Genomic DNA, 72,089 nt, shown 5'->3' with positions numbered 1-72,089 from the left:
CTTGGGTGCTTATGTTTGGGTGCTTGTGCTTGTATTTGGAACCCAGTTTCTCCCTAGTCTCAGAAACACTGTCTCTGACAACCATTCCCCAGCCCAAGGACACTGTGCCTAGCAGTTATTCATGCATGGGCCACAGCATGACCCTTATCTCTCTTCCTAGTCGAGCTACACAGAGCTGGATGAGAGAGTGCTAGGCTGGTCAGGCCACAGCCCTCAGATCATGTTTCTGGAAGCCTCCCAATTCCTTATTAAGTTCCTGTCTTATGAGAAAGCTTTCCCTTGTTGCAGAGCATTCACTCATCAAGACAGAGGGAGAGTGGTACCTTGCCCAGTCCAAGGAGTTTTATCCTTGGCCAGCCCAAGGACTCTTCCTCCTGCCAGACTCCAAAGATCCATACCTCTGTCATCTCCCTCCCTGTCCAGTATGCTCCCTGTATTTTCTCATCCATAGCTCCCAAAGACACCTGGACCTTTAGATTACCTCAGCAATGTCCCTGGCATTCCTTTCCCATGCCCTTTGCCACATAAGCCCTAGCTCTATCCTCAGTCTCTTGCAGGTTCCTTAAGAATCCTTGCCCACTGAAAAGTGTAACAGTAAATCTTTGCCACCTTGACTTAAAGAATGCTTGAGTCAGTGAATTCATTACAGACTATCCGGCCTGTACTCTGGTCTTTGAGGAGTCTCAATCTCTCAGGCCACAACAGTAGTACCAATTCACACTTCCACCAACAATGCATTAAGTGTGCCTATCTTTCCACAACTCTTCTAACATTGACTATTCCCATCTTTTGCCATCTTTGTTAATTTGCTGGTTATTAGTGAAACCTCAGAGTTGTTTTGTTTTGCGTTCTTCTCGTTATTAAAGATTTGGAGCATTCTTTCAAGTGGTTGTTAACAGTTTGCAACTAACTCTTCTTTTGAAAATTATTCTTATCCTTTGGCCACTTATCTGTTAGTCAGGAAACACCTTTGAGAATACCAAGGTTCTGGAATTCAATAAGGTAAATGCACACTAGCAAAGTTTCACTTACTAACTGTAACTTAGACAAATCACTTATATCTCTCTGAGCTGTTTCTTCAGCTCCAAAATAGGTATCACAATATCTGCCCAGCTTATTTCTCAGGGGATATCATGAGAACTCATAGAATCTTAGAGAAGGCAATGACCTCTGAAACAATCTAATGCTGAAAATGGCACCTGGACACCTGCACTGAATCCCAGCTCTGATACTTAATAGCTGTATGACTTGGAGAAAATCATTTAATCCTGTTAAACTTGAGTTTCTTCATTTATAAAATGAGGATAAGACCAGTTGAACTACCTATTTCACAAAGTTGCAGTCAACAAACTGCTTTGTAAACCTTAAAGCTCTATGTGAATTGTTATTGCCAGAGAGGATAAAATTAAGACAAAGCGATTAAGCTTAGCAGGGGTATGAAGCTAAATAGCAATGCAGCCAGGATGGAATATTGCACTATTTACCTTTCAGGTTGTATGTGTGTACGTATTGTGTATGTGTGTTTGTTTTGGTGAGGAAAACACAACTATAAATTGTAAAGGATAATATAAATATGAAGTGTTAGAATCAGGGTATCTTGACTTTTAGTTCGGTGATTTTTTTTTAAACGAGGCAATTGGGGTTAAGTGACTTGCCCAGGGTCACACAGCTAGTGAGTATCATGTGTCTAAGGCCACATTTGAATTCAGGTCCTTCTGACTCTAGGGCCAGTGCTGTATCCACTGCACCACCTACCTGCCCTAGTCCAGTTATTTTTCTACCATAGTCTATTGCAATGCATGTAAACAATAAAGCTATAACAATGCAGGTATTATTAAAAATTGCTCAGTAAATACCCATTAGATGAAATGACACAGTTGTGCAGCACTGTTCAACAGTGACATACCGAAGTTTGATGCTGAGCTTAATAGCTCTTTGGGGGGAACTGAAGCCCACAGATGAAATGACTCATTGTCAGTGTTATTATTAGATGCTAATTATTATTATTATTATTATTATTATTATTAGACACTATTAGAGATGTACTGATGGGGTACTTGGGTGCCTGTGCTCGGACTCTAATTCCAAGACCATATTTCTCCCTAGCCCAAAAACACTATCTCTGACAGTTTCTCCCCAGCCCAAGGACACATGCCAATCAATTACTTATGAGTGGGCCCCAGCAAAATACTTATCTCTCTCCCTGCTATAGTAACAAACTGCATCTGTAGGAATTATCAGTTTGAACAGGCTTTGTACTGCCTCATAAAGATATTGGGTACCCACCAGACTATCTATACCAACTCCCTACCTCATTACAAGCATCCTGGACTCCACATTGTGTGTATCTTAGACTTAAGACATATTTACACTCCCTACATCTATTTTGTCAAACAAGACATTGATTAGTGGCAGACTGGACAATCCTCAGTTGGCCCTGACTAGTTAACTTAGTGATATAGCAGACCTAAAAACCACACCTCTCTGCCCTGCCCCCCCCCCAGCTTTTTCCTGGTGAACTCTGGGTAAAATGCCCGCACAGTAGATACAAAAATATTCCTTTAAGAACTGACCACTGTAGGGGGCAGCTGGGTGGCACAGTGGATACAGCACCAGCCCTGAAGTCAGGAAGACCTGAGTTCAAATCCGGCTTCAGACCAAACACTTCACATTTACTAGCTGTGTGACCCTGGGCAAGTCACTTAACCCCAATTGCCTAAGGAAAAAAAAAAAGGAACTGACCACTCCTTAACCACTCCCTAATACCTCCTGAATCACCTAATTAGCATATTTGGCACATGTTTTATTATAATTTTTCCTATATAAACTTTAACTGTACCCCTCTAAGGTCACAGGTTCCTTAAGAAATTTTGCCTGCTGGATAGTGTAACAATAAATCTTTGCCAACTTGACTTAAAGATTGCCTGAGTCTGTGAATTCTTTCCAGATGACCCTATTCTGTACTTCGGTCCTTGAGGGGTCCCTGAACCCCTCAAACCGAGTCAGTACAAAGGAAACCTGAGGCAGGTAAAATATAGTGGGCCTGGTCCTTAGAGCATGGACCAGAGTAATCCATGTTACATGCAAAATGACCATAACACTGTAAATAAAAAGATTACTAAAAGGAAGCCCAACTTTTAGTAGCAGATAATTTAGAAGAATAAAATAATCATAAGATTATAAAGTTTGGGGTTTTTTTTTTAAAAAGGTCTAGGATTTACTTTTCCCCCAGAAAGGGGGGTTGTCCCCTTTCTGGCAGCTGGAGAAAGGTTAGCAGAGGTTAAGTTCCTTTTTTCTTAATGGATAAGCTCCTTTTTTACTTGAACTAGAGTCTAAGTTGAGTAACAGAATCTTCTATGGGGGTGACTGCTAATCACTGACCACAAATTCCTCTTTCCCAGTACACTTTCTGATTACAAAAGGAAAGGATTTATGGATGGGATTAAGAAAGCCTGGGAGAAGCTAATTAGTCATGTGAGCTGCTTTGTCTGATTGAATTATGTTTCTGTCATTTTTTAAAATTACTCTTTTCTCACATAAAAATCAGCTCTACAAATCACTCCTCTCTGACATCTACTCAGATGTCAAGTCACCTGATTTAATATGCAAATGCTAGCTTTGCAAATTAAATCATAGATGGCTCAGTAACTTTGTCCTCAATTTCTTTTTATTTCAGATAATTAATTTTAACAGTTATCACATCAGTTCTGCTGCTTGAATGTCGCAGCAATGGTTACATTAAGGCAGAATATAAAACAAAACAAACACAAAGGGGTCTTTGAGTAGACAGAAAAATAACAGCTGCAGCCTGGTACTCTCAAAACAGCAGTAGACTTCAAATTAGGAGACCTGGGTTCCAATAGTCTGGCATTTGTGATATGAGCAATCTCTTCTCTGAGCCTGTTTTCTCACACAGTAGTAAGGAAAGAGCTTTTTAAAACTTACAGCTCTGTAGAAGAAATATGACCTATCATTAATCAAGAGAAAAGACAGAGACACATTGGTCTATGTTGCTGTTCAGTTGTTTTAGACTCTTGGTGACCCCATTTGGGATTTTCTTGGCAGAGATATTGGAGTAGCATGGCATTTCCTTCTCCAGCTCATTTTACAGATGAGGAAACTGAGGCAAACAGCGTTAAGGGACTTGCCCATGGTCACACAGCTAGTTAAGTGTCTGAGGTCAGGTTTGAACATAGAAAGATTAGTCTTCCTGCCTCTAGGCCTCTATCCGCTGAGCCACCTAGCTGTCCCAATTAGTCTCTACTACAAGTCATTTTGGGCCTTTGGGACCTGGAAATATGATTTCCTTGGCTGAGTTTCTTGATAAAGCTCTAAATGGAGAGGATGAAGTAAGGCTAATATCAGACAGTGGCACTCCAGCCAGCCTCAGTGACTCAGTGTGGCTTACCTGTGACCAATGCTGTCATCACCTAAAATTTTTAGGCTTCTACTTTGACAATGTGCCTATGGGGAAAAGAGATTAAATTGAAGAAAAAAGGGAATCTTTGGTAAAACCTGGCTCCCAATCAATCGCAGGCCTGTGGGATTCAGGGAAGGACTTTTTGAGATCTGCTACAATAGGAGAAACCTCTGCTATGAGTTTTTCTGATACATGTCTCATTTCTGAGTTATATTAGGAAAGATTCAAATTCACAAAAATAAGAACCATTCCCCTAATTGATAAACAGTTGAAGGATATGACAAGGCAGTTTTCAAAGGAAGAAATCCAAGCTATCAATAGCCATATGAAAAATGCTGTAAATCGCTAATAATTAGAGAAATGCAAATTTAAAGAACTCTGAGGTTCCATTTCATACCCACCAGACTGGCAAAGTTAACAGAAAGGAACTGCGAACTGGGTCATTCTGGAAAAAAATTTGGAATTATGCTCTAAAAGTTATTAAACTTCAACCCATTGATACCAATATTAGGTCTATGTACAAAAGATATAAAAGAAAGAGGAAAAGGACTATATGTGCAAAAATATCTACAGTAGCTCTTTTTGGGGTGGCAAAGAATTATAAATGAAGGGAGTACCCCTTAACTGGTGGATGGCTGAACAAGTTATATGCAGTGATGGAATACTAGTGTGCTATAAGAAATGATGAAAGAGAAAGTTTCAGAAAAACTTGTTAAGACTTGTACCAACTGATGCAAAATGAAGTTAGCAGAACCAGGAAAAATATATATAAAACATTATTGTAAAGACAAACGACTTTGAGACATAGAGATAGGTGGGAGTACGCTATGTTGCTTTGCCTGCCTAGGTTACGTGTATGTGAGTCTGCCTAGGATGAGTGAGATAACTCAGCTCAACCGAGTGAGAGGGTCTCAAATTTCACCCAAAGAGAGATTCCCAAGCCTCTAGTATAGCAAGCTGGGGACGAGGACATGATAGAGGTTGCTGGGTCCTCTGTCTGTCAGCTTTTTCCCAGAGTCTTTATCTCCCTTCGGAGATCCCAAGGGAGTCTGAAACCACATCTCCTCTCTCAAAGCTTGAAACCAGAAGACCAGGACCTGGTGATCTGGAGTTGGACTGGAGGAAGGGGGGCTTTCCAGATTCCACCTCTGGAATAGAATGAGGAGGAGGGAGGAAAAGCTTTACCTCCCTCCAGAATAAGGTATAAACTTAATGGGACCATTACAGAACTTCTCTCCTATCCCTCCTGGGATTTTCGGCCCCAGCCTCAGAAGCACCGACTGGCCATTCTGCAGCAAGGGCCGGGGCCCTTTAGACGTGCTTGATCCGGGACTACAACTCCCATCATGCCCCGGCATTCCAGTCCCAGGTCCTTAGACTACACTTCCCGGCATGCAGTTAGGCTCTGGGGCGGTGCGCGGCGGGGGCGGAGCTCGCTCTTCGCCTTCACGCGTCTGGGCTGTCATGGCGGCGGTCGTTGGACTCCACTCCTCTTGCAGACGACTCGCAAGGACAGTCCTGAGGACCCCACGCCGGGCCCTGTGGGGCCAGAACAGGTAGAAGCCACAGCTGGGCGGTCTCGACCTCCTACTGGAGGGAACTGGAAGCTCGGGCCTGGCCGAGAGGGGCGTGGAGGGGGGGGGGGAGGTTCGGAATCCGTGCTGTGTGACCCTCTCTCTGGGCCTCGGTTTCCCCATCCGTAAAACGAGGGGCTTACAGGGTCATGTCTAGCTTCACAGCCTTAGATTCTGTAATGAATTGTCCTGCCACCGACATAGCGACATGCCCCCCTTCCTCCACCCCTTCACCTCTCCGTCCACCTCTCCCCAACCTCAGGTTGTCCAGCTGTGAAGTGGGTCCAACCTACATCACAGGCCTCGTGGATTGACCTGATCAGAAGGGTCTTTGGACGTCATCTAGCCCAACTTTATTTTTACAGATGGGGAAGTTGAGGCTCAGAAGAGAACTCACTAATCCTGGCTTACCCAGGGAGTTGTTGACAAAGTCAGTACTAGAACCCAGGTCTCTTGACCTTGCCTCCCCCCCCCACCCTCCCAAGGTTCTTTCCACTGTCTCATGCTTTCTCTATAGTGGTGACCTTAGGTGTTTCCCCTTAACTGATCTGGGGTCATCAGACAGCTCTTGCATTGTACAAAGTGTCATTTAGGGGTTCCCCCCTCCCCCCCAGTAAGAACTGCCCTCAGTTTAAGAAGAGTCGTCTCCCGCTTTGTTCACCTCTCATACCAGCTTCCTCTCTTGGTTGTCTGGCTCCTCAGGGGTACTCAGCCCCGCTACAACTCAAAGCCCTTCTATTCTTTCCTTTTCACTGCCAACTTTCTCAAGAACCCACTCACTCTAGCTTCTTTCACGCAGGCTTCTACCAGCGTTCCTCAACTGAAAATTATTTTCTAAAGGGTCACCAATGGCTTCAATCCATTGCCACTTCCAGTGGCCATTTCTCAGGTCTTATCTGTGTCAAGTCAGAAAGTAAAAGGATGGATTTTGCAAAAGGTAGAAGATACAGGGGAGTTGGCTCACAATAGAGTAAGTCCAGCAGTTGAAGGGACATCTGGTAATGGTGCAGTGGGGAAGAGTTAGGCTGCTTGGTTATGAAAAAGAGTTACAGGGACAAAGAAAGAATAGTTTATACCTAAAGTATGGATAATAGGGATGAAGGATGCAGGGAGTTGGGAGGTACAACTGGAGTTATATGTTTTGATGGGCAGGGTAAGTGCTGCTGAGTAGGCAGATTTGTCTTTGGAGGAGTTTGAAATTCCAATTAGATTGGTTATATGATACGTACCTCTCTATAAACTTGCCTTACCTCTCTTTGCAGACTCCACTATGCTGCTTTTGGGACTGAGTGTCCAAAGGACTCAGTATCACTTGTTACTGTGTACCATCTTTTCCATAATGTTTTGAACCACTAATTAACTTGTGTCTATCTTCCTAACTATATTTGTGGAGGACTTGGGACTGTTCCTCATACATCTTTGCATCCCTTACTGTCCCTAGTACGGTGCCTTGCCGCCTAATAATTGCCTGTGGTGTAGTTGAAATAGATAGGTGTCTTGGCTCTGCCACTCATTAACTCTGTTATCCTAGGTAAGTCACTTTGTAATACTTGTGTTACCTTCCTTACTTAACCTCTCTGGGCCTCATTTCCTTATCTGTAAAATGAGGGGCTTGTATAGATTTGTAGGGATTGCTGAAGTCCCTTTTAGCTCTACATCTATAATCGGCGATCTCCTGGAGTTGTGAGGAAGCTATAAAATGCCAGATATATTTTTAAAGCATTTATATATGATGCATTATGTTCAGCCCTAGGGATATAATGTTTAAAAAATGCATAGTCTTTATCCACAAGAAGTTTGATGGTCTATAGAGGGTCTAAGACATCCCCACACATACAAGAATAAGTATGATAGGAAGAGGAGAAGACCAGACAGAAACTTTAAGGAAAATTTGAGGGAGAGAGGATGCTTTCAGCTGAGAGCAACAGGAAGCTTAATGGAAGGGATGGGACATCAGATGGGCTTGAAGGAAGAAAAGAATTTTAACAGGTAAAGATGAGGAGAAAACATATTTCAGGCAAGGAGGACAGCCTGTGTAAATGTGGAGACACAGGAAAGAGCAGGACTAAGTTCTGGGAACAGCCGGTAGTTCAGTTTCTCTGGGAAATAGAATGTGAAGAGGTGGGAGCAATGGAATGAGGCAGGAAAGGTAGGTTGGAGCAACAGTGCGGAGGCTTTTAAATGCCAGGCGTTTTATTGACGTTTTATCTTTTAGGCATTTGGGAGCTACTGAGGATGTCGACAGAGAAAGGATGTAATTAGTTCTAGATGAGTGATTATCCTCTTGAGCATTGTTTTTTTCCATTCCGGCCACTGCCACCCTAGTTCGGGACCTCCTTACTTATACTAAGACTTAATAGTAGTAGTCTTCTACCTGGTCTTCCTGCCTCCATACCATCCTTCTGATTGCTATCAATGTAATCTTCTTAATGCACAATTCTAACTTTCCTTCCCCTGGTTAGCTTTTGGTGACTCCCCACTCCTTATCAAATAAAATAGATGTTTCTTTGTTACAAGCTTAGGGCCCCCCACTATCTGGCTCTCACCTCCTTTTCATGCTCTATTTCATTCTCTTTCCCTTTGCACACTCTAACCCTCAGCCAGACTGGACAGTTCTTTGTTCCCTTCTCTCCTCTAGCTCTTCCTTCTGCAGTGCATCTTCACACACTCATCTCAGCCTGGGAAGGACCTCTCCGCATCTCTACCTTTCAAAGCTTCCTTTTCTTCAAAGCTCAGCTCAGGTGCCCTCTCTTCCATAATGCCTTCCCTTATCATTGCCACTTATTGTCACCACTTCCTTCTTGTACCTCTCTTGCTACTCTGATTTTATACACTTAATCATATGCAAACTCATAGCTGTGTGCATGTGTCTCCTTCTCCTACTAGACTCCAAACTTCTTGAGAGTGATACCTGTTACCTTTTTTTCCAGTGCCTGTCACAATGAATTTATACAATGAGCTGCTAGACAAATTTTTTATTTGTTGTTGAATTGAGTTTCTGTATTTCTGAATATCAGTTTTCCCCTTATGAAGTCAAAAGAATACCATACCCTACTTAGAGAGCTGTTGGGAGGACCAAATATCACAGTGACTATGAAACATTTTGAAAATTTCAAATCACTGTGAGAATCTAAGGATTTGGTTTTAGGCACTCAGCTGTATGTTAAATGAATGACTGCATGAATCTTTGGTGTTCTGGCCCTTCAGGTGACTTCTCCCTATTTTGTACTCTCAGGATCATATGTTATCAGATCTGACCCTCAGCTTCCTCCTCAGTAGGTGGAGTTAGGGTTGTTTTTTTTTTTAATCATTGATGTGTTAATAATTTCAGTAATGCCGTGGTCTAGGCATTAAAAATGCTTTTTAATCTTAAAGCTGTGATTAGTAGGAATGATAATAATTAACATCATTGCTTCTTATTTCTTATTTTAGAAAGAAGCTTGAAGAAGTAAAGGTTCCTGAGAAGGCAGTAGAAATTAAAGAAGAGCCTGCTCTGGAATGTCCACCACCACGAAGTCGAAAGTACATTCCTCCTGAGGATCTCCAGAGTCGTGTAGAATCTCATGTCAGGGGAGTTTTTGGTACTTGCCTTAATAGTGATTGGCAAGAAACCAGCCTGGAAAAGAGTCAGCTGAAGTTTTCTCTCTTGGCACAGCTGGCTGAAGAATTTGGCCATGTGGTACCCAACTCGAGGCTTCATGAGATGCGCAGTGTCAAGGATGTTGTTAGTTTCTATAGCATACCTGTGCAGGATGGAACTAAATTTGATGAGATTAACTCCAGGCAGCTGCCTTCCAACTTGAAAATCACCTGGGATTACTGAAGCAAATTGAACTTGAATTTTATTTTTCCCTTAAAGGAGAGAGATTTCTCATCAGCCTTTTTAAAACTTACTATCATGTAAAATTGTTCTGAAGGAGCTCTTATTCCGAGGAAAAATGTATTTTTGATTCACTAGTGACCTCATGTGTTAAGAAAAGGGAAAGGATGGGATTTATGTTTTCTTTTCCTGCTGGAGAGCAGCTTTCTCTCTGGTTCTTTATGCAATCAGATGATTTATGCTCTACACAGAGTATGTGTTTGTTTAATAAATATTTGTGAATTGAATTGATTTGAATTGGTTGGTGTATTTGTATTCTCAGAGAGGAATAGTAATTACTAGAAATTTGCCTGACTTTGAGACAGTAATAATTTCAGTTACAGTTTTTCTCTCTGGATTCTCTTATATATTGTGTTCTACTTATCTCTGTGAGCACAAGAAAATATTAATTGGGCAATCCAAATTAGTGTGCAATTTAGAACAAAACCGAATACTCAACTCTAAAACATAGTGCTGGGTTGTTTTAAGGGTCAAATTAGACAATAATTATAAAGCATTTAACACAGAGCCTGGCACGTAGTAAGTGCTATATAAGTATCGAAAAAACTTTTTAAAAAATCTGGCCTCAGACACTTAACTAGCTGTTTTGACCCTGGACAAATCACCCAATCTCTGTCTGCCTCAGTTTTTTCATCTGCAAAATGGGGATAAGTTAGGTAGCAAAATGGATAGAGTGCTGGGCCTGGGATCAGGAAAACCTGAGTTCAGATCCAGCCTTAGATACTAGTTGTATATTCATGGGCAAGACACTTAACCTCTGTTTGCTTCAGTTTCCTCAACTAAAATAGGGATAATAATAGCACATATGTTACAGGGTTGCTGTGAGAATCAAATGAGATAATACATGTAATTTTTTTTTTTTGGCAAGGCAATTAGGGTTAAGTGACTTGCCCATGGTCACACAACTAGTAAGTGTCAAGTATCTGAGCCTTTTTGAATTCAAGTTGTCTGGACTCTAGGGCTGGTGCTGTATCCACTGTGCCTTCTGGCTGCATTTTTTTTTTTGTTCTGGGGCACATAGTAGGCACTTTATAAATGCTTATTCTCTTCTCTTCCCCCTTTTTCCATACCAAGTTAAATGCTTTTTTTGCAACCAAAGTAAACAGTAAATCAACTTTCAGATAATTGTAATGTGGTGTGCTTTGTTACAAATAAAATGTAAGATCCTATCCATTCCATTTTTATATGTATCTGTCTGATGTGGCCTTCAAGGTGCTATAACTGTCAGTTATACTGGTCCAATGGAACTTTTATTCAGTTTGGGGTTACTGTTTTTTTTTAATCTTATTTTTATTTTCAGTTTCAAAATCTCTCATTTCTCTCCCAGCCATTGAGAATGCAAGAAATATAATATCCATTATACATATGAATTATGTAAAACATTTCCATGTTCCTTCCCCTACTCTGCCCCCAAATAAGCAAGAAAAATAAAGGGGGAAAATATGCTTCAATTCTCACTCTAGAGTCTATCATTTTCTGAAGGCAGATAGCATTTTATAAAATGAGTCCTTTGGAGTTGTGGGGATCATTGTATTGATCAGAGTTATAGTCTTTCACAGTTGATTATCATTATAATACTGCTGTTACTGTGTTCAGTGTTATGGTTCTGCTTCTTTCACTTTGCATCACTTCATGGAAGTCCAGGTTTTTCAGAAACCATTATGCTCATCATTTCTTATATCGCAATAGTATTCCATTACAATCATATGCCACAATTTGTTTACCCATTTTCCCAATTGATGGGCATTACCTCAGTTTCCAATTCTTTGCTCCATAAAAAGAGCTGTTATAAATATTTTTCTACATATAGGTACTCCGCCCCCACCACTGTCCCCCTCCTCCCTTTTTTTGTCTCCTTGGTGTATAAACCTAGTAGTAGTCGCATTGCTGGGTCAAAAGGCATTTGCTATTTTATAGCCTTTGAGTTTGAATTGTTTTCTAGAATGGTTGGACTAGTTCATAGCTCTACCAACAGTACACTAGTGTACCCATTTTCTTATATCCATTCCAGCATTTGTCATTTTCTGTCGTCTTAGCCAGTCTGATTGATGGGTGCAAGATGGTACCTCAGAGTTGTTTTAATTTGCATTCTGTAATTATTAGCGATTTCGAACATTTTTTTCATATGACTAGATAGTTTTTATTTCTTCTTCTGAAAACTCATATCCTTTGACCATTTATCAATTGGGGAATTGTTTTTATTTCTATAAATTTGGCTCAGTTCTTTATATATTTGAGAAATGAGATCTCTATCAGAGAAATTATAAAAATTCAATTCTCCCGTTTTCTGCTTTTTTTTCCATTGGTTTCATTTGTGCAAAAACTTCTTAATTTTATGTAATCAAAATCCATTTTTCGCTCCCGTGAACATCTGTCTCTTTGGTCATGAACTCTTACCCTAACCAAAGATCTGACTGGTAATTTCTTCCATACTCCCTTAATTTACTTATGATGTCACTCTTTGTGTCTAAGTCATATACCCATTTTGAGCTTATCTGGGCATACAGTCTGAAATGCTGGTCTATTCCTAGTTTCTGCCAGACTGCTTTAGTTTTCTGAGAAGTTTTTGTCAAATAGTGAGTTCTAGCCCCAGTAGCTGGGATCTTTGGGTTTATGCACACTAGGCTACTGTGCTCATTTGCTTTTGGGTTTTTTTTGTTTGTTTTTTTAGTGAGGCAATTGGGGTTAAGTAACTTGCCCAGGGTCACAGGGCTAGTGTCAAGTGTTTGGTCTGAGGCCAGATTTGAACTCAGGTCCTCCTGACTTCAGGGCCAGTGCTCTATCTATTGCACCACCTAGCTGCCTGCCCATTTGCTTTTGTATGTTGTGTACTCAGTCTATTCCACTGGTCAACCACTCATATTTCTTATTCACTTGCTTTGTAATATAGTTTGAGATCTGGTACTGCTAGGCCCCCTCCCTTCACATTTTTTTAATTAATGATTCCCTTGAGAGTCTTGACTTTTTGTTTCTCCAGATGAATTTTGTTATTTTTTTTCTAGTTCTATGAAGTAAGTTTTTGGTAGTTTGGTAAGGCACTGAATAAGTAAATTAATTTAGACAATATTGTAATTTTTATTATTTTGGCTCAGCCTACCCATGAGCAATTAACATTTCTCCATTTGTTTAGATCTGTTTTTATTTGTATGAAGAGTGTTTTGTAATTGTGTTTATGTGGTTCCTGTGTGTCTTGGCAAATAGGCTCTTAAGCATTTTATACTATCTGCAGGATTTTATATGGAATTTCCCTTTCACTTTTTGCTGGGTTTTATTGGTAATATATAGAAATGCTGATGGTTTGTGTGGGTTTGTTTTATATCTTGCATCTTTACTAAAGTTTTCATTGTTTGAACTAGTTTTTTTAGTTGACTCTCTAGGATTCTCAAAGTATTCTGTCATTGTCATCTGCAAAATAATGATAGTTTTGTTTCCTCATTGCCTATTCTAACTAATCTTTTTACTTTCTTTTTCTTCTGTTATTGCTATAGCATTTCTAGTACAATATTGAATACTAATGGTGTTAATAGAAATCCTTGCTTCACTTTTAATCTTACTGGAAAGCCTTCTAGTTTATTCTCATTACAGATACTGTATTATCATTTTAAAGAAAAACTTCATTTATTCCTATGCTTTCTAGTGTTTTTAATAGAAATAGGTATTGTATCTTGTCAAAAGTTTTTTCTGCATATATTGACACAGTCACATAATTTTTGTTTTTCTTATTGATATAGTCAATTATGCTTATAGCTTTCCTAATATTGAAGCAGCCCTGCACTCCTGGCATAGATTCAGTGTGGGCATGGTATATGATCTTTGTTATGTATTGCTGTGATCTCCTTACTGGTATTTTGTTGAAAATTTTCGCATCAATATTTATTAGGATTGCTCTATAGTTCTCTTTTTCTTTTTCTCTCTCTCCCTGATTTAGGCATTAAAACCATATTTGTGTCATAAAAGGGATTTGGTATGATTCCTTTTTTTAATTTTCAAAGTTTACATAATATTGGAGTTATTTTTTCTTTAAATGTTTAGTAGAATTTGATCATAAATCCATCCAGTCCTGGGAATTTTTTCTTAGGGGGCTCATTTATGACTTGTTCAAATTCTTCTTCTAACATATGCTTATTTAAATATTCAATTTCCTTTTTTGTTAATCTGGGCAATTTATGTTTTTGCAAATATTCATTTCATTTAGATTATTCATTTTATTTGCATGTAGTTGGGCAAAATAACTTCTAATAATTGCTTTAATTTCATCTTCATAGGTGTCAATTCACTTTTCATTTTTTATACTGATAATTTAGCTTTCTTTTTTTAAATCAAATTAACCAATGATTTGTCTATTTTATTGTTTTTTTCATAAACATAAAAGTTTTACTTATTGGTTCATTTTTTTTTTTACTTTGAATTTTGTTAAGCTTTCTTTTGATTTTAAGGATTTCCATTTTGGTGCTTAACTAGGGGTTTTTAGTTTGTTCTTTTTCTGGTTTTTGTGGTTGCTTGCCTAATTAACTGATCTTTTCTTTTTCTCTTTTATTGATGTCAGTGTTGAGGGATATAAATTTCCCCCTGAGTACACACAAATTTTATTATGTTGTCTCATTGTTGTCATTATCTTTAATGAAATTATTAGATGTATCTATGATTTGTTCTTTGACCCATTCATTCTTTAGGATTAAATGATTTAGTTTTCAATTAATTTTTAATCTGTGCTTCAAAGGCCTTTGTTGAATATGGTATTTATTGCATCACAGTCCAAAAAGGTTACATTTAATATTTCTGCTTTTCTTTTTTATTTTTTTAAGGCAATTGGGGTTAAGTGACTTGCCCAGGGTCACACAGCTAGTGTCAAGTGTTTGGTCTGAGGCCGGATTTGAACTCAGGTCTTCTCTTCAGAGTCAGTGCTCTATCCACTGCGCCACCTAGCTGCCCCAACATTTCTGCTTTTCTACATTTTTGTTTGTGAGATTTTTATACTTTAATACATGGTCAGTTTTTGAAGGTGCCATGCAGAGTTGAGAAGTAGGTATATTCCTTTCTGTTCCCATTCAGTATTCTCCAGAGGTCTGTCATATCTAACTTTTCTAAAATTCTATTTCATCTCCTTAATTTCTTTCATATTTATTTTATTGTTAGATTTATCTAGGTCTGAGATGGATAAATTGAAGTCAGCACTAGTATGATTGCCAACTATTTCTTCCTGTAACTCATTTAACTTTTCCTTCAAGAATTTGGATGTTGTGACATTTAGTACATATATGTTCAGTATTGATACTAATTCATTGTCTATGGTGCCTTTTAGCAAAATGTAGTTTCAATTAGGTCTGTTTTCACTTTTGCTTTGTCTGAGATCATCATTGCTACCCCTTCCTATTTTATTTCAGCTGAAGCATAATAGATGCTGCTCCAGCCTCTCGTTTTAACTCTGTGTGTTTTTCTGTTTTAAGTGTGCCTTTTGTAAACAACATATAGGATTCTGGTTTCTGATCCATTCTGCTATCTGCTTCTGTCTTATGGATGAGTCATGTTATCCATATTTACAGTTATGATTGCTACATATTTCCCTCCATCCTATTCTCTTCTATTTATCCTTCTCTTTTTTTATCCTGTCCCTTCCTTGAAAGTCAGTTTTGCTTCTGACCACTGCCTCCCTTAATCTACCCTCCCTCTTATCACCTCCCCCTCTCCCTTTCTTCTTAGTCCTTTCTCCTTCTACTTTCTTGTTGTGTAAGATGAATTTCTATACCCAACTGTATGAATATATATATTCTTCCCTTTCTGAACTACTTCAGATAAAAGTGAAGTTCAAGAGTTGCCCACTTCCCACCCCCAATTTTCCCCTCCATTGTAAAAACTCTTCTTTCTGTGCCTCTTTTATGTGAGATAATTTTCCCTATTCTTCCTCCCCTTTCTCCCTTTCCTCAGTACATCCCTCTTCTCACCCTTCCATTCTTTTGAAATCATCCCAACATAATGGACTCACTTATGCCTTCTGTCTAAGTAGACTTCTAATTGCCCTAATGATAATAAAGTTCTTGAAGGTTACATGTATCATCTTCCTATATAGGAATATAAACAGTTTAACTTTATTAATTATGATTTCTCACTCATGTTTACCTTTTTATACTTCTCTTGAGTCTTGAGTTTGAATGTTAAATTTTCTGTTCAGCTCTGGTCTTTTTATTGGAAATGCTTAAAATCCTTTATTTCATTAAATATCCACTTTTTCCTCCTATAGGATTATACTCAGTTTTGCTGGATAGATTATTCTTGGTTATAATCCTAGCTCTTTTGCCTTCTGGAAATGATATTCCAGGACTTCCATTCTTTTATAGTGGTAGCTGCTGTATGATCCTGATTGTGCCTCCATAGTATTTGAATTATTGCTTTCTTTTTTGGCTGCTGCAGTATTTTCTCCTTGACCTGAGATCTCTGGAATTTGGCTCTAATATTCCTGGGAATTTTCATTTTGGGATTTCTTTCAGGAAGTGATCAGTAGCATTTTTTAAAATAATATTTTATCTTTCCCCAATTACATGTTAAAGCAATTTTTAGGGGCAGCTAGGTGGCTCAGTGGATAGAGCACCAGCTCTGGAGTCAGGAAGACCTGCATTCAAATCCGGCCTCAGACACATAACACTCACTAGCTGTGTGACTCTGGGCAAGTCACTTAACCCCAATTCCCTCACCAAAAAAAAAAAAATTAAACTTTTTTTAAAGCTTTGAATTCCAAAATCCATTCTTCCTTCCCTCTGTCTTCTCTGCCTCCCTGAGATGGTAAGCATGTTATACACATGCAAACATGTAAAACATTTCCATATTAGTGATTTTGTACAAGAAGACAAATAAAATGAAAGAGAGGAAAGGAAGGAAGGAAGGAAGGAAGAGAAAAGAAAAGAAAGTGCAAAACCCCATGCTTCAGTCTGTATTCAAACAGTGTAAGTTCTCTCTCTAGAGGCGGATAGCATGCTTCATCATGAGTCCTTTGGGATTGTCTTGGATAATTGTATTACTGGGAATAGCTAAGTCATTCACAGTTCTTCATCATACAATATTGTTATTACCGTGTACAATGTCTCCTGGTTCTTCTCACTTCACTTTGCATCAGCTCATGCAAGTCTTTTCAGGTTTTTCTGAAATCTGCCTGTTGTCATTTCTTATAGCACAGTAATATTCCATCACAATCATATACCACAGCTTGTTTAGCTGTTCCCCAGTTGATGAGCATCCCTTGGATTTCCAATTCTTAACCACTGCAAAAAGAGCTGCTATAAATATTTTTGTACAAATAGGTCTTTCCCCATCCTTCCCACTCTTTTTTTATGAAGTGATCAATAGTGTTGCCCTGAAGCCAACTTAACCTATCTTTTTGAGTTACCATATATTCCAGAGCTGGATTCTCAGTGTTTCCTTGAGAGCTGAATCAGTTACAGGACAGATGCCAGTCAGTCTGCATCAGACTGATTATCTGCATGTGCAGCTAGGACCCTTTCAGATAAGCAGAACATCCTCCTTCCATGATACAACATTCCCAAACCCTTCTTCTCCCTCTCCCTCCCCTATGTCTCCCTTCCTCTTCCCCTGCCACTCCCATTTGGGAAGGGATTGCCCTCTACTCTTCACATGAAACTCTCTCTCTCCCCTTCCCTTTTTAACTCATAAATATTCAAGCTTCTGCCTGGATTGTGAATCCCTTTGTATTTGGTATAGGAGTTTCACATTCATGTTCATTTCTCTTGTAATAAAACCATTTTCAGTGGATGTTTCATGGATTTGTGATTTTTTAGTTAATAGTAGATTCTTTCTACTGTTACTCCTAGAAGCTGTAGCATGCACAGAGGCCACACCTTGGTAAAACCAACTTGACAGATTGGCTAAATCAGGTTGAAGGTAACCAACAGGCCTCAAACCTATCAGAGTTACGGGGAGGGTGTGTCCACCCCAAGCATGTAAAGATTTCCAGTGGAATGGGCAAATGGGAATAATTTATTCTGATGGCCATGAAGGGGGCTAAAGCAGGCACTATGGAAACACTGAGAACTTAGTAAGACAGCAAAAATATCAAAGATGTAAAGGTCATCCATTGCATCCTGAGCCATTTCTGGTCATCTTGCCTTTTGTCTTGGCACTGGACTCTGATGACTCTGGAAGAAAGAGGCCTATTACTTTGTGCAAACTCTGCCTCACTTAAATCCAATTCACAGGCAAGTCAAGACATCATCCTGTGACATCATTGATCCTCTTTGAAAATGAAGGACAAACAACATGTGACTCTGGGCAAGTCACCTAAGTTCTCAGTGTGGTTTTCTGATATGTAAAATGGAAGTAATACCACCTCCTAGGGTTATTGTGAGGACTAAATGAAATCACATATGGAAAGATTCTGAAGACCTTAAAGTACCATATAAATGGTAGCTATTTTCTTATCTCTCCTTCAGCTGTAAAAGTAAATAAGATTATCAAGGAAGAGTGTCATGCTAAAGAGAGAAAAGGACCAAGACACCTTGGGAAATACCTGCATAAAGAGATATGTAAAGAGAATGAGAAGCTAGGGGAGGTGGTAGAGAATGAGTTAGTATTTCAGAAACAAGAGTGAAGTGTTCCAGAAGTTGATGAGGCGGTTAGTGGTGTCACTGGGGATCTTATAGAGGAACTATAAAACCATAGAAACTAGCCTGATTAGGAGGCAAAGGTAGGAGAAATATAATCAAGAATACTAGCTAGTGAAACATTAAAGAGGAAAAGGGAAAGGAGGAAAGAAGGGTCAGACCTGAACAACTAAAGCCTAGCTGGGTAAATATGTCAGAGTGAAGAGACTAAAGGTCGTTCTAAGAGCAAAGATTTAGTTTATATGATCAGAAAAATGGGAGAGGTAGGTAGAAGGTTGCAGTTGGTGAGTGGAATTTCAAAGTTCCAGAACTGACTTGGAAGTGGTATATTTCTGAGAATAGTGAGATCTAAGGTGTGATAACGTTGGTGGAAGTGGTTTGGAAAATGGATTTGAGGAGGGGGGAGATTTTTATGGTAAGGTGATTAACATGAATATTGAATTACATTAACGATGATGAAGGCAGAAGATGTCATGATAAAAATCTGCGATGAAGAGAAACAGGTAAGGGGCAGCTAGGTGGCCGCAGTGGATAGAGCACTAGTCTTGAAGTCAGGAGGACCTGAGTTCAAATCTGACCTCAGGCCAAACACTTGACACTTACTAGCTGTGTAATGCTGGGCAAGTCACTTAACCCCAATTGCCTAAAAAAACAAAAATAGAAACAGGCAGAAATGCCTCAGCACAATCTATTTATTAGCAAGCCTAGCAGTTGCCAATAATAAGTAGGTCAGCAGTCCCTCAGTGAGCAAAGACACATTTTACAATCAGAGTTGGTTACATAAGGTCCAGAGATGCAAACTAAACTAAGACAGTGACTGGTCTATAAAAAAAGGTGAAGGGTAGATAATACAGTACACTGACTAGCATGAGGGATTTCTAGAGTTCATAGCAAGAGGGAAAACAGAGAGTTGAGTAACGCCCTCTGGAAAGCCTGGTGACAGAAACCACTAACCCCCGAGAGACCCAGTGCTGAGCAAAACATTTGACCAGGTTGACACATCCACCGTCTCTCAAAGATGGGACCTTTTAGATATATAAGCTCTTATAAACTCTGCTGCTAAGGCCTGCACTGTTTGATTTTAGTATAATTCGTAGATACTAGTTACACTGATTACCTCAAACGCTTAGCTATTAATCAATAAACAATAGTGTAAATTTCACAGGGATAGGGTGGAAAGGAAGATAGTAAATCAGTTTAAACAGGAAATCTAAGCTAACTGAAGAACTTAGGAAAAATAACCTGGAGATCAGCAGATGACAGCAAATAAAATATGGAAAGGGTGACAATATGAATAGCTTGTATAGATCTCAAAATAGGAAAAAGTTAAGGGAAGGAATGTGATATCAGGGAAAGAAAATTAGCCTCAGATAGGAGAGACCTGAATTCAAGCCCTGCCATTGACTTATTGGCCAGTGACCCCAGACAAGTCCTTAACCTCACAGTGTTCTAGGTAACACTCTAAGACTATGAGCTGCAGAGAAGGTGCTGATGGGATGCTTGGGTGCTTATGTTTGGGTGCTTGTGCTTGGACCCCAATTTCTCCCAGCCTCAGAAACACTATCCCTGACAGTTTCTCTCCAGCCCAAGGACACCGTGCCTAGCAATTACTCATGAGTGGGCCCCAGCAAGACCCTCATCTCTTTCCTTGGTGCAGTTACAAACAGCACCTGAAGGAATTATTAGTTTGAATTGGCTTTGTCATAAAGACATTCTTATCCACTGGACTATCTATACTACCTCCCTGCCTCATTATCTACATCCTGGGCTCCCCATTAACTGTATTCTAGATTGAAGACATATGTATACTCCCTACATCTATCTTGTCAAAGAAGACATTGATTGGTGACAGACTGGACAACTCTCAGTTATCCCTGATCACTAGTTAACTTAGTGACATAGCAGGCCTAAAAACACACCTCTATGTGGCCCCCATTATGGGCTTTTCCCAGTGAGCTCTGGGTAAAACACCTGTGCAGTAGGTACAAGAAGTACATGTTCTTTTAAGAGCTGACCACTCCTTAACCACTCCCTAATCCTGCCCTGAATCACCTAGGTAGCATATTTGGCACATGTTTTATTGTATTTTATTCTATATAAACTTTAACTGTACCACTCTAAGATTGCAGGATCCTTAAGAATCCTTGCCCACTGAAAAGCGTAATAATAAACTTTTTGCCAACTTGACTTAAAGAATGCTTGAGTCTGTCAATTCATTCCAGACAACACCATCGTGTACTTCAGGCTTTGAGGGGTTGCAACCTCTCAGACCTCAACAGTGCCACTCTGGACATTCTCACTGGATATTCCCTGTATCTACAATGCTCTCATTCTTTATCTCTGACTCCTACTTCCTTCAGTTGTTCAGTCATTTTTCCGTTGTGTTAGACTCTTTGTGACCCTATTTGGGGTTTTCTTGGCAAAGATACTGGAGTAGTTTTGCCATTTCCTTCTCCATCTCATTTTACAGATGAGGAAACCAAGGCAAAGAGGGTTAAGTGGCTTGCACAGGGTCACACAGATAGTAAGTGTCTGAGGCCAGATTTGAACTCGTGAAGATGTCTTCCTGACTTCTGACCAGGCTCTATCACTGGGCTACCTAGTTGTGCTTTTTTTCAAGTCTCAGCTAAAATCTCATCTCTTATCAGGAGTCTTTGCTGATCCCTCTTAATGCCAGTGTGTTCCCTCTGCTGATTATCTCCAATTTATCATATATATGTATTTATGTATGTATGTATGTATGTATATACAAACACACACACACACATATATAGTTTGTACATAGTTGTTTTCATGTTATCTCCCCCACTAGACTGTGAACTCCTTGAGATCAAGGACTTTTTTAAACTTTCCTTTCATCTCCAGCACTTAGTACAATGCCTGGAAAATAGTAGATATTTAACAGACTTATTGACTGACTGTCTGCATTGGTGAAAGGAGCTTCCTCATGTGGGAGTTCCCTATACCAAGGAAATTACAGGTCCAGTCTCTATCCCCTATCCCTAAAGCAGAAAGTTCAGCACGAGATGGTATGGGCAATGGGCTGAAAGTAATATTAGGGAGCAAAAAGGATACCTACCCCTGTTCTTGATGGTCTGAATTGGGGGGAATGGTTAAAGTAGCTACCAGTGCAGAGAAGCATAAAGGATAAGATACCTTGGAGAGAAAGGCAGGTTTCTATTAAAGAAGAATATTCCAAATTGGTAGGTACAACTTCCTGGGTGAATATTGTGGCAGGTGAAAGATGAAATGAGTGAGGAAAACAAAGGTTCAATCTTCCAAGCATATAAATTTATTAAGCAATGCATGCCAATTGCCTAAGAAAGTGGGACCAGGCTTAGATTCTTAAAATCTAGCCACTGCTCAGATTCTTATAATCTAGCCAATAGCTCACTAACATTCAGACTCCTTAATAGTCTGCCCAATGTGGCAGATGTTCTAATAAAACTTGTCTTTGGCTGAAAGAAGGCTTGGGTCAAATTCTTTGGGGCAGGCCCCATGATTTTGGGGTCCCAGCACCCCTAAACCGTATCATTTTGGTGGCCTGTACAGGGAAACTGCCTAACCTCAAGTTCTTCTCTAGCCAAGATTGTAAAGTATGTAAGCCTCTCTTCCCCCCCCCCACCTCTTTAATTGCTCTGCAGTTGGGGTCTCTTGACGTGCTTTTCAGGCAGTTATGAGGCTGTCTCAAACTCAGCCTGATGCTGTCAGGCTCTCAGTCCACTGGGTTGGTTCAAGGCCGAGGATACACCTTCTGCAGCATAGAGGACAAGGACAGATGTCCTATCTGGAAGAGTATGCCCAATTCTATCAGATCTCTCAGTGCTAGAGAATTGAGGAAAACTGCAGTTGCTTTTCGGTTCCCTGAGACTTACTTACTCCCCTCTACATTCCTGAATCCTCCTTCATGGAGGTTATAGGGCAAAGTTAGAACAGCTAAAAATATCTTGTCAGATTCTGGAGGTTTTGTGATTGATCATTAAGGAGTTTTAAAACACCTCTGTACAACCTGGTCATTCCCTTCCCTTGAGTCAAGAGGGTATCTGTTAACCCCTCTCATAGGAGAAGAGAGTTTCACCCTTTACCCCTCACCTTTGATCTCCCCCTCCTCCACCTGGGAAGGAAGGAGAGGGGAGGGGCAGCAGCTACAGCGTGGGCCCTAGGGCAGCCTTTGCCTGGAAGCATCACCCAGGTTCAGCACATCCTGCTCAAGGTAAAGAAGCTGGCCTCTGAACTTGGGTAAGCACGCTCTTTTAAAATTGCAGTTTTAACTGTTAATGATAAGATATTGATTCTCTGTGTAAAGTAATTTGGAAATGCATTTAACAAAACTGAAGTCACCTTATTGCTAATGGTTTTGTTTCAAGTTTCAAGTTGGTGCACTTTTTGTATCAGTTATGTCAAGCAACTTCTCATAATTTGGTTACTGCTGTTGCTGGTCATTGTTTTAATGTGCAAACTTGCCGAAACACTTGTTTAGGTTTTGTCTTGCTAAGAATTTACAATTATATAGGAATCTCTAACGATTGGCTTTTTATATCAGGACAAATTTAAATTTGAGATGTAAGTCCTGAAAAAGTTTTTCCTGAACTGTTGAGTGGTACATGGGTACCAGCACTAAGTGAAGACCCCTCAGAATACAAGACCCCCTCCCCTAGCCTTCTCCCTCCCCTACTCTTAGATAGTGTTAACAGAAATTCCTGAGCCATAAGAACATCCTGTCTATCTCATCCTCTAACTAGTTATATGACCTTGGGTAAAAGGCTGCCTAAACTGTGAGGCCCTGAAAAGGGGAACATGCTAACATAATTTCTCTTTGTTTTCTATGTTGCTGAGGTACTTTTCACTCGAATAGATTGTACACATGAGGCTCAGCCAATGAGCTAACGGGAAGGGGGTTAGGGTGGGCTACTGCATTAAGGTCTATGTATCCTTGCTTTAAACAAAGAGCTCTCAAACTCTTGGGATGATGCCATCGTAGGCGGCAGGGGAGTGTCCTTTCTTGAGAAAGTCAATAAAGAGATTTCTCCTTTTTGCAAACTTTTGTCAAGACTCTAGTTTTAATTTGGGTAGGTGGTCTCTATCCCACACACTGTGATTAGTGAAACTTGCTGTTTGAGGTAAAAGCTTATAGGATTTTATTCTGAGTTGTCTGATGGATCATAATAATCCATTGATAATCAATCTCATGATGATGGGATCTAGACCCCCTGGATTTTGCCACTTGGCTGAATCTCTGGCAATCGCCTGAGGTTATAATTCCATCAACTAGCCTTTCATTATGGCTACACTCAATCTCCTAATTCTCTGTTACCCTTAACCTAGTTTAGCCTTCCATTGTTTTACCTCCCTATGGCCCCAGGCCATTTCCCACCCTTAATCCTAGCTAGGCTGCTTTCTCCCTTGGCCACAAGGTCCAGGTCCCTGGAGTTCTATTACCTCATAGACTACTTGACCACTCCTAAATCCCTCCCATAGTCTTTTTCTGTATATAAGAGCCATCCTGTCTCCATTAAGATGCTGGGGAAAAAAATCTTTTTTAATTAAAAAAAAAAGATGCTCGGATTCTTATAATCTAAAAGAGTCTGGCTAATATGGCAGATCTTTAATAAACCTTGCCTTTGGCTGAAAGAAGGCTTAGGTCAAATTCTTTTGGGCAGGACTCAGGTGTCATGATTTGGGGTTCTAGCACCCCTAAACCTCATCATATGGTTCCCTGAACTGGAAAAACTGCCTAATACCAAGCTCTTCACCAGCCCAGACTGGAAGGTCTCTAAGCCTCCCCTCTTCCCCAATCCCTTTTTTGCCCTGCAATTGCTGAGTGGATTTCCAAGCAACTAGAAAGGCTTGGCTTAGAAGTACTCTTTGGGCCTGACCTCTGAGGTCCCATTAGGTCAGACAGCTCTCGGGCTGTCAGTCCATTGGTTCTGTTCAAGACCATGGACCTTGGCATACTTTTGGACTCCCTATCCGAAAGCATAGGCCCAATTCTCTCAATTCTCTCAGTGCCCAGGGACTTGGGAAAACTTAAGGTACTTCTTTGGGCTCTTGGGTTTTTTTGTTTGTTTCCTGAGGCTTATTCCCAAATCCTCCTTTAAGGAGGGAGGGACTTCCAGCCCCCACTTCTGCAAAGGGTCAATCCTCTTCAATTCCTGAAGATTCACCTTTGGGCTGTCTTTTATAAAATTGGGAAAAACTTAGTTTCTCTAAAGAACTAAAAAAGACAAGACTGGTGTTGTTTTGTAACACCATTTGGTCTCAGTATCATCTGGAAAATTACAAGGCATGCCCCGTTTTTTTGGAACATTACAGCAACATACTCTCTCAGAGTTAGAACAATATTGTAGCAGAGAAGGAAAATGGGTAGAGATTCCTTACATAATGACTTTTCTTGAACCTTCTCGTGACCCCATTCTCTGAAAAGATTGTAGGATGCTCGTAGCTAGAGCCACCCCACAAATGGAGAATGGGGATCAACTAGACTTTTTAGATGACCCTCTTATGGCCCCCAGTGCTATAGCACCCCCCTCCTCCCATCCTCCCCAGCTCCTTTCTCCACCCCATTTTCCCCTGGCCCCCCCTGTTTCCTATGTCCCCCTCTCCTTCCCTTGGTTTACTGTCCCACCTCCCTTCATATCCCGCCTTGTTCATCTTCCCTATATACTACCCTGCATTTCCTCCCTAGGCCCCTGCTCCAGAGTCGACCCCTACTCAGGTTTTGGACAAGGGCTTTGCCTATGCACCTCCTCCCCAGGCCCTTTACCCTGAGGGAAGAACTACCCAGGCATTCTGTTCACCCCAGCTTCCTGGCCACTCCCATTCAGATCTTCCTTAGACCACTCCTCCAGTCACCCCAAACTACTTGGCCACTCCTGGGTCCCTTCCACAGAATTTCATATGTAAGGTCCACCTTGTCTCCGTTGAGATGCTTAGATTCTTAAAATCTAGCCACTGCTCAGATTCTTATAATCTAGCCAACAGCTCACTAACATTCAGACTCCTTAAGAGTCTGCCCAATATGACGGATGTTCTAATAAACCTTGTTTTTGGCTGGGGGGAAAAAAAGGAAGTGGGACCAGACCTCCTCAGCTTAGGCCTGGACCCCAAATACAGGGGGAGACAGACTTAAAAACAATTAATCAAATAAGACAAATAAATTAAAAGGAAACAACACAACAGTAAGTAATGTGATTTTTAATTAGGTGAAAGATTAGGGACTTTGCAAATTGGCAGGGGGAGAATGAACAGGTGCAGTTCCTCGAATTCAGTAAAAGAGGTGTCCCACTCCCCCCAAGTGTCTATAAACAACCAAAGGAACATCAAAATAATAATTGGTTGAGCAGCATGGGGCCAGTTTTCAGATAATACATATGGGTTGTGTGAGATACACAGTTGTGAGAAAACTCCTGGAGTGAGTCTTTGGATCTGACTGGGTTTCTGGTCAGCACAACCTAGATCCTAAATTAAGAGTCTCTAAACAGCTGGGAGAGGTGGTCCAGTTTCCAACCATGTAGTGCTAGATTCAAACAGTACAATGGGGTTTTCTCCCAGTTCCCATAATTGAATAAGCTTTTCTCACAAACAGAATTTGAACAGAAAGAGAACTGAGCTAGCTCCAGAATTGAGTCACAAGACGGAATCAGTGTGGTTCACTCAATTCCCACAATTAACCACTTGTGGTCCTAATCCCCTCAATTCCCTAAATACGAAATCCTTATAAAGATGGTGTGAAAGGGTCAGTTATTGCAGGTTTTCCAAGTACATTGCCCACTTAAATAGATCCACTTTCAAACTGTAGGGGGTACGAAGACACCAATAAATTGGAGACTCAGAGATATTAGCAAAAAGAATAGTTCATTTATTGGCTTTCTCGAGAAAGGGCTGAAGAGAGCAGAAGCATGGTCAGCTCAGCAGATTATATAGATCCTAATCCCACTCCTCTCCCACCCACCCACTGGCTCTTCTTCCCATTGGCTGGGCTTTAGAGGTCACAGTCTAGGTGTGAAAAATCTTCCTATGGGGGGGAGGGCAGCTAGGCGGCACAGTGGATAGAGCTCCAGCCTTGGAGTCAGGAGGACCTGAGTTCAAACGTGACCTCAGACACAGGACACTAACTAGCTGTGTGACCCTGGGCAAGTCACTTAACCCCAACTGCCTCACCAAAAAGGCAAAAAAAAAAACAAAAGAAAAAAAGAAAAATCTTCCTATTCCCTTAGCTGGAAGACTGGGCTTACATTCTAGGTGTGAAAATTCAAAGACAAGGTATAGCCAATCCAAACATACATGTCCTTATTTAGTAAACCTAATGCTGACATAGCAGTGGTGTGGTGATCAGGAGGGGGTTTAGGGTCAAATTCCCATGAGTTAGGTAATTCCTAGGAAACAGAAATCTACTGCAATTTCCCCTCCCTAATGCCCTTCCCCCTTATCCCAGAGACAAGAGAAGGCGGGAAGCTAAGGGCAAGCAGTTCAGGTTGGGAGCAGGACTTATTCTTTCTGTTATGTGCTTAAAAACAGGGTCTGACCAGGGGGAGGGTTTTGAAAGCAATAATCAAGAAATATTAACAAGAACTATTGATCCCTTGAGGAGGCTTCACTTCTGAGAGATCATCTCTCACAAAAGAAAGCCAAATTAAAATCAGCATAAATAAAAGTAAGGATAAAATAATGAATCCATAAAACTTGACAATGAAGTCAGCAGCAGGGATTATAAAAGTACAAAAAAAAGAAGTTCAAATTTAAATCCTCCATTTCCCTCACATCAAATCAGATCCACCCCTGCCACAATCAGTCAGCACAGGCCCAATGCGCAACATTTGTTTCATGCAGGCTGGGCTACTTTCTTTTTAAAGAGACAGGCTTTCCTGATTGCCTTGGGTGTAAAAGGCCTGCCTTTGAGAGTTGGTGGTACTCTAGGCTTGATGAAATCTGCATTGCCCTGCAAGTTGCTGTGAATAAAACCCTGGAGAAACAGAGTTTTCCAGGTAATTAATAATCAATTTAATTAATTAGGCTAGCCAATAATCAATAAATTGATGGTCTGTGGTTTCTCTTAGTCACCAAAGACAACATGAGAGGCTCTGAAACACCTAAAATCATATGTGTGTCTTCTGACAGGGAACTCCCCTGACAAGTGAAACTCAACCCTGATGGGTGGACATTTAATGAGGAGATGAGCTGAAAGTCTTCAACTCCTCCTGCTGAGAATGTGGCTTGATCATGAGACCCAGCAGCCTCCAGCAATCTGGGAAAACCATTTCCATCCAGACCTCTCTAATGGAGGGAGTTAAGTACAAGGAAGCATGTCCTGGGGAGAAGATTTAGCTGAGACCGGCTTTTGTTTACAGAACAAACAAAAAGTAAGGGTCTGGCCCTAGTAGGTGCCTTGGAGCTAGGAGATTACCTTACTTAGTTACACCCGTCAGAGTCTAACTGACCTTTTCATGAATGCAGTCTTAACAAAAATAGCAGGAAAAGGAAGGACCACAAATCAATTAGTTATTAATATAACAGTATAATATTAATTTCTCTTTTTTCCCCCTCTTTCTGGTGAGGCAATCAGGGTTAAGTAACTTGCCCAGGGTCACACAGCTGGTAAGTACCAAGTGTCTGAGGCCAGATTTGAACTCAGGCCCTCCTAAACTCCAGGGCTGGAGCTCTATCTACTGCACCACCTAGCTGCCCTGAATTTCTTTCAAAATTAATACATCTTTCTGTTCACATTGTTACCATGACAAATGTAAAGACAGAAGAGACCTGTATCTACCTTTATGAGTACTCTGAAAATTTATTCTTATTAAGTGAGTGTGATGAGGCTGACTTCTGCCCAGCACCAATGACAGCCTTGCCTAAATCCGAATCTGCCCAGTAATAGGAGGCTGTACCTGATAACAAGAAAACCTTGTCATTTTACCCAATACTCTGTGAACATGACTAAACTCTATGGTTTGTGACCATATCCTTGAATGTTGCAAATTAAGTTCTCTGTTTTGTGACCACAACCTTGAGGTATTTTGAAATGTACCAATATTCCTGCTGCCCTTTCCTGCCTCCCCTTCCCTGTGGTTAACTGCCTATATAGGAGCATACCCCCTCTCCTGGCCGAGTGCCCAAGACTTGTGTATAAAAGCAAGCCCCTGTCTTTTCCCAAATTGCTAGTGCCCCTAAGGACCAGCCCACTACTTTTGCTTCAATAAAGCCCTCTTGACTAGGAGAACATCTACCTCCTGAATTCTTTCTGGACAACTTGACTCTGAACCTCATCAAGTGATCACAAGCATTCTTCTCCACCCTGGAAGTGTGACCATGGGCCCCTGTTCTCCTGCTGCTGCATACTCTAGTACTCCTCTTCACCCTGAGATTGCGATTTGGAGCTGCATATGACAATGCAAGAGAGTCCTGAACCCGGAATCAACAAAAGGTCCCCTGTAATCTCTATCTGACTGGTTTTCTGATCCCTTTACTTTCTGTGGGCTGAGAGCTCCCAAAACAATTGCAGTTACCTCCAAGGCCCGCTGCTGCTACCATCGTACTCCAAGCCAAACAGCACCCTGCTGAAATAGACCTTTCTTGCAGACCTCCAAAGTTGTCTTGGAGTGGCAAATTGTTTGACTTGAACTTTTGTTGATTCTGCCACTCCAGAATTTGATTTGAGGTGTTATTTTAAAGTTGTTTGGAGGGAAATTTGGGAGATCTCCGGTGAGATCTGCTCCTATGACTCCTCTTCAGCCAGCATTTCTTTTGATATGGTTTCTAAGATCTTCCATCACAAAGGAATTCTCCTAGATCTTTCTCTGAATGGTCTGGAATTAGAGAGCTGATGAGATGCAACTTGAGGATATTCCATATCCCACTCATACAATGAGGATACATCTTTCTCCTTGTGAGCTCCAACTTCAATTTATCCTTCCATTTGTCAAGATACTATTAGGAGACACCCAATGTCTAACTTTGATAGACTTGGCTCTTCCCAGCAATGCAAGCACCGAAGACAAGTCCAAAAGACTCATGATGGAAAACACTATCCACATCCAAAGAAAGAACCATGGAGTCTGAATGCAAATGCAAGCATACTATTTGCTCTCCTTTTCCTTTGTTGTTTTGTTTTATTGCTTCATTCTCATGTTTTCTCCCATTAGTTCTAATTGTTCTTTACATCATGACTAATGGGAAAAAATGCTTAAATAAGTAGAGACTATGTCAGATTATACACCATCTTGGGGGGGGGAGAAAATTTAAAATTCAAGATTTTATGGAAGTGAATGTTGCAAACTAAAAATAAATAAATTAATTATTTAAAAAAATAAAAAGGGAAAAGGGAAAAAAAAGGAGACACCCTGTTTTTCGGAGCTAAGCTCCAGCAAGCAAGCTGTGCCCTGAACTTGGTATAACAACAATCCTTTGTGCTCATCTTCTGGAACAGATGGTCCCTGAGCTTCGGGCAAGCACCAATAGGGCCAGACATGAAGCCCTGCTATGAATGAACTTTTTGTCACTAGATAACCTTGCCTCACTGCTGCTGTTGTGCCTCACTTGCTGCACCACATTGTTTGACTCTTTGTCTAGCTACAAGTATATAAATCAAGATTCACCCCTACTGCCTCAGGTCCCCCCCACTAGGAAAGGGGTCCTAGCACATGTGTCTAATCTGCCTCATTTTGAAATTAAACTTCTGTTTGATTCCTGACTTTCCTGTCTCTAGCCTGCTCTGTTCAGCTCTGGCCATCCACAGGTTAGAGGCCAGTTTCATCTGGCTGGCACACTCTTGTAGTATTAGGAAGTCTTCAAATTCAAATACTTCAGGATTTGGCACAGAGGATGAACAGCTGGGTCTCCTGTGGTGTTTATTGGAACCTCTTGCCTCTGTCTTCTCATAAACCTCTGTTGCAAAGGGAAATGGACGGTCAAAGTGGGCAGATATTGGGTCCCAGCTTATTGCTTTCAATATCCTGCTAGAATTTTGAAAAGACTAGAATTAGTTACAACTAGTACTGACACTCCAGTGAGTGTTGAAGGGTCCAAACATGGCAGAGCCAGTGTCCTCTTTTCTGCTGACACCAACAATTTACATGAAGAATTTCAAGCTTACCTGGGTGTATCCCAGATATGAATAGTGTTTATCAATGGAACCACCAACTCAAGACGGAAGCAAGCTGAAATTCAGTAGGGATAAATGTCAAGTCTTGTACTTGGATACAATCAACTTTACAAGCAAAACATGAAGGATGGGTAAACTGCAGGTTCAACGTGAGTCAGCAGTGTGAAGTAACAGCCAAAAAAGCTAATGTGATCATAGTCTGTATTAAAAGAAGCATAGGTTCTAGGAACAAAGGAACATTGTGTTCTCGGAACTTCATGTGGAGTACTGTGTTCAGTTCTCCTTTAAGAAGGATATCGATAAGGAGAGAGTGTCTAGAGTAGGGGTGGGGAACCTGTGGCCTCGAGGCCGCATGTGGCCTTCTAAGTCTTTGGGTGGAGCCTTTTGACTAAGTCCAAGTTTTACCGAACAAATTTTTTATTAAGGGGATTTGTTCTGTGAAGTTTGGATTCAGTCAAAGGGCCGCACTTGAGGACCTAGAGGACCATATGTGGCCTGGAGTCTGAAGGTTCCCACCCCTGCTCTAGAGGATGGCATTCAAGATGGTGAAAGAACTCGATACTGTAAGGTATGCTGTCCCTTTAAGACAAATGGAGCAGTTTATTGTTGAAAGGGAGAAAAGAATTATTTGTTTAAAAGCAAATATCTATATCAAATTAAAGTGTGTGTGTGTGTGTGTGTGTGTGTGTGTGTGTGTGTGTGTGTGAGAAAAAGCATTGCTTTTAGAAAGAATTTGAGCAGTTTTGGACAGAAAATGAATTGTGTTATAAATAGAAAGACTCAAATCACCTTGAATGCCTTAATTCTGTGTGAATACTTTTATATTTTAAAGAAGCCAAGAAAGATCTTATATTTATTTTAAAAACTAGAGAATTACAGTTGTAAAGAAACAGCATCAAAAACGCCAAAGGAACTAAAGCACTGTGTTGAAGACTTAGAATTGTAAAGCTTTATGGTACTTCGGCTCATTTGCATTATGATTAACAAGGGTAAAACTAAAAAAACTAGGCTTCATATAAACATTTGAAGACTGATATGTGCTTTTTAAAAGACTATCAATTTGACAGAGGAAATTTGAGGAGCAGTGACTTTTTAAGTGAAAAGTGAGTCACTGAGAGTATGGAGGCTCTTATTTAAGTCATTGAAATATATAGAAACCAGATCTAGTTTCCCAGTATAGGAGCCTTAGAGAAAAACCTGACATAGGAACCTCAGGAGAAGAACTGGAAATATAACTGAGGAGATGAAAAGCTGCTCTGTTGGACCTGTGGAAATTAGAAGTAGTCAGTTATGAGACAACTTCTAAGTTTGACTTATGGGAGAGGGAATTGACTCCATTGGCCAAGAACTTAAGTGATAGATATTTCCTTTCAGTGACACAGTCTTGCTATTAGTTTCCACCTTTGGCTTGAGCATAAAAAGCCAAACAGGATTTGTAACTGATTTTGTATCCTGGCTGGGTTTGTTTACTTGGCTGAATCAAACTGAGCCATATTGTTGGGAGCTCTGTTTTGAATGGTCAACACAAAACTTGAGCGAAGGAATAACTGGCTAGTCTAGTCTAAATAGCCTAGACATATAGACACTTTGATGTACTTTACAATATTGTTAGGTACTAACTGTATAAATATCACCCACCATGTTACCATGTGAGTGGCTGGTTTTATAGATAGAAAACTTATCTATGGGACCTTCAGAGTTAAGAGAAGTGATTAGAAGAATTGTTCAACACTCAAGGGTTACCCCCTAGGATTTTAGAGAGTTTGAGGGTAACGTTGTAGTGTTAGTCTATCTCTGAGAATTTAGACCTACCATGGTGAGGACAGGTTGGATTGAATGAGCCAATCCCAGAGAGTGAGTGGGTATCAACATGCCCCATGCAAGGGGTGCAATATATATACTGTCTTACAGAGTATAGATAGCTATTATATATCACCTCACCCTGTACTGCCATCATACTTCCCATTACATTTTAAGGTACACCATCGTGTGGTATATCTACACCCATTGATGATTTCATTGGCTGTGTTATAATCCAAAACATATGAAGATTGTGGAAGGAACTGAGCATATTTAGCTTGGAGAAAGGAAAATCCATAGTAGAAACACCCTATATGTGGGGTAAAGTACCTGAAGGGCTCTCATGTACAAGAGGGATTAGACCTGATTTCCTCTAAACCTCTTCCAGCTCTAAATCTATGATCCTATGATTTGTATGATTTGTTTCATCCCAAAGGGCAGACTTAGGAGAATTCCATATAAGTCGTTAAGTGACCTATTTAGGCTTTATGTCAAGGAAAACTTTTTTTTAACAATTAGAGCTGTCCAAAAGTTGAATGGGCTGCTGTAAGAGGTGGTGAGTTCCTCTTCTTTGGAGGTCTTCAAACAGAGACTGGATGCCCACTTGTCTAGTACATAGCGGAGATTCCTTTGGAGTATGGATTTGACAGGATCCTGCGGCGGTCTCTCCAAACTCTTAAATTCTGTGATTCTGCAATTCTAGTGTGTCCCATCTGGGAAAGATGCATTGTGGCCAGAAACCTAGTAAGGAGATGGGAGATAGTGTGTACTGGCCCTCTGGAATCCAGAGCAGGGCCAGTCCAGCTTGTAGCCCTTAGACTATCTCAAAGCCCACATGAAGAAGTGTCCCAAGCAGGGTCTGGCTGAGTTGTGGCCCTTTGAGACTATTTGAATGTTTTCGTCAGGTACAAATTTTCTGACTTGAGAAAATGGTACTAATGGTAAACTTCTTAAAAAAAAATTTTTTTGTCAGACTTGATTAGTCAATTTAATCAAATTGGCAAATCACATAGTCTGGCCTAATGAAAAAAGGGAAAATCAAGTGTGATTAGAGTTATTCATCACATATAGCATGAGGGTGGGGGTGTCATTGAGTGACTTGAAGGGAGGCAGAAAAGACAGCTCCAGTCTCTTGTTCTCCTCCCCTTCTCCAAAGGAGACTTTAATTCCTGCCAGAAGGATAATAGGGGGTTAGGGACAACAGAAATTTGGCCACTCTTTTCCTCACAGAGAGGGGACACCAAGCTATATGTATGTTTTCTCTTAAATATTATTAATCTAGAGGATGTTATTTTCAGGTTTGAGCTAACTTCTGGTTGTTGTTTATTACTGGGGGTAAGGAGGAAGATAAGCTTTATGCCCATGGTATGACTCTCTTCCTACCAAATAAAATGCCAGTTACACGATGAACACACATACTTAGCCAAGAAAACCCCTTTGTCAAAATTGGTAACAAGACAGAAATCAGAGAAGGTAAACAGATGAGAATCTATACCAGACAATAGAGAATGAAGGAGTTCTCCCATTGGGGGAAGGTAACTTAGCTCAACCAAGAGAGTTCCTGTAGTTTCTAGTGAAGCACACTGGCAGTAGGGACATGATAGAGACTGCCAGGTCTTATCAAGTCTTCCTGGAGTCTTTTTCTTCAGGACTTGAAGCTGAGGTTGCTCCCTTCTCTCCTTCTTCTTGAAGCTGGAAACCAGAAGCACCCGGGAGACAGCAGAGCCCGAAAACTGAAGAGAGAGAAGTTCTCTTCCTCTTGTCAACTCTGCCCCACCCCTCATAAAGGGCAGGACAATCGTCTCCACCAATAATGAGGGAGTCCCATACTAATGGTCTTTGGGACTGGGGTTACAAAAGGAACAGAATTGAAAACTGAAGGAAAAGGAAGAGTAGGGTCCAGGTTACAGCTAGATTAGGAACGATAAACAGTGAACTAGAAGAGGTGCTAGTAAAGGAAAACAACTTGAGAGAAGGCACTCTTTTTAGCGCTGGAGAGCCCACCTTTGAATGTCTGAAGTCGGAAGATTGGGAACAAAAATTTTTTGTTTATTTTCCTATCAGCTGTTGGAGAGAAGGGACAGTGGGAAAAGCCAGCTGCCAGCTTTTTCAGGAGTCAACTGCAGTTTCAAAAGCTTCAGACCAGGTATTTATAAGCTGAGATTTGAAAATCCCTTGTGGAGCAGCTAGGAATTGAAAACAATTTTTCGGTTCAAAGTTTGTATTTACCTAGAACTTGAGCACTTACAAGGCAGAGTTCCTACTTTCTGCTTTGTATATAATGAAAGGGACTTATTTATCCTATCCTGCTGGCGCGTCCTAATTTAAGTGCATTTTCTATACAATAATGCACATTTATTTGAATCATGGAGATTCAGAGGGAGGAAACGTGTTACAGTCAATGGAGAGAATGTGAAGGTACTGTTTCAGCTCAGGCAAGTGACGATATTCTCATTGAGAATGATACACACTTTTTTCTTATAACTTAGTGGGAAGTTAGTCATTACTGAGGGGAAAAGTAAACAAATTGACATGCAAGAGCAGGGTTTTGCACTCTAGACCAAATTTTTTCTTTGAAGATTGTTTGTTTTATAAAGTTCTCTTATTCTGGAGGTGGATAATAATCTTCACATCTTCTGACTTGAAATCATCATTTACTTATTATTTTTAATTTATGGAATAATACAAGCATTTCCGTAATATAGTATAATGAAAAAGATGATGGCACATGAAACTGCAAATCTGCTATGCACAACTTGCTATTCCTTTCAAATATACAACAAAATTATCATGTAAATTTCTTTTTTTACCTTTTTTTCCCTTCCTTTTCTCTCTCTCTCTCTCCCCACGGCTACCATTAGACACAAATAGGTGTATATCTATGTAAAATTGTTCTATACATATTTCTATTTATCAGTTCTTTCTCTGGATGGTGATAGTTGGCTTGAAATTAACATAATGTGAAAGAAAGTTTCACTCTGATCTGGTTAGCATTTCTAGGCCCACCAGTTAGTCTGTGAGCTCTTTGGGGCCAAGTTGCTTTATTTATTGCAGCCTTCTAGCACAGTGCTTTGTAAGTAGCAGATACTAAACAAAATGTTGAATTCATTTGAATTGTATTAAAAGAAGCATAGGTTCTAGGAACAGAGGAACACAGGTCTAGCTGAAGGCCAAGGGAAGTGTGCTAGGATTTAGCTAGGGCAATCTCCCTCATTTTACAGATGAGGAAACTTTAGCCAAGACAGCTTAAATAACTTGCCCATGGTCACACAGGCCAGAGTCAGGATTCAAACCTAGGTCTTCTGTCTCTAAATTCATCACTCTTTCAACTGCACTTTAATAGAAAGACAGCCTGAGTGCTGCATGGATATACAGGAAATACTTAAAACTCTAAAGGCCTTCAATGCATTGGGTAGATCCTCTGCAGAGTGTTTGTGGAAGAATAAATGGGTGTGCTGGTAAATAGGCTCTTCTGGGAAAAAAAGGTGCCTAGAACACACACTTTTAAATTTAAATTATTAACATTTGCTTCATCACTTTCTTACCTCTAGAAATCAACAAAACAATATGTCAAGGCCTGATTTGTAGCTTGATATCCCAAGTGTAAATGTTCATCTGAAAATTTAACAGTTGACAGAGCTAGCTCCAGGTCACCTCTTGATTACAGGGACAGAGGTCGAAGGCCAGGCACAGGTGGTCGAAACCTGTCTCTGCTTCTATCTGTCTTTCTCTCTGTGTCTCTCTCTTTCTCGCTGTCTCTTTTCATCCTAGACTGGGGAAAGAATACAGGAAGGAGTTGTGCATTTCAAACCTTGTCAAGATCATCTCATCAAGAAATTAGAGGAAAGGAGAAAAAGCTGGGGTTTAGGATTAGTCTCTGACTTTATTTCATTGCAGCAAGAGTTTCATAGCTGGTGCAGCCTCATTCCATTTTACCAGCTTGTTTTGTATCCCTGTACCTCAGACTTTGTCTCCACTATTGACCTCCTTTGACTACTTTGTCCAGGATCTCCAGCTGATTAGTAACGGCTCCCAACCTGGGCTGCAGCTGCAGTGGCTCAGTAGCTGTGGCAGAAACCACAAACAGCCAGTGACTATAGGCAGCTGCCTCTCCCTCAGAGAAAACCTAGTCATTCCAAACAGCTTGGAAGGAAGGCAGTACGAAAGTCACTCTCAGGGGGCAGCTAGGTGGCAGTGGATAGAACACTGGCCCTGAAGTCAGGAGGACCTGAGTTCAAATCCGGCCTTAGACCAAACACTTGACACTTACTAGCTGTGTGACCCTGGGCAAGTCACTTAACCCCAATTGCCTAAGGCAAAAAAAGTCTCTAGGGAGGAATCCATAGAACAGATAAAGGGTGAAGGAGTGAGCTGACCCTGCCCACTGCATCTCACCTTGTTTCTAGCCTTTTGTGTGGCTTCCTCCTGCAGTCTGGAAAGCATAGTGAGCTGGTACCTCTTTTTGCATAGTTTGAGGACTCAATTTCCACTGTGGCAGCCTTTGGGGTCCCTCAATCTCCCACATATGAAATGCATTGCAAACCTCCCCTAGAAATTCTATCTATTTATCTCTTTGTCTGTCTGTCTATCTGATGTACATTATAACAAAGATGGTCAAGAGACCTGAATTCCGGCCCCGGCTCTGCTACTATCTTAATAGAGCCTATCCATGGTTAGAGGGCAACCACTCCATACCACTCCCTCATGTGGCACAAACTTTTATCTGTGTCTTTAAAAGTTAACTTTTAAAATTATTATTGACAGTGACGTTTTCCTCCAGTTGTTCTCTCTCAGACTGTGAATCCCTGGGCAGGAGGGGGTGGGGGATGCCATAGAGATCGGCATTTCATGTATTGCCTCAGGCACCTGGAAATGCATTTAATATGGATGTGTGGTGATGGAACCTGATTATGTTTCAACAGTAAGTGTATAATTCCACTTTGAGAAAAAATGAGTCTACCATGTCATCCTTCTACTCTATAAATACCAGTGGCTCACTGCTGACTACATGAGCAAATATAAAGTCACCTGGTTGGCATTGGCATTGAAAGACCTTTCCAAAGTGGTCCCTTCCCACCTTTTATGCTTTTTTACACGTACTCCCCTCCATGCTACAGTGACCCACCTCACCCAATATTCTCTGTTCTTACTCTGGGCTTTGCACTCCTGTCCCTAGGCCTGGAATCTTCTTCACCTCAACGCCTCCATTTTTAGCTTCCTTGGCTTCCTTCAAGGCTTAGCTCGTTTCCCATTTTCTATTGGAGGCTTTTCCTGGTCTCATTTCCTCCCCCCACCCCCCACCAGATTAGTAGCCCTTTGCACAACATGTGTATATATATATATAATCTACAGAGTTCTTTGCATATTGCTTCCCTCCTTAGAATATAAGCTCTTTGAGGGCAGAGACTGTGTTTTTGTTTTCTTGGTTTCTCAGTACTTGACACATAGTAAGTGCTTAATAAATAAATGCTTGTTGATTGATTTATTTATTGATTTCTAACTGAAGCTGAAGATCTTAAGTGACATCTTGGACAAGTCATTTAACTTTGTGTCATATTTGCAGGAAATAGAGTAAAAGCACGTTTGGATTGCCAATCCCAAATTCTAAACCTCAGCTGAAAAATGCATAGGAAATTTTCTTTTTAAGATCAGGTAGAATAATGGGCATCATATTGCTTGTCTTCTCAATGGGTAGGGGAGAGGTTGAAGGGAGGGAATTTGAAACTCAAAATTAAAGAAAAAAAAAGAAAAAGATTGCATAGATAATTAGCTCAGCCAGGACTCAAAACCAGGTCTCTTGTGTCTCAGTCCGACGTCTTTCTTGCTAAACCATACCGCCACTTTAATTCCTTTTAATTATTTTTTTTTTAGACCTTCAGGTTTGATTGAAAACTGTCCCGTAGAAACTTCTTGAGTTTGGGATCCCAACAATGGCCCAGATAATAGTCCACCCAAAAATAGCTCTTACTGATGAACCACTATCTATCCGAGTGACCGGCCTGCTCCCTAACCAGATGGTAGTGCTGCAGGCAAAATTGACGAGCGAAAAAGGAGAGATCTTTTATTCTCAAGTGTTCTATAAGGCTGATGAAAGTGGAGAGATAGACCTGCAGCACGCAGCAGCGCTCGGAGGGGACTATGTGGGCGTTCATCCTATGGGCCTCTTCTGGTCCCTGAAACCGAAGAAGATTGCATCTAGGCTACTGAAACAGGATGTGATAAACAGTCCGTTCCTAGTTCAGCTATCAGTACATGATTCAAACATCATTTTCCATGAATCACCTGGATCTCTTAAGGCCAGTGAGACTGTGGAGAGATGGTACTCAGTACCTGGAGTACAAAGAATCCAGATAAAGGAAGGTCGAATTAGAGGAATTCTCTTTCTCCCGCCAGGTGAGTATTGAATGAGTCATTCTTATTCCTTAATTCTCAATCTAATTTCTTCTCTCTTTGATGGGCTTATGTCTCTCTTCAAACATATAGCTTAGAGGTGAGTAATAATATTCTCAGTCTCCTCAGAATTCAGCATGAGAGATTGTCTTTCGATCATACCCAGTTTGTAGCCAAGTCCCAAATATTAGGCTGATGTAAACCATTCTGGAGCTAGAGTTATGCCATGGTCACTTTCCTGCTAATAAGCCCTTGGGATACTCCTTCACCCTGATCAACAAAGTTTCCAGGCTCCATTTTAGCCTAGAAATCTGGAAAAAGCTCACGCTCACACTGTGGAACCCTAACCTGACCCCTGGGGCTCAATCTAGCTCCTGTTCTCATGTCTGAAATGGCAGTTCAGACTGAGGACCTATAACTGGCCTGGAACTAGCACACTGCTTCCATTCATCCGGGATCCCCCTTTTCTTCTTTGCTCTTTCACTTGGTGATACCATTTGCTTCCGTGTGTTCAATTCTCCTCTCCAACCAGATGGTCCCTATAAATCCAGCCTTAGTTTTCCCCCTGACTTCCAGTCCCTCAGCACTAACTGCCTGTTAGAAAAATCTGAAACAAACAAAATAATCTACTACAGGAGTATGTGAAGGAAACCCTTTTATGCTTCTCGTGAGAAGCGGGTACACCACACCCCAGTGGCATGTGTGCACTGGTACAAAAGTAGAGTTAACTTTTAAATGGTTAATAAAATCCGTACTCCTCCCATTTGAGCTGGGATTGGTCAGCTCATTTGGTTTATACTCTTCCTGAACTAGCCATCCCATGTTCCTCCAGGTTACTCCTTGTCAAGTTCACTCCTCTCAGATCATAGAGCTCATGTTCAAAAATGGCAGCTATCTCCACCCTCGGGTGTGTCAGTTAATCTCCAATGAGTTTATTAAGCAAGCACAGTGGAGAAAAGCCTTTGCCCAGTCCTTAACCCTGAGGAGGCTGCAACTGGTTTAGCCTCCAGGGCTCTGACTTAAAGCACTAGTTGTTTTGCAGAAGGTTTGGGGCACTTTCTGATTGGTTGAGGGACCACCCACAAGATCTTGGAAGTCCTCCTTAGAATTCCCGTGTTCTGCTGTGGAAGCCTAACTTCTAAACCTTTCCCACACTGCCTATTGGACATTCCAAACTGGATGCAATACTCAGTGAGGGCCAACTCAATTAGCCTAAAACAAAATTCATTGTTTTCCCTGCCCTCGGTCCCCAGCCCCCAAACCCCGCCTCCTTTCAGACTTCCTTATTGTGGAGCTCCAGTTGTTATTTAGTGGTTTTCACTTATGTGTGGCTCTTCATGACCCCATTTGGGGTTTTCTTGGCAAAGATACTGGGAGTGCATCGCCATTTCCTAGATTCTACAGCTCATTTCACAGATGAGGAAGCTGAGGCAAACAGGGTTAAGTGACTTGCTCGGGGTCACACAGCTAGTAAGTGCCTGAGGCCAGATTTGAACTCAGGAAAATGAGTCTTCCTGATTGAAGTCCCTGCACTCCATCCACTGAGCCACCTAGCTGCCCGTTATTTTCACGGTTGCCGAACAATAAATGTTTATTGAGTGATTGATTGTTAGACTGAGTCAATTGGGTTTGTAACCTTGTTGTCATTCTAAATTTCTCACTCTTACTCGGCCCACATAGCTTATCAGTTGCCAAATCTGGTTATTTCTCTACATCTCTCACATGCAACCCCTTCTTTCCACTTGTAACTTTATTCTAAGTTCAGACCTTCATCATTTTCTTCGTGTTCTATTGTGATAGTCTAAGTACAGCAGATAGAAAGAATGCTGGTCTTGGTGACAGGAAGACCTGAGTTTGAACCATTCTCAGAAGGTCATGCATTTGCTGTGTGACTCAGGGCAAGTCACTTGACCTCTCTGTGCCTCAGTTTCTTCATCTATAAAATGAAGGCTTTATACACAGAGTCTTCTATGGTTCCTTACAGCTCTAAATTTATGATCTATGATCCTTCTATCTGGTCTCCCTATCTTAAATCTCTTTCCCTCACCAATCCATCTTCCACCTAAGATAAAGAGAATTACCTGAAGTACAGGTTTGACCGTATTACTCCCTACTTGTAAACAGAAGTGATTCCCTGTTAACTCTAGGATCCACTACGAAGTCCTCTATTCGGCACTCAAATCTCTTCATGACTTGCCATTTCTTACCTTTCCAGTCTTTGAACACATTGCTCTCCTTCGCAGACTCTCTAGTGTAGCCATCTGGGCCTGCTTGTTGTTTCTCACCCAGGATCTTCCATCTTCCACTTCCATCCCTTTGCATTAGTTGTCCCTTATACTTAGAACTCCTTCCTTATCTTTGCCTCTTGGAACCCCTAATTTCCTTCAAGAATCAGCTCAAGAGCCATCTTCTACCTGAAGCCTTTCATATACCCATAGCTGCTAATGCTCTTCCATCAATAGCTACCTTGTATTAATCTTCTGTGTATTATGGATATACTCATATATGCACAGGTTGTCTCCCACATCAGAATGTAAACTCCTCGAGGGTGGAGTCTGTTTCATTTTTGTCTTTGTTTCCATAGTGCTAGTAGTGTTTGGCACAGAATAGGAAATTAATAAATGCTTGTTAATTGATTGCATCTATTAATATTGCTTCCAGTTTCACAAGAAGAGCTGTAACTAAGGTGAAGGTGGCTGGGCTTTGACCCAGGTTGGGAAATTTAGAGGCTACCAACATCAACAGCTTATAAGGCTGTTCTCTCTTTGCTTGGAATTCCTTCTTTTCAGTAGCTTAGAAAGCTTATGGTGTCCCAGAGTGTCCTACCCGATCCTTGCCTCCCAACTTACACCTGCCAATCTCCACCTTCCCCACAAGAACACCCCCGCTACACCCCTCACTCCACACATTTACCCAGAAGCTGTCAATCCAGTTTCTTAGAAACCTCATGATATTTCAGGGCAAGTCTTCTTTACTTCCAGAAGCCACACCCTAGGTGAGTATGCCCCTCCCCACTTGACACAGTCCTACAAATTGTTGGTTATGGCTTTGTTTTCCACTCCTACCCACCATCTATTGAGATTTGTGATGGGAAGCCTGGTGACCTGCAGATAGCTTGGGATACATTTTGTTGTGTAGGAGCCTGGTCTTTTTTGTCTTAGAGGTTTCCAACCACTGAGTTAAAAGAGATGATGGGGGTGGTGGTGGTGGAAGTAGCAGTCACCATCTTGTGAGAGGGCCTAGACACTGCCAGCCCCAAGAGCCATGAGGCCTGGCTTGCTTTTCTACTTTCTCACAGAGGCTTTATTGTGAAAATTAAGCTAAGTCTTTGGAACATGGTAAAAAACAAGCAAGCAAACAAACAAACAAAAAACACCTAGGAAGTGAAACATGCAATAAAAAACTGAAATCAACAGAAGAGGCTTATACTATATTCCATGATGGTGGTGACCATTTTCACACATCCCAAGAGAAAACAGAGAACAACGGGATCCTTTATCCATCTTTGATGACAAGGAAAATGGAAAAACTCAGGAGAGCAAGACTGAAACGACAGTTTTGTTGAAACCTTTGGGGGATGTAATCTCTTATAATAGGCTAGATATTATTGAGTCATTTCATTCAGAAGGCCTACGGCTTGCAAATCCTACAGTAGTGTCCATGAACATTCAGTGAAGTGAAGTGTCCAGAAATGACTGTACTTATGTCTCTGGAAATATTAAAGAAATTAGAATGGAAAGAAATTCCAAGGTAGCTATACCAGGTAGTGGAGAGGAAGTAGAATATAGCACAAGCAAAGCATTCATAGGACCTATTTACAAAAGTCCTGAGGAAAATTAATGAGATAAAAGAAAACATCACACACACAAAGTCACTGGTGGAGTGGGAAACAAACAGAACCCTTCTTCTGAAAAACTGGATATAGACCGTGAGTTATCTCAGTTTTACAAAGAAATTCAAGAGTCTGAAGAGTGAAAAAGAAGATTTGGAAGGCAACTGTCAAGAATTTAAGCCCCCTCAGGAACAATTTAGCTTATATTGTCAAGTCCATTACAATGACAATTTAAAATCTGATGAAGGAAAGAAAAATACTTGGTTTAGTACTATACATTCACCCTCTGCTGATGAGCAGTATTTTAGTAATGAGCCAATTGGTTGGAACACTGAACGTCCAGTTAATGGACAAATGGAACCTACTTTTTAACAACAGTTCCTTCCTTGAGGTCTGAATGGCAACCAGTGGAATCTTCTTTAGTTCCTCATGGCCTTTTTCCTTCTGGCTTTAATTGTCATTTAAATTTTCAAAGATTTAATCCCTCTCCATCTCCACCACCAAATGTTTTCCATGCTCAGATGTTAAATTATGTGAAATGTACAATGGATATAATGTAAACAGTGGCAACACAAATTGGAATTGTCCGACATTTGATCGGACTATTGTGATAGGAGGCACCGTATCATACAGGCCTCCAGAAATGACCACAGTGAACAAGATGGATGAGAAAGTAATGGTTTCTGTGAAACAAGAGAAGAATCTTGGGCAGACCCTTCTTTGTTCCACATGGAGAAAACAGACAGGCTTATAAACCAGCAATTCCAAGAGGAAAAGCTGAAGAAGTTAGAGGTGTGCCTGGTTCAGGGAAAATGACATTGTCTCATATTCTGCTTCGTCACAATCGTGGTGGCATCATCTTCAGCGCTGATGATTGTTTTTGGCATCAAAATGAGTATACATATAACATTAGACAACTTGGTGCTGCCCATGACAAACCAGAGCCGAAGCATGATAACATTAGATGATGTCTCTCAGGTTTTTGAATAAATAAAACAGGCCTCTGTGTACCTGCTCAAAAAAAAAAAAGAGAGATAGTGGGGTTCATTAGGTGAATGTTTCACAGTCTGTACTCAGTACAGAGGACACTTTCATTCAGGAACAAAATTGAGACTCAACAGAACAGAGAAAGGCAGAACCGCTTGTTCTCCCCTTTATATCTCGTCATTCTGTTCCTTTGATTCTGCCTCCCAACACTCCACTTCTCATCTTTACCTGCTTTTTTGCCAGTTCTTTGATTCCATCAAAGAAATAGGTTCAACACAGTTGGGATAGAGTCAGGACTTCTGCCTTAAAGATATCAGTTTAGGTTACAATCTCTGGAAACTCATGGCTACATAACTGGGTTGGTTCATGTGCTCATAGCTGAAATCAATGGATTGTCCTTTTCATTCTTTACCTCCTTCATATTAATTCTGAGCTAGGCAATTGTGTATGGCAAGCTTTGCTATAATCTCAAAGAACCTTTTTGCCTATCCAGAATTCTGGTTATTTTCATTCTATTATGGGTCAAGAAGGAAGTCTAGTAGTTAGACCTAGTAGCTAGAGTCCTGGCTTGGAGTCAGGATAGATCTGAGTTCAAATCCTGCTTCTGACACTTAGGAGCTCAATGACTCTGGCATGACATCTAGGTGCATCAGGCAGCTAAGACATATATAAGTCGTAGAAGGCTTGTGAGTTACTCTGGTAGTGAGTTCTCCTATCTGTGAAGTTACAGATATAGGTATTCAGAATGGGTCCATCAGCTTCAGCAGTTCTCCTCTAGAATCAGGAGCACTTAGTCACCAAGCATTTATTAAGTACAAGGGTAGGAATACAAAGAAAAGAAAAGTCCCTTCCCTTGGGCAGCTCACATTCTAATGGGAGAGACTACAAGTAAACAACTATGTGCAAATAAGATATACACAGAATAAATAGAGGATAAACTCAGAGGACAGGCAGTAAGAAATCAGCTATGTCTAGCACATAAGAGGAGACTGGGAAACTCTCTTTTTGATACCCAAATTCTGAATATATTGTTTCTTTACTCCTTCCTCTCTCTCTGTCTGTCTGTCTTTCTCTTTATTTTTTTTTGTAGCCTTATATCTTTTCTCACCACAATATCCTTTTAAAATTTTTTTCAGGGGAAGGCCCTTTCCCTGGAGTAATTGATTTATATGGTCACATTGGTGGACTGATTGAGTTTCGGGCCAGTCTCTTGGCCAGTCGAGGCTTTGCTACATTGGCCTTAGCTTACTTTGCCTACGAAGATCTGCCCAAAACCGCAGAGGTCGTGGACATCGAATACTTTGAAGAAGCTGCTAATTTTCTCCTAAGACATCCCAAGGTACTTTGAGCGCACAATTTAGTTTAACCTTCTCCCTAATTTCTCATGTAATCTCTGACTCCAAATGACTGACTGGTCCTCTTTTATATAACCCTTCCATTGGCGTGGTTTGCTTCTTCAAGCTTGTAAGTTCTACTCTAGAGGAAGACAGAGGTCCTCAATCAAGTGTTCACTTCTTTCTCTTCCTGCTCTACTCTAATCAGCTCATCTAGGTTTCTTTTTCCAAACCACTTAAGGAACATACTTATCTAGTGTTTATTTCAGTGTATGCTTTGATGTTGTTTATGAGGAATGAGACTTAGTATTATCATAGCCTCACTACAAAAGGGAGCATAGCTGAGTGATTAGAACTCTACACTTAGGTGTCAGGGAGACCTGAAGACCACCTCAGACTCTTATTAGCTATGTAAACACAACAAGTCATTGAACTCTAATGGAGGAGTATAATAAGAAGGCTCACAGGTGTGTTGTCAGGATTAAATGAGAGATGGTATAGAAGGGACTTGACAAAACTTAAAGCACTGTTTACATGTGAGCTATTATTATTTATAGTGTTCCTTTGTAAGTTAACTAACTGGAGAAGTCAACAAATTAAGAAAATGCTATAATGATATTATATACAAAATATGGATATAATTCCCACAGTGTGACAGAGTCAAAAGTGTGCTACTAGATGAAGAACCAAGGAAACTTGGTATCTAACTCTGTCCCTGCTGCTAACTAGTTACATGACCATGGGCAATTTATTTAACTTCAATGAGCCTCAGCTGGGTCATAGGCAGAATTAGAGAATGGGACTGAAGGGAAGATTAGGACTAGATGGTATTTAAGGATCCTACCAGTGATTTAAAAAAAAAACCCAGTGATTTTTTTTTTAATGTGCAAGTTTACTTCTAGATGATTTTGCTTTGGAATTTTGTTATGGTAAATGCATTACCTGATAATTATCCCTGGCAGTTGATCCAATTAATCCTTATAATCCAGGGAAATAGGTGCTATTGGTCTCATTTTATAGATGAGGAAAGTGAGGCTTTGAGAGGTTAAGTGACATGCACAGGTAACTATATACATAGGTTCCACAGGTAGTCAGTGTCAAAGGAGGATTTAGCCTCCTTGGTTCCTGACTCCAAATCTAGCCCTCCTTAAACTATACCCCACTGATATGTGAAAATGCTTAGCACAGTGGCTGGAACATAAATGCTTAATACATGTTTACTGATCGATTGATTGAGGTTAGATTTGTTTGGCTTGGACACATGGGGAGGGCAGATCTAGACATCATGATTGGAAATTGCCAGAAGGCAGATTGTGGTCACAGGTAAGGAACAATTACCTGGTCTGTAAAGCTAGTCAAAAATGAAATAGGCTGCCTTAAAAGAGAGTGAATTTCCTATCATTGGAAGCCTTTAAATGGAAGATGGATGACTTCTTGTAAGGAATATTATAGAAAAGATTCTTGTTTAGATGTGAGCTGGGCTAGATGGACTCAGAAGTCACATACAACCATGAGAGTTCATTATTCTTGATGTATACAGGAATTTTGCAAACTAGAAGGTCATAAGAACAAAAGAAAGGTGTAAAGTACCTTGAGAAATTCAAGGAGAGAGAATTTCTAGATGACAGCTGAAGCTGCATGGAAGAGATGGGCCTTGTAGGAAGTCAAGGATTTCAGCTGGTGGAGATTGGGAATTGAGGACAGGGAAGAAGCCCATTTTAGGGAAAGGATATGAACAAAGGCATGGAGATAGGAGGAGATAGAGAACAAGAAATGGTGAATGGTACTGTGTGGCTGGGATACAGAATGAAAAGGAGGGCATAGTGAGAAATAACACTGGAAATACAGAGTGTAGCAAAACCGTGGGGGTCTTGAATGTCAAACTAAGACATTTCTACTTTATTTGGCAGGTAATGGGGAGCCATTGCCAAATGTAGGGTCTGAGCTGAGTCTTGAAGGAAGCCAGGGAAGGCGGTAGGTGGAGGGGAGGAGGGAGAACATTCCAGGCATGGAAGATGGCCACAGAAAAGGAAGAGAGGAGGAGATGGATGCCATGTACAAGGAATAGCAAGAGGGCACATTGGTGCTACTGGACTGTAAAGTGTGAGGAGTGGAGAAAATAGTAAGAAGACTGGAAATGGAGGAAGGAACCAGGTTCTGAAGGGCTTTAAGTGCCAAACAGATCATTTTATATTTGATCCTGAAGGTTATAGGAAGCCACTGGAGTTAACTGAATAGAGGAGTGATATGGTCAGATCTGCATATTAGCAATCAGGCAGAGGATAGATTGGAATGGGGAGAGACAAGCAGGGAGACCCACTAGAAAGCTACTGCATTGAGTCCAGGTGTAAGGTATTGAAGGCCTGCATTTGGGTGGAAAAAAGGAGGTGTGTATGAGATGAGGGATGTCATTATGGTAGAAATGACGAGATGTGACAGCAGATTGGATAGGTGGAGGGAGTACAGCAGGGTGGTTGAGGATGGTATTGACATTTCAAGTAAGGAGGAAAGTGCTATCATTGACAATAACAGGGAAATCTGGAAGAGGGAAAGTTTGGGGGAAAGAAAATGAGCTCTCATTTGGGCATCATGAGTTTGAGATGCTTACAGGCAACTGGTGATATGAAACTGGAACTCAGGAAGGAAGTTAAGGTTAAATGTATAGATGTGGGAATTATCTGAATAGAATTAATAATTGAACTCATGGGAGCTAATGAGATCACCAAGTGAGATAGTACAGTGGGAGAAAAGAGCCCAGGCCATAGAGGATACCCATGGTTATTGAAAGAGACATGGATGAAGAAGCAACAAAGCAGTCTAAGAAGTTGCTGTCAAGACAGGTAGAAGGAGAAGCAGGAGAGGAGCAGGGTCATGAAAACCTAGAGGGGAGATCATCAAGAGAAGAGCAGAGTCAGGAAGGATGAGGATTGAGAAAAGGCCTCCAGATTTGGCATTCCAGAGAACATTAGTGACTTTGGGGGGAGCAGTTTTAATGAAATGAGAAGGCCAGAAGCCAGAGTACAGAGAATTTAGAATCAAGCAAGAGGAGAGGAAATGGAGGCATTGATTTTAGATAAGAGCCTTTTCTGGTTTTCCCCTCCTCCCCATCCCCCTCCTAGTGTCTTCTATTTGAGATTACCTTCCACCTATTCTGTATGTCTTATATGTACATAGTTGTTTGCATGTTGTTTCCCCCATTAGAATATAAACTCCTGGAGATCAGGGACCATGTTTTTGCCTTTGTATCCCCAGTGCTTAGCACAGTAAGGGATAATAAATATTTGTTGACTGACTGACTGACTGTGTCACCCTACTACTATTTGACCTAATATATTTGCTATTTCCAACCCACTTTTAAGCCTTTTTTCCTACTGCTCCTGATTGTGCTATATTCTAGCCAAACATTCAGTTTGACACTCTCCTGTCTTTATGCCCATATCTGTGAAATGGACTTCCCCCTGTAGCTCATATCCTCTTGAAATTCCTTCCTTATTATACATTTATGGGGTACAAACTTAGTTGGGCCCTCACTGCTGCTAGGCAATCCTATCTTATTCTCTTCATTTATTATTTTCAGTCAGTGCCCTGCCCCAGTTTCATTTCTCCATCTTTTAAATTTCCAACCAAAATGCAGACTCTTCATGAAGCCTCCTCTCCCCAGGTGGTAACAATGCTCTCTGCACTCATGTGGTTTACAACTGTTTCATCACAGGAGCCAGACCTACAATGTTGGATTTCTGATTAGAGGCCATCTAATCCAACCTTCTCATTTTATAGATGAGAAAAATCCCAGAGAGGTTCAGTGACTCACTTGAAGTCACACTGTATAGGGCAGAGAGCCTGAAGAAGAGACCGTATCTCTCCTCATTCCAAATTTAGTCTTCTCTACAGATGTGTATTCTTCCCTACTAGATTATAAACTTCAGAGGGGAGGGGGTTATCTAAAATCTCTATCACCCCCAAGCTCTTTACGCAGTCTAAACTGGGCATTTAATACATGTATGTTTACTTGAATGGCCCTTAATTCAAAATAGTTTATGAAATGTACATCATAAAATACTACACCAATGAAAGTTGTTATTATTCCAGTCCATAAGACAGGAATGCTAAGGGAAGCCAATGGAATCATTCTTGTCATTTTTATTATTTTCAGGTGCTTGGTCCCAGCATCGGGATCGTTTCAATAAGCCAAGGGGCCCAGGTCGGATTGGCAATGGCAGTATTCCTGAAGCAGGTGGCAGCCATAGTTTGCATCAATGGTTTCTTTTTTTCAGTTGGATGTATCAAGTATAAAAATGAGAACATTCACTCACTTAATGTATTTCTTGAAAGGGCAAGAATAAATGATTTGGGGCTACTAGAGATACGTTCTGTGTTAGGAAACCCTCGAGAAGAGGCAAATAAGCATGCTCTCTTGCCAGTAGAAAGGGTCCAGGGTCATATCCTATTCATTGTCGGAGAGAAGGACTGCAACATAAATAGCAAAGCTTATGCTGAGCAAGCAATGGAGCAGCTGAGGAGACATGGAAAAAGCAATGGCACCCTACTTTCCTATCCAGGAGCTGGGCACCTGATAGAGCCTCCCTATTCCCCCTTGTGTTTGGCCTCACGGAACCCCTCTATCCTGAGGCCTGTTTTGTGGGGTGGTGAAACCATCCCTCACGCTGAAGCCCAAGAACATTCCTGGAAAGAGATTCTAAAGTTCCTCAGATGTCACCTCAGCCCAGCCAGCAGCAACAAACTGTGAGGGGATGGATGGCCCCCAGAGGTTTGGCAGCCTGGCGAAGCTGCAGTGTTCTACAACGCATACAATGAAATATACAGGGTTACAAAGGAAATTAATGCTATGGAAATAAAGGTTGTTTTTTTCCCCCATCCAAATTCACGGTCCCCCTCATTTGGCAAATGAGGAAATGGAGTCCAAGAGAGGGAAAGTGACTAGCCTGCCCTAAATGAGTCTGTGGTGAACTAGTAGTGAACTAGATATCCAGATTTGACTAAATATTCATACCCTTCTTATTGGAGCACCTTCCGAGTCTAGGTACTGAAATCAAACTTAAAAACCTCAGACTCAAGGCCAGTTATGCTGGATTAGTAGAATGTAAACTCCATGATTACAGAGATTCTTTTTCATTTTTGTCTTTGTACCTATACTATAGATTTATCACAATGCCTCAAGGGCATGTAGTAGTAGCTGATTGATAAATCTTGAATTAGATTGAAGGAGGTAGTGTGGTACTGTGGAGACCCATGTAGCTTAGATTCACTTGGACCTGAGTTCAAATGCTAATTCTGCCATTTACTAGGTATGTGACTTTAGGCCTTATTTTTCCTCAAAGTAAAATGAGGGGATTGGACTAGAAATCTAAGGTCCTTTCAGATTCTGCAATGCTGGGATCTCCAAGTCTCATTTCTGCTTGAGGGCTATGATCCTATTAAATATAGCTTCCCTCCTACTTTCTCCTCCAATAAGTCAATTAGTCAATCTTTCTTCCCCCTTTTGAGAGACAGCTGAAATTTATTGGATCCTGGTGGTGGTTTGCTTATGTATCTTTCTCTTTCTTTCCATTCACATTGTCACCAGTTCCTTCTTGCTGTAGTCTCTTTTCCTTAGTACTGTGACTCATCTTATACACTACTGTATTTTCATTTCATCAGAAACCTTCAATGGACAGCTGGTTGATCTTTCTACTGTCCCCTCACCTCTGTGATGCTTTAGCCATTTTGAGTCTAATTCTTTTGGACTCAAAGATCATTCCTCTTCTCAGAGAAGACAGAATCAGCCAGGATCAGAACTAGGATTTTTTTTGTTCAGTAGAAAGAACTGAATTTGGAGTCAAAGAAACAAGGTTCAAATCCCGGCTCTGACACTAGCTGCATGGGCTAGTCACTGAGCAAGTCACTAGGCAATCTCAGGTCCTCAGATTTGATTGGATTGATAAAAGGAAGAATTTTTTTTTTAAACATTTACAGCTGGGGAATGGGCTGCCTCAGGAGACAGTGAGCTCTTCATCGATGGAAGTTAACATTTGGAGACTGAATGACAATTTGTCAAGATGTGGAGAAGGTCTAGTAGGTAGAGAGCTGGACCTGAAGTCAGGAACATCTGGATTCCAATACAGCCTCAGACACTTAATAGCTGTGTGACCCTGGGCAAGTCATTTTGCAGCTTTCTGCTTCAGTTTCTACATCTGTAAAATGAGGATGATAATAATAATAGCACTTACCTAAAATCTTCCCCCTCCACACTCCTCTCCTTCTTATGAGGATGAAGTGAAAAGATATTTGTAAAACACTTTGCAAGCCTTAAAGTGCTGTATAAATGCTAGCTATTATTATTTTTTAATTATATGCTTCTATTATATACTTTAAGTACAGGATCATTCAAGTCCTTTCCAACAGCAGCTCCTATTTCTCTTATCTTGTTAACATCTCAAGATTCATGACTTTTGCTCTTGATGAGAGCTCATAAGGGATGAAGGCAGGATGAGATACTCCTTCTTGGAAAAACCAAGTTAATTTGTGTCTATGCCAATATCACATAACAATCCAAAAGGAATTCAGTGCTGATACTTTTTGCTTTACTAAGAATCTTGCAAAGAACAACTAAGTATGCTTACTGGTCAATAACTGATCAAATAAAACAGAATTGAAGATGCAGTTCTTACAATTTGGCTAACTTTCTTATCTAGCTATAGAACAAGCATTGATTTAAGAATAATTATTGATTTGAAGGCATAGATAAGTTGGGGGACACTCTGGGGAACTGGAGAACACTCACTGAACTGACTGTCAAGATTTCAATAAAGTTACATTGGAAAAAAAAAACGGGTTACTTAATGTTATTCTGATGTTTTGATTACTACAGAAGTTGCTCTTTTCCCAAAGCACAGTTTTGCCGCTGCTCAATTTAGAGAAGACACCACTTTTTTTAGAGTGAGATTGCATGGGGCCAACATACTCTAGGGATAATCAACATATATTAAACTCTGTTGTTAGCCTCAAAATCCTGCCCAGCTGCCACACAAAAAGGTCTCTCAGGTAACTATGAAACTTCCAGACTTGGCCTCATCAAGAGAAGGTTACCAGGCTCGTAAAGTGGAAAGAACACCAGATTTTTAGCCAGAGGATATGGGTTCATAACCCAGATCTGCTACCTGCTATCTGCTCGACCTTGGGCAATTAACTCACTTAAAGTCTTGATGCCTCATCTGTAAAGTGACAGGTTCAATTAGTTAACCTGGAAGATCCCTTCTGTCTTTGATATGAACAAGCCCATTCCTGAGTCAAGGCTGAATTCCATTCCTCTCATACCCACTCAGGGTACATGAGTGTACTCCCCCAAATGTCTAGCATTTCTAAGGATCTTTTTGACACTGGGGTCCAACATCCCCATCCTCTTCCAATTACCCTTGTTGCCCACTGCTAAACTAGTGAGAAACCATACAAATTATTTTGAAGTGCCAGTAACCTGTAAGAGCATGAGAAACAGTGGAAGAGGAGGGGCAAAGGCTGTTGACTTCTGTTGACATTCTGGCCATCACAACAAAAAGCCTATGCCACCCTTCCCCCACTATAACAACAATAACTTACTTAGCACACTTTACATAGCTATTGGGTAAACAGAAAATTTTACAAAATCTCAGGATGTTCTGAATTCCCTAGACTTGCCATAGTTTCCAGAAATAATGCTTTAAAGTAGGAGTCACCAAAGTGGGGTGAATACCAGAGGGATATGCAAAGACAATGTTTGAATTGAAGAGCGCAACACAGCTGTTCACTGTTCATGAAGATGCTGCCTGTTTTTGCCCTTCTCCCTGACTTACCTAGCACAGGGTGCACAAGGACATTGAGTCACACAAGCCCCTCCCCAGTTAGGCAGACAGGAGAGTCATTCCCCAACTTGTCCAAGCCACCTGGTTTCCACATGCCCCTGCCCTCTCCTCCAGCCTGGCTGCAGCGGCAGCAAACATCTGGTCCCCAGGCACAGTAATGTCAACCAACAGTGGGTGTAGGAGCTTCAGCCAGTGAGGTATGAGATTGTGGGGACCACTGCTCACTGTGGACTTAGGGCTTAAGTAAGCCAAGATAGAACTTTATGCTCTCTCAGATCCACAATACTCCACTTCTTACATGTCCCCCCCAAAAAAAAACAACTTGGAAGCAAATGAAGGCCATCCACAACAGGGAAACTAGGACCTATCCCAGGCATCTTGCCACCTGCCATGACATTCTCCCCTTTTCTTACTAACTGGAACAAACATCCTCTGGATCTTCTGAAACCTGACTTGTGTAAACCATACTACACCCACAGAGAAGTCATGTAGATGATTACTGGAACAATTTCAACAGAACTCTTTACATAAGAGGTAGATAAAAGTTTAGGATAAGTATTATGAATGATATAGCCAACAATGACTTCTTCCATTTGGATCTACACTTTTTTTTTTGGTAAGGCATCTTTTTTGGCTATGACAGTCATTAAAAACAAGTATTAAGATAAGCTCAACTTTGAACCTGACTTTTGAACTACTGTATGACAAAATATTAAACTAAAAAAATTTTAAAATAAAGTATTTAATGACATTGCTTTCATTAAATATCATTACTAATAATATTTTAGAGCCAAAAGGGCTTTCTACCATGAATATAATAAAATCATTAAAAAATATTGTTCATTCCATCATTTCCCTTTCTTTAAAACATTCTATTCTTGGCACACATTTTATAAAGTTTACAATGTTAGCCCAATACTACATGTGTATAATTTATAAATAGACAAAACATTCATAAATTGGAGGTGTGTCCTGGAAAATGTTTTATTGATAGTGTGAGAATTTTAAAAGTCCAGGGGCCTTCTCCTTAAAGGAGATTCCAATTCAGATATGTTAGATTAGATGACCTCTCAGGTCCCTTCCAGTTCTGAGGCAAAATTGTATTTGGTGAAATTCTCTCATGTGGAAAATTATGATCAACAATGGGCCCAGTCACAGAAATAGATCTAATGCAATAGCAGCCATTACAAATCACAAGAACACGATATCAAAACAAGGTGGGTTTGACGCAGAGTTTTGTAGAACTTGCTAAGGACTGCTTGACAATGAAATTATTTAGTGGAACCAGTCTTAATTCCTGGGCAGGGACAGGCTCCAACTTAATAGTGATCCAATAAAACAAAAACTGAACCTTACATTACTTGCACCACTTTTTAAAAAATTAACTTTTATTGATTTTTTAAACATTGCCTAAATTTCCCCTTGTATCCCTACCTCTCCTCCTGGGGGAGGGGGTGCACGAATTATCACAAAAACTATATTTTTTTAAAGAAAAGGAAGAAGAGAAAAGAATCAGCAAGATCAATCAATACATCATAACATTTAGGATATATGTGTATATGTGCGTGTATATATGTGTGTGTGTGTATATGTGTGTGTATATATATGTGTGTGTATATGTGTGTATATATGTGTGTGTATATATGTGTGTATATATGTGTGTGTATATGTGTGTGTATGTGTGTGTGTATATATGTGTGTATATGTGTGTGTATATATGTGTGTGTATGTGTGTATATATGTGTGTATGTGTGTGTATATATGTGTATGTGTGTGTATGTGTGTGTATGTGTGTGTATATGTGTGTGTATATATGCGTGTATATATGTGTGTGTATATATGTGTGTGTATGTGTGTGTATATATGTGTGTGTATATGTGTGTGTGTATATATGCATGTATATATGTGTGTGTGTATATGTGTGTATATATGTGTATGCATATAAAACACATTCAATAAGTTTCCTCTGGATTATTAGTGCTGTATATAAGGAGCAGTGCCTTGCACATAGAAGGGCTTAATTGAATTGGAAAAGGGAAACGAAAACATACAGGAAAGCAAATGATTACCGATTCTTGGGCTTTGAAGGCAAGAGAATGATAGGGGACTTCCTTAGACAAAAACATTCAGGATCAGATCAGGAGGGTGACAACAACAAATCGCCCGTGTTCTGGAAGCTAAGTGAACGATAAGCTTAAGTCATGGATCAAGGTCCAGGTTATCGACCTCTGAAGTGCAAGTGGAGAGCTGGAGAAGCACAGTCCCCTCACGTTGGCTTTGTTATGGTATTCCAGCCACCTTTCCTTCCCCTTCCGCCCCACCCCCCACCCCGGCTCAACCACACCCAGCTGGGTACCTTATCCCCTCCCCAGGCCAGCTCACTCCCACTCTGCCTTTGTCTCTACGCGGCAAAGCCGTTTTATGTGCTCAGGTTCCTGTAGGGTTCCAGGTTTGTTTTTGTTTTTTGTTTTTGTTTTTGTTTTTTTCATTTATAGCAGAGTTTAAGTTGGGGTCCAAATACTTGTGTGTGTGTTTTTAAACTATACTTCAACATAATTGTTTACTTTGTAATCTTATATATTTTATGCATTTTAAAATAATATTCTGAGAAAGAATCCATAGATTCCACCAGACTGCTAGAGAAGTACATGGCATAATAAAAGTTAAGAACCTCTGATTTATAGTATAGTGATAAAATTTTATGTAGTTGTAGTAGCTCTCACTTATAGCCTATTTCTGTGAAATTGTCCACTGCAGCACTGTTTTACCTGAAGGATTTTCTGAAAAGCGATTAACATTAGGTGCAGTGTGCCAGTAATCTATATTTTATAAAGACATCAAAATTTGTATAAATGAGGTATGAAAGGGAAAAAATCCTAAGATTTTTAGAGCTAGAAGGGACTTGAGAAAATTTGTCTAGCCCCATTTCTTTTTCTAATGGATGAGGAAATTAAGTCTGGGGGAAGTGATTTGCCCAAGGTCATACAAGCTGATTAGATTGTACGCTTAGTCAATGTTATAGTGTTACTTATGAGACAGACGTCCTCCTTTTGTTTTCAGGACGCACTATCACAACAGAATAGGCACCAATTGGATCTCAAAACAATTTAAATTTGCAAATTGTATTTTTCAAAGATTGAATTTTATTATTTGTTTGATTTTATTGTTATTTTTGTTAATACAAGGACAATTAAAGACATTAAGGTGTTAACCATGAAGAGAGGTCTCCTTGGATATTACATAACATGTATTTATTTTCGAGATGGCCTTCTGGAGACAAAGCCGTAATTCTAAAAAAAGGGACTCTCAGAGGCATTGCGGGAGAGGTGGGGGCCTCAAGTTACGGCTTATTATTCAGTGGGGCAGCCTTCCTCAGCTTTCTGCTTCTGCAGTTACAGAACTACTACCAAGGAGAGAGAACTAACCGTGGTTGTAGCACACTGGAGAGGGTTGAAGGAGGAGTGAAGGGAAGCAGAGGAGACTGAACCAGGGAAAAGAACCGACTCAAAGATTTCTGAGCACAGCTGAGGTGAGCCCAAGACGTTCCGAAGATCCCCTCTGGTTGCTTGCGGGGGAAGCTAAGAGGGAAGACTGAGCACAAGAGAAGAACTTCTGTTTTCTGAGTATAGAGCTGTAATGGAGAGAAATTGGGTCCTGCTGTAGGGGAGAAGGTACATAACACTATGAAAGATGGGGAATTGAGAGCAGCTTACCGCTATGGTTTAGGTGGTTCTCATAAGCTTAGCTCTTCCAGTATCATTTGCTTTGCGGCTATATTTTTCTTGTCTAAATAAATGCTAAGTGTGAGATAGTTTAATTTATGAATTGTCAACAGTTGTGTATTTGCTCCCTGGAAGGTGAGAGGAGGGAGGTTGGGGGGCCTTAAAATGAATGCAAAAAGGTGTGTTTTTATCCTAAAGCAGAGGACACAATGCCCCTCTTTTATCTTGGGACCTTTTGGGTCATCATGCCTTTCATATTAGCCAGGGATACAATTTTCATTGGAAGGTCCCTGACGCTTTTAATGAAGTTAAAAAAAAAAAGAACCTATGAGGCAAATAGTATATATTTTTAATAATTGTTTTTCTTTGACTTCCTGGAGGAATTTTTTCTGGGGTTTGACATTCCCAGTTAGAACTTGAATTTTGCACATGGTAAAATAAAGCTTAATGCATTATTGTTGTTGAATATGTTGTCAGTGAATCTTGGGATTCCACAGAAGCAACTCAGTATTACATCTGAGATGCTAATAACTTAATTTTGAGTTGCCTCCCTGGGAAGCTGTTTATATTTCTGCCAAAACAGCAGGGAAAGAAACTTCTGTTCAGAATAAAAGAAAAACAAATCTTTAAGCAAATTTCTGGGAAGTGGAGATTTTTATCCCTGACTTAGTAACATTATCTTTTGCTGGTAATATGTTGATTGAGTTTTATCTTACTTTTTTGTTTGTGTTACCTCCAAAGCCCCTGTGTTCTTCCTGTTTTCAGCCTTTACTTTGGTTGGCCTGAGATGTATCTTTACTGGAATCCTAGGCATAATAAGTAGGACCTCAGCCTTCTTTGCCCTCTGGTTTAGTCTCAAATAGTGTTGCTTCCATAAAGGTTTAAAAGTGCCCTTTCCTTTTGAGGAGCAGTAAGTATCTGTGTATCTTGTCTCTACCTTTCCTGAGGTCTGTATTCCTGGTAACCCTTTCTCTCCTTCCTCCCCAGTCATACAATGGTGTCTGTAGTATTGCACAAAACAGTACTTCGTGGAGTGAAATGATTGCTGTACTCAGAGAAAGAAGACCTGGGTTCGAATTCTGGCTCTGCCAGACACCATAACTTCATGATGATTGAGAAATCATAATTTCTGAGTCTCAGTTTCCTCATGTATGATAAGTAGATAATACCTGTTAAACAGTGCCTGACACATAATAATCACTTAATAAATGTTTGCTAGACTGATTAGAACACTTTAAACATGCTCTAGTTGAATGTGAGATATTATTTTATTTATTATTTTTACTCTACATCCTTTATACAGTCTTCCCTAAGAGTAAGTGAGGGTAGGGACAACCACCTGTGTGATGTGATTTGGGGAGGTCAGGTCGGAGAGGCTTGACATATCAATCTCACTGTCTAGTATTTCATTCCTTTGTGTTTTGAAGCCCTTCTATTTTTAAGACTCCCCTTTTTTATTATGTGCTTAGCCTTTATCCCACTCATGCGTTCAACTATCACCTCTGTCACTTCCCTTTCTTCTTCCTTCCCTCCCTTGCTTCATTCTTGCCTTCCTTCCCTCTTTGCTTTCCTCCTTTCTTGCTTCCTTTCTTGCTTCTCTGCTCCCCCATCTCTTTCATTATTCTTCCCTGCTTTTTTTCCCATGGTTTCACTCTTCTCCCAGTCACCCTAGCTAAGAACCTTTGACTCTATTGAAGAAACTTTATCCTGTACTGTTTCATTTCTGCTTCCTTGAATATCCTTGATACTCCATCTCTCTTGTTACAATCATAGAACTATGGATTTTTAGAACTGAAAAGGAATGTTACCTGTGCTTTGAGATCCCAACTTTCATCTCACTACTCTGTGGAGCCTTCCTTGTACACTGCCCCGAAGAGCTATCACCACTTCTGAACTTCTGTAGGCCCTTAATGTCTATACCATTCAGATTGTAAACTCCTTGAGGTCAGGGACTGTCTTTTGCCTCTTTTTGTATCCCCAGTGCTTAACACAGTGCCTGGTACCTAGTAGTGCTTAAAAATGATTGATTGGTTGATTAGCGTATGCTATGCTGACTCATTTGATGTCAAGCATTCGTTCTACTGCTTTGTATTTCTTTTTTTTTACATTTACTCATTTTGTGGCCCCTCTTTGATTTTCCAGCTTCCAGGAAGGTACTGATACCATCTAATTAATTTTTGAATCCCCAGTAAATAAGATTAGTGATGATGATGCCTCTTGGCAGTATTGTGCCTGCAAATCAAACATGTTAGTTCCCAACTGAATTTCAACGAACACCTTATGTAAACACTAACTGGCAGTCAGCTGAAAACAAGGCTCCAAAGACACAGAAATGAGAATCAGGAGAGGACATAAAGCATTGGGGACAACGGAATTCAAGGCCAGGGTGTGTCTTATCCAAGATAAATAAGATAATAAGAGAACTCCTTGTGCCCGTGATGAATTCAAGTCACCTAGCCCAGATGTAAGAACACATTGTCAGGTCCTGAAAGATCTGGCAGATTTGATTGCTTGAATCACTTCCAGTGAGTGATATTTTAAAGCTTTTGGAAAGCAGGAGAGGTAACAGAGACTAGAATAAAGCAAATTTTGTCTTTTTGTTTAAAATAGAAATGCAGAGTCTGTAAACTTGAGGCCAGTGAGTTTGATTTCAATTCCTGAGCAAATTATTAAAGCAATGATGGGTAACCATTTGTGTGTGTGTGTGCGTGTGTGTGTGCGTGTGCGTGTGCGTGTGTTTTAAGGCAGTTGGGGTTAAGTCACTTGCCCAAGGTCACACAGCTAGTAAATGTCAGGTGTTTGGTCTGAGGGCACATTTGAACTCAGGTCCTCCTGACTTCAGGGTCAGTGCTCTATCCACTGTCCCACCTAGCTGCCCCTTTGTCCTTTGTTCTTGAAGAGGACCTTGAATGACATCAGGGAGATGATACGACTTGCACATGATTTTGATTTGAGTGAGGGCTGAGCAAGGTCACCAGCCTCATTTTCTCTTCCAGAGCCATCTGGATCCAGTGGCCAGATAACAATCAGAATGACTGGAGAGGGCCCAAAATGCAGTGGGAAACCTTAGTTCTTTTAAGCTGAGGTCTTTCTAGGTTCCCACTTTGAGTGAGGCAAAGCCCATTCAGTGAATAGGCCTCTTTAAGAAGTGAGTAAAGAGATTGCTCCTTTAATTAAAAAAAAAAAATCAAACTGGAGGGAAAAACCCTCAGGGTTGCTGGCCGAAAGAGAAACAGTTACTATTTACATTCACTCCTCCAGGAAGGCCCAAAAAATAGCCAAAAGGAAGCACTGGTTATGAAAACCTATCCTTCATTAAGAACACATCCTGTTGGACTAACCCCAGGGGTGGGAAACCTGCTGCCTTGAGCCCACAGGTTCCCCACCCCTGGATTAGCCTCATTTCCTCTTATAATAGCATTACTAAAATTGCAGGTAAGGAAAATGTTGGAAATCCAGTTTGGCAAAGTTTTTTGATATCTAATGCTATTTTGGTAGAGAGGACAGAGAGAGAAGGATTTAACAATAATACAATCAAGTGGATTCAGAATTAGTTGGATGGCCAGAGCAGTTGTTAATGGTCCAGTGCCAGTTTGGCGAGATTTCTCCTTCACCTCAAAAGATTTGTGTTTGCTCCTGTGCTGCTTAACATTTTTACCAATGACTTGGATAAAGATTATACAGTGTATATTTATTAAATGTCCAGATAACACAAAACTGGCAGGAATAGCTAACACAGTGAATGACAGAATTAGTATCTAAAAGGATCTTGACCTGCTAGAATATGGGACTAATTCTCTTAAGGTGAAATATAGTAGTAATGTAAAGTCTTGCATTTAAGTAAAAAAAAATCTTCAGAATTATAAGATGGAAGAAACATGAATAGGTATTGGATGTTCTGAAGGAAAAAAAATCTGTGGGCTTCATCCAACTGTAAGCTCAATATAAGTCAACAATATGATTTGGCAACCAACAAAGCTAATGAGATTTTTGGCTTCATTAGAAGTGATATAAAGAATAGAAATGTGATAATCCTACTGAAGTGTGCCCTTGTCAGACTTCATTTGCAGCATTGTTCTTGCTTTTTTTGTGTTTAGTTTAAAAAGGCATGATATAAGAAAGTGTCTATACAAGGGCAACTAGGATGGTAAAAAGCCTTGAGTCTACAGTATTTGAGGAGTGGCTGAAGGGGCAGGGTTAACATGGTTAGCCTGAAGAAGAGAAGACTCAGAAGGAGAGACAAGTTAACAAAGTATTCAAAGAGCTGCCATGTGAAGAAAAGGCTAGACTTGTTCCATTTGGCTCCAGAAGGAATAACCAGGACCAGGGAGTGGTGGAGGCAAGTTGCAAAGCAACAGATTTAGGCTTGATGTCAGGAAAACGTCCTAGTAAGTAGAGACTCCTTCAAATAAAATGGACTGCCTAGAGAGCTGATGTGTTCCTGAGCACCACAGAGGTGTTCAATTTGAGGACCACTTGTCAAGTGTTACAGCATGTAGGTTGGACTGACTCTCTCTCTCTCCATATGTATATGTGATATGTGTGTGTGCGCGTGTGTGTATACATACTGTATGTATTTATAGTCTTTCCTGTATAGGTTCCTTCCAACTGTCTCTTTTTATTTTTAATTTATTTTTTTCTAGTCACATGTAAAAATAATTTTTAATATTTAAAAAAAATTTTTTAGTTTCAAGTTCTCTCTTTCCCTCCCCTTCCCTTTCCTTGAAAGGTAAGCAATTTTATATATGTTATACAAAGTCATGCAAAGCGTATTTCCATATTAGCCAAGAAAACACAGACCAAAAAAGAAAATTCCAGAAACAAAGTTTAAAAAAGGTATGCTTTAATCTGCATTCAGACTCCATCAGTTCTTTCTCTAGAGGTGGATAGCATTTTTCATCGAAGTCATTCAGAATTATTTTATATCATTGTATTGATGAGAATAGCTAAGTCATTCACAGTTGATCTTCATACAGTATTGCTGTTACTATGTACAATGTTCTCCTGATTCTGCTCACTTCACTTTGTATCAGTTCATGTAAATCTTTCCAGGTTTTTCTACTCATCATTTCTTATAGCACAATAGTATTCTATCACAATCATATACTACAACCTGTTCAGCCATTCCCCAATTAATAGGCATCCCCTCAATTTCCAATTCTTTGCTGCCACAAAAAGAGTTGCTATAAATATTTTGTACATATAGGTCCTTTTCCATTTTTTTTTTTGGGGGGAGTCTTTTTGGTATATAAACCTAGTAGTAGTAGCATTGCTGGGTCAAAGACTATGTAGTTTTATAGTCCTTTGGGTACAGTTCCAAATTGCTGTCCAGAATAGTTGGATCAGTTCACAATTCCATCAACAATGCATTAGTATTCTAATTTTTCCACATCTCCTCCAACATTTGCCACTTTCCTTTTCTGTCATATTAGCCAATATGATAGGAATGAAGGGGTACCTTGGTGTTGTTTTAATTTGCATTTCTTTCATCAATACTGATTTAGATCATTGTTTTCATAAGACTGTGGATAACTTTGATTTCTTCCTTTGAAAACTGCCTTTTCATATTCTTCAACCATTTCTTGATTGGGGAGTGACTTTTATTCTTATAAATTTGACTCAGTTTTTTATATAATTGAGAAATGAGGCCTTTATCAGAGAAACTTGCTGTAAATACCCTCCCTCTTTCTCCCTTCCTAGTTTTCTGCTTTCTTTCTAGTCTTGGCTTCATTGGTTTTGTTTGTACAAAACCTTTTAAGTTTAATGTAATCAAAATTTTCTCTTTTATTTCCTGTGATCATCTCTATTTCTTGTGTGGTCATAAATTCTTCCCTTCTCCGTAGATCTTACAGGTAAACTATTCCATGCTCCCTAGTTTGCTTTTGGTGTCACCCTTTATGTTTAAATCATGTACTTATTTTGACCATATTGTCTTATACAGTGTGAGATGTTGGTCTATAACTAGTTTCTGCCAAACTGCTTTCAAGTGTTCCCAACAGTTTTTGTCAAATATTGATTTCTTGTCCCAAAAGCTTGGATCTTTGGGTTTATTAAATGCTGGATTACTATGGTCATTTACTACTGTGTATTGTGTACCTAATTCATTCTACTGATTCACCACTGTTCTTCCAGTAGCAAATTGTTTTGGTGATTACTGCTTTGTAATATAGTTTGAAATCTGGTACTGTTAGGTTGCCTTCCTTCACATTTTTTTTCCGTTAATTCTCTTGATATTCTTGACCTTTTGTTCTTCCAGATGAATTTAGTTATTATTTTTTCTAGCTCTATAAAAGAATTTTTTGGTAGTTTGATTGATATGGCACTGAATAAGTAAATTTAGATGGAAATGTCTTTTTATTTTATTGGCGTGGTCTATACCTGAGGAATTACTACTTGTCCAGTTATTTAGATCTGTCTTTATTTGTGCAAAGAGTGTTTTGTAATTGTATTCATATAGTCTCTAGGTTTGTCTTAGCAAATAGACTCCTAAGTATTTTATAATGTCTGCAGATTTTTTAAAATGGAATTTCTCTTTCTATCTCATCCTGCTGGGTTTTGTTGGTAATATGTAGAAATGCTGATGATTAATATAGGTTTATGTTATATCTTAAAACTTTGCTAAAGGTGTTAATTGCTTCAATTAGTTTTTTAGTTAATTCTCTAAGTATGCTATCATATCATTTGCAAAGAATGATAGTTTTGTTTCCTCATTGCCTATTCTAAATCCTTCAATTTCTTTTTCATCTCTTATTGCTATAGCTAACATTTATAGTACAATATTAAATAATGGTGGTGATAATGAGCATCCTTACTTCACCCCTGATCTTACTGGAAAAGCTTCTAGCTTGTCCTCATTACAGATAATGTTTGCTGATGGTTTTAGATCGATACTTATCATTTTAAGGAAAGCTCCATTTATTCCTCTGTTTTTTAGTGTTTTTAATAAGAATGAGTGTTGTATTTTGTCAAAAGCTTCTTCTGCATCTATTGAGATAATTATATGATTTTTGTTGTTTTTATTATTGATAGTCAATTATACTGATACTTTTACTAATATTGAATCAGTCCTGTATCCCACCTGGTCATAGTATATGATCTTTGTGATATATTGCTATAATCTCTTTGCTTGTATTTGATTTAATTTTTTGTCATCAGTATCCATTAGGGAAATTGGCTATAGCTTTCTTTTTCTGTTTTTGCTCTTCCTGGTTTAGGTATCAACATCATATAATTTGGTAGAACTCTTTCTATGCCTGTTTTCCCAAATAGTTTATATAGTATTGGAATTACTTTTTTTTTTTTAGTGTTTAGTAGAATTTGCTTGTGAATTCATGTGGTCCTGGAGATTTTTTCTTAGGGAGCCCATTGATGGCTTGTTCAACTTATTTATCTAAGATAGGGTTATTTAAGTATTCTATTTCCTTTTCCGTTAGTCTGACAATTTATATTTTTGGAAGTATCCACCCATTTCCCTTACACTGTTAGATTTATTGGCATATAATTGGACAAAATAGTTCCTAATATTGCTTTAATTTCATCTTCATTGGTAGTGAGTTCACCCTTTTCACTTTTGATACTGATAGTTTGGTTTTCTTTTTTATTTTTTTAAATAAAATTTACCAATAGTTTATTTATTTTATTGTTTTTTCCTTCATAGAATCATCTCCTGGTTTTATTGATTAGTTCAATGATTTTCTTTTAATTTTATTAATCTCTCCTTTGATCTTCAGAATTTCCAAGTTGCTCTTTAATTGGAGATTTTTATTTTGTTCTTTTTCTATTTTTTTTAGTTGCATGCCCAATTTATTAATCTGTTCTTTTTCTATTTTATTGATATGTTTAGATATGTAAAATTTTCCCTGCTTTGGCAGCATCCCATAAATTTTGGTATGTTGTCTCATTGTTGACATTCCCTTAATGAAATTATTTATTACTTCTATTATTTGTTCTTTAACCTCCTCATTCTTTAGGATTAGATTATGTAGTTTCCAATTAATTTTTAATCTATGCTTCTATGACCCTTTACTGAATGTAATTTTTATTGCATTATGATCAGAAAAAAATGTACTTAATATTTCTGCTTTTTTGGTATTTGGTTGTAAGATTTTTATGCCCTAATACATAGTCAGTTGTCTGTGTGTGTGTGTGTGTAAGTGTCCTGTACCACTGAGAAAAAATTATATATATTCATTTCTATTACCATTCAATTTTTTCCAGAAGTCTATCATGTCTGACTTTTCTAAAATTCTATTCACCTCCTTAATTTCATTCTTACTTTTTGATTAGGTTTATCTAGCTTTGAGAGGAGAAAGTTGAGGTCATCCCCCACTAATATAGTTTTACTATTTCTTCCTGTAATTCATTTAACTTTTCCTGGAAGGATTTGGATGCTATACCATTTGGTGCATATGTTTAGTATTGATATTGCTTCATTGCCTATGGTACCTTTTTAGCAAAATGTAGTTTCTCTGATTATCTCTTTTAATTGGGTCTATTTTTGCTTTGTCTGATTTAGATCATGATTGCTACCCTTGCTTTTTTACTTCAGCTGAAGCATAATAGATTCTGCTGTAGTACCTTATTTTTACTCTGTGTATATCTCTGCTTCAAGTGCATTTCTTGTAAACAACATATTGTAGGATTGTGATTTTTGATGCACTCTAATGTCCACTTCCATTTTATGGGTGAGTTCATACCATTCATACTCACAGTTATGATTACTGTGTATTTCCCTCCATCCTATTTTACCCCCTTTTATCTCTCTCTCTCTCTCTCTCTCTCTCTCTCTCTCTCTCCCCCTCTCCCTCTCCCTCTCCCTCCCTCCCTCTCTCTTCAAAATTGTTTTGCTTCTGTCCACTGCCTCCTTCAATCTATACTCTCCTCCCCTTTTATTATCTCCTTCTCCTCCTACTTCCCTGTAGGGTAAGATAGATTTCTATATACAACTGACTGTATGTGTTATTCCTTCTTTGAGTCAATTCTGGTGAGAGTAAGGTTCAAGTATGTCCTTCCCCCCCTCCATATTCCCCTCTACTCTAAAAGGTCCTTTGTATCTTTTTTTATGTAAAATAATTAATCCCATTCTACCTCTTTCTTCCCCCTTCTTCCTGCGCATCACTCTTTCTCACCTATTAATTTTATTTTTTTGTGTATCATCCCATCATAATCAACTCACACCCATGCCCTCTGTATATGCCTTCCAACTGTCCTAATAATCACAAAGTTCTTAAGAGTTACAGGTATCATCTTCCCATGTAGGATTGTAAACAGTTGAAACTTATTGAATTCCTGTAGTTTCTATTTCCTGTTTACCTTTTATGCTTCTCTTGAGTTATTATTTAGAAGTCAGATTTTCTATTCAGCTCTAGTCTTTTTATCAGGAATGCTTGAAAGTCCTCTATTTTTGAGCTCTTCTGGGAATTCCTTTTGGGCCTGAGACCAATTCACATTTTCCTTTGAGACTTTGGATATAACACTTTTGACTTTGCCTTCTTCTGAGCGTGTGCTTTGATCTTCCCTGTCGCCATAGTAACTTTCTATGGTTGGATTCTTTTTGTTGTTTGCTCATTTTCCCAACCTATTTCTTGACTTTTTACTTTATTTTAAAGTTGGGCTCTGTTCCAAGGGTGGAGAGGGGTACTTTCTCAAGCTTCAGGTTTTTCATGCTGCTGTTTTCAGAGCTAGTTCTGCAGGTTTGCAAGTCTTCAGTTCTTCTAAGATGGTATGACTTAAGGAGAAGTATGGTCACTGCTCTTCTGGACTGTGTGGGCTCTGGTCTCTGAGCACTCATCAGTGTTCTTTTCCGCCCTGGAGCTGTGACCGGAGTCCTGCTCCCCTGTGGGCACATGCTATAGTGTGCTAGTGTTTCTCCTCATGCTAGGACTGTGACCTGGAACTGCATATGGACAATGCAACAGAGTTCTGCACCCAGTGCCAGCAAAAGGTCCCCTGCAATCTCCTTCTGACCAGTTGTCCAACACCCTTACCATCTATGGGCTGATAGCTCCAGTAGCTGCTGCTGCCAATTTAATTGTGCCCTAAAGTCAGCTGCTGGCTTGCCAGGGTGTGGCCTGCACTGGACTGCACTCTACTGTCACCCCAGTGGCACAGACCTTTCCTGTCAACCTTCTAAGTTGTCTTAGGCTGGAAAATTGTTTCACCCTGTCCTTTTGTCCTGTTACTCTAGAATTCATTTTGAGGTATTATTTTAAAGTTTTTTGGGGGAGGAATTTGGGAGAGTTCAGTTGAGTTTCTGCATTTACTCTGCCATCTTAACCCTTTCCTATTCTCAAATTCTGTGATTCTGTCTGTCGCAGGGGGCGGTCAACAACCAGAGGTAAACCAGTTTTGTCTAGGAGCAGACTGATACCACTGATTAGTATCTGTACCATGATGGGATAAAAAGTCGTGTATACCTTTTACATATTGCGTCAATTTTCATAAACCCAAGACCTAAAGTAAGATCTTATAACTCTAAATCTATACTCCAGAGAAGAGGAAAATAGTAGGGATGGGCAGATAGAAAAGCAAGTAGATAGGTAAACGGTATAAGGAATTTAAGCAAGGAAGGAATTGAAAGGGGTTTAGAGACAGTGGGAAAATGCTGGATTATAGTTAGATGATCTGGGGCCGAATCCCTGCTCTGCCACCTATTATTTATGTGACCTTAACTTCCCCATGTGTTGCTTCATCTGTAAAATAAGCTCTTTGGACGAGATCAGTGGTGTCAAGCTCAAATAGACATAGGGACCCCTAGGCTCCATATTGACTTAGAAACCCACAAACTAACATTATGTTATCTGTATTTTTATTTATTTTGTTAAACATTTCTCAATTACATTTTAATCTGTTTCCTGCCTCACTTAGGGAATTTGGCAGCCAGTCCTCAGAGTGGGAATTTGACACCACTGGAATAGATGACCTCTAAAGCATTTTAACTCAAAATTTATGAATTCAGTGGATTTTGTTTGTTTGTTTGTTTGTTTAGCAAATGGAGATTCAGAGGGTAGTAGAGAGAGAGGAGTCAATGGAAACAGAAAGAGGAAAAGGAAAAGAAGTTGATAAAATAGAAGACTCAGGAGAGAAAAGGAAATCCAGAAGTGAAGGCAGATAGGAAAGGGGAACCAGTCTCATCTAATGCTTGCTGTTCTTGGCCTGTGGCTTCCCTCTCCTGTTGTTCTTGACTCCTATTTAGGAGGGCATGGGGGCAAGCAGAGTAGCACGAGGAGCCATCCTCTCTCCATAACCCTCTCTCTTGTGCCCTCCCAAATCATCAATACTGAGTTAGCATTTACATCTGAGGACCTATAACACTTTCTGTATCCTTATCTTTTCCTTGATTTTTGCTACCCATTTCTTCCCTCTCTTTTCTCCCTTCATTTTTGTCTTTCTTTTATTATTCCGCATTTTAAAAAAAAGGTGAACAAACCTGTCCTCTTTTGAGATTTCTGTTATTCATATCTGCTACCGAATCAAAATCTTAAATGCTAGAGATAATTTTATTTCTTAGGCTAATCTTTGCCCTTTTTCATGTTTTCCTCTTTGTAATGGAAAGGGGATTATGGACTGCACTATACTTTCACTTTAGGTTCAGATCTGAAGACAATGACATACTTGATAGAAACTTAACAAGTAATTGGGTTTATTTGATAATGCTTAAGGCGATAGAGAAGTAGGAATTAAAATAATGTACATATGCATATGATCTAGTGAATCAACATAGAACAAAGAAAGGATAGAAATAAACAAAGAAAAAAAGAATAGATATGTCACCAAACCTGGCAAGCTCCCACACCTGACTTAAAGGACCTGGAAGACTTCAAGAGAGATGGCCATCAGGGTCCTGATTGGGAAAAACCAACAGAGTGGGCGTCCTTATCTTTGACCTCCAGAGGTCCCTTTCCCAAGTGGCCCTTTTTATATCTATGTAAACCGAGGGAAAACAACTTTAGAACAAAGGGGGGGGCTTGGCCAAAGCTCCAGATGCCTATTTTTTATGTATATATCCAAGGATGGGCCAGATCCTTGGACACACACATATTTCTTGAGATAAGAGTTGTTCTGTCTGGGTAACAGAGTTTGTTTGTTCTTTGATGTTCCATTCCCTTGGTGCTCCCGGTCACACATACTAACTTTAAATTACATCCTTTATGTCAGATCAGGAGGCGGTCATGCAAGGGGCTGGGGAGGATATCCTCAGTTTCCCTTATACTCATAGAAGGAATTAAATAGCCTCTCAGTTTTCTTTTCTATGTTGGAAAAAGTCTATATAATAATATAGTATAGGAATAGTCTATATAGGACTATAGTATAGTAACATTTTAGTATATTCCTATAGTATAGGGATAATTTATTTTTTTAAAGTTTAGTAGAATTTAGTCACAAATTTATCTGTAGAAACATTTTACCATCCTATCTGCTTTCTCTTTTTGAAATTAGTTAACTGTCAATAGGCGTTTATTAAGCACTTACTATGTCCTAGGCACTATCAGTTTTTTTTTAAACATTTGTATATATAAGCACCAATTTCTTTTAAAAATCCTCCATTTAAAAAAAAAATCAAGAATGAGTTCTATGATATGAAGACCTAGTCCGAGGGAAAGATAAGGTGAAAAATCAGAGCCCGGGGTCAAAGTGTGGGGATGGGAGGGTGGTAGGAACTGAGTTTTGGTGAGAGGAGGATAACCAGAACTTAGGCAGCTTGGTTTAGAGATGGCTAAGGAAAAGATGAATCTTTTCTTTGCTACATACAAAAGTGTTGTGTCGATACCTAGAGGTCATATCGACTAATGTGCTAACAAGGATATTGAGAACATGATGGAAGGCTGAGAAAAAAACAACAAAACATCAGATGACTCCATAGATGAGACCAAGATAAAAGAATCTACAATAATATACCATCTCTATTGGAGAGGTTCTTGATTCCTAATGCGTCATAAATGGCAACATTTTCTATCGGAGAATGAAGAGACTACTACTGTTATTTGATATTCCTTGTGGTGATGATAAGAAAGGATCAGTCACAACAAGCATACATCAGTCAGCTTTTGAAACCAACTAAAAGGTGATACATACTGCATCCAGAAAGATCTGGAGTCTGGCCCTGAACTTTGTATTCTGCTTTGAGATGCTGAACTCCCCCAAGAAAGGTTGTTCTCTTGCAAAGGTAACTTCTTACCAAGATGGTTGGTTGTAGTCTTTCCTTCTTGAAGAGGACCAAAATGACATTACTATGCTAGAGTCAAGCTTTTGTGAGTCTGACTGTGGCTGATCAGACCAGTACTAGCTCAGAACGTTCTAATACTGCTGAACTTGATCCATTAAATGAAGAAAAGTTAGGCGAAGAAAGCACACTAATGTAACTTTTGTGTATCTAGCTAGGTATAGGTTTTGAGGTAGAAGTTGAAGGGCTTCTCAGGAAAGAAATACTCCTTCCTTTGGCTCCTCTCCTCCCCCCACCTTTGGAATGTAGACATTGTAGTTATAATTTTTCTCCTCTCTCAGTTACAAATCGCTCTCTACTCACTGGCCTTGACTTCGTCCACACTGAAAACATTTTCTGAGTATTCATGGAAGGTGGGGAAGAAGTCCCAGCCCAGCATTGTCATAGACAGCAAAGATGTTATTCTGACTTGTTTTTAGATTAGGCCAAAGGAAGAAAATCTCTGTATCCTGTTTAATTTTGCCGTTTGGGAAGTTCATAAAAAATAACGAATATGTAAAACCATTAAGATTCTTATTCTCAATATGTCTTAGCCATAAGCCGGGTACTCTCAGACCAGGTCTCCAACCAGGGACCTTTCTGTATCTATACATATCAATCAATAATTAAAGTTTATTGATTAGGTGGTAGGAGGGAAAGGATAATTTGGTTCAGGTCATAGTTGTCACTGTTTTGGGTTCTTTAAAGTTGAAGCACTCATGACTGTAGGAGAAAGAGATGCTCCATAGATATGACGTATCAAAATACATGCATCTGTGGAACTCACACAATTGCAGTGTGTGTGTACCCTTTATGATTATGGCTGCAAAACTATTCCAGCCAATTTTGCCTGGAAAAGGACAGAATCTATTCAAATTCCATTATTGGTAAAGTTACCTACTGTTCTCTGCCATCATCATCATTGATGAGGTTTTAGGGTGTTGGGACCTCGAAAATGCCAAGGCAGAGTTGCCTGGAATGAATTCACACACTCAAGCCTTCTCTTAGTCAAGTAGCAAAAAGTTTATTATAATGCTCTAGCAAAAGTGGGCAAGGATCCTTATAGAACCTAGTGAGAGATGGAGGATGGTGCTGGGGTTTATATGGAAAAGGGGAATGGGAAAGGAATGCCAGAGATACTAATTAGGTAATGGAAGGGTCCAGGTGTCTTTGGGAGCTACGGATAGGAAAGTGTAGGGAGTATACCAGACATTGAGGAGGTTGTCAGAGGCATGGACCTTGGGGATCTGGAGGGAGGAAGAATCCTTGGGCTAGGAAGGGACAAAAATGCTTGGGCCAAGCACCCTTTTATCTGTTCTGATAAGAGAATGTGTTCTGTAACAAGAGAAAATTTTCTCACAGGACAGGGGCCTACTGAGAAATTGGGTGGCTTCCAGAGACATGATCTTAGGGCTGGGGCCCAAGCACACCATCAACCATCATCATCATTATAATTATCATTATTACTACACTCATTTGTATTTAAATGATTTGGGAAACCTAAGAACATATAACTAAAAATGAAGTAAGAATAAATTGTTTGATATCCATAAAGTGGTATCATGCATAGTAGTAAAACAAATATATATTTAACTGTTTTCTAGTATTTTTGCTTTTGTGAATTTTTCGATACTTAACTTATCTAAATGCACATGCACTATAAAAATAATGGAGAAATTGCTTGATTAAATCAGTAAACATTTATTAAGAACCTACCATGTGCCAGGAACTGTGCTAAGCACAGGGGCTAAAATAGAGGCAGATGACTGTCACTGTCCTCAAGGAGTTTACAATCTAATGGTGGAGAGAGAGATAATGGCTAGCTTTGTTGACTCTCTTAGGAAATATCCAAGCATAATTGATAAGAACAGATAGCATTAAGTTGTCTTAAGTGCAATGAAAGTTTTATTAATAGGTGGGAAAAGACAATTAGTAACTTTGGAGAGAGCAGTTTCAGTTGAGTGACATTTGAGGTCAAAAGCCAGATTTCAGAGTTGATAAATGAGTGATAAGAGAAGGGAGGCAAAGAACATAGACAGCTTTTTCTAATAGTTTGGTTATGAAAGTGACACCTTCAGTGATGGCAAGATAAAGTAAAAAAAAATTTAAAGGGTGGAGCAAAGCTAAGTATGTTTGTAAGGCAGCAGGAAAAGAGCCAGTAGTTAGGGAGTGTTTGAAGATTAGGTAGAGAATGGGGGTGATTACCAGGTCAGTCTCTCCTCCCTTTTGTGAGAAGTAAGAAATTATTATATTTCCACATAAGGAAAATAAGAGGAAAGTAGCTTTGGGTCAGAAACCAGCTGAAACTGGTTGTTTGATTAAAGAGGCTGGAAGGAGGACAAAGGTTAAATTTTACTTAGAGTGCACATGCTTGAAATTTACCTAGGGAAACGTGGTGAACGTTTTCG

The 72,089-nt window shown here is 39.9% G+C and overlaps 2 protein-coding genes and 1 long non-coding RNA gene across 3 annotated transcripts; all 3 read left to right on the top strand.

Moving 5' to 3' along the window:
• Positions 1-5,843: 5,843 nt before the first annotated feature.
• MRPL50 (mitochondrial ribosomal protein L50) lies at positions 5,844-10,105 on the top strand. Its single transcript, XM_021002223.2, has 2 exons — positions 5,844-5,976; positions 9,427-10,105. Exons 1-2 carry the CDS (start codon positions 5,885-5,887, stop codon positions 9,815-9,817), a joined length of 483 nt encoding a protein of 160 aa, XP_020857882.1. The 5' UTR covers positions 5,844-5,884; the 3' UTR covers positions 9,818-10,105.
• Positions 10,106-34,201: 24,096 nt separating this feature from the next.
• BAAT (bile acid-CoA:amino acid N-acyltransferase) lies at positions 34,202-50,162 on the top strand. Its single transcript, XM_021002247.2, has 4 exons — positions 34,202-34,526; positions 38,252-38,773; positions 44,726-44,928; positions 49,077-50,162. The coding sequence occupies exons 2-4, from the start codon at positions 38,311-38,313 to the stop codon at positions 49,668-49,670; spliced, it is 1,260 nt and encodes a 419-aa protein (XP_020857906.1). The 5' UTR covers positions 34,202-34,526; positions 38,252-38,310; the 3' UTR covers positions 49,671-50,162.
• Positions 50,163-55,097: 4,935 nt separating this feature from the next.
• LOC110219109 (uncharacterized) lies at positions 55,098-57,728 on the top strand. Its single transcript, XR_002327518.2, has 3 exons — positions 55,098-55,207; positions 56,151-56,287; positions 57,468-57,728. It is a non-coding gene; the product is annotated as an uncharacterized LOC110219109 (long non-coding RNA).
• Positions 57,729-72,089: the final 14,361 nt, after the last annotated feature.

The sequence above is a fragment of the Phascolarctos cinereus genome, unplaced genomic scaffold (genome assembly GCF_003287225.1).
Source record: "Phascolarctos cinereus isolate Bilbo 61053 unplaced genomic scaffold, phaCin_HiC Scaffold_4;HRSCAF=312, whole genome shotgun sequence".
In the NCBI taxonomy this organism is placed as follows: domain Eukaryota; kingdom Metazoa; phylum Chordata; class Mammalia; order Diprotodontia; family Phascolarctidae; genus Phascolarctos; species Phascolarctos cinereus.
This window is presented reverse-complemented; position numbering and strand designations above follow the sequence as displayed.

What these genes read in the sequence shown, in the direction of transcription:
- MRPL50 (XM_021002223.2), top strand. Translation starts at nt 5,885, where the DNA reads ATGGCGGCGGTCGTTGGACTCCACTCCTCTTGCAGACGACTCGCAAGG. An exon ending in GCCCTGTGGGGCCAGAACAG is followed by an intron (nt 5,977 to 9,426) that starts GTAGAAGCCACA and finishes TTCTTATTTTAG; the next exon opens with AAAGAAGCTTGAAGAAGTAA.
- BAAT (XM_021002247.2), top strand. Translation starts at nt 38,311, where the DNA reads ATGGCCCAGATAATAGTCCACCCAAAAATAGCTCTTACTGATGAACCA. An exon ending in AATTCTCTTTCTCCCGCCAG is followed by an intron (nt 38,774 to 44,725) that starts GTGAGTATTGAA and finishes AATTTTTTTCAG; the next exon opens with GGGAAGGCCCTTTCCCTGGA. An exon ending in TTCTCCTAAGACATCCCAAG is followed by an intron (nt 44,929 to 49,076) that starts GTACTTTGAGCG and finishes TATTATTTTCAG; the next exon opens with GTGCTTGGTCCCAGCATCGG.